Source organism: Trachurus trachurus (genome assembly GCF_905171665.1).
Source record: "Trachurus trachurus genome assembly, chromosome: 1".
Lineage (NCBI taxonomy): Eukaryota > Metazoa > Chordata > Actinopteri > Carangiformes > Carangidae > Trachurus > Trachurus trachurus.
In genome coordinates this window covers 32,229,425-32,290,372 of record NC_139891.1, presented here as the reverse complement: position 1 = coordinate 32,290,372, position 60,948 = coordinate 32,229,425, and the positions used below count along the sequence as shown (strand labels likewise).

At 40.8% G+C, this 60,948-nt stretch overlaps 2 protein-coding genes across 2 annotated transcripts; one reads left to right on the top strand and one right to left on the bottom strand.

Annotated features, from left to right (window-relative positions):
- Positions 1–15,887: 15,887 nt before the first annotated feature.
- Positions 15,888–17,709, bottom strand: ier2b (immediate early response 2b). Its single transcript, XM_083972663.1, has one exon. The coding sequence runs from the start codon at positions 17,491–17,493 to the stop codon at positions 16,834–16,836; it is 660 nt and encodes a 219-aa protein (XP_083828789.1). The 5' UTR covers positions 17,494–17,709; the 3' UTR covers positions 15,888–16,833.
- Positions 17,710–30,510: 12,801 nt separating this feature from the next.
- Positions 30,511–45,373, top strand: stx10 (syntaxin 10). The gene is made up of 9 exons (XM_083973237.1): positions 30,511–30,598; positions 31,089–31,164; positions 32,324–32,417; positions 33,266–33,360; positions 37,389–37,451; positions 39,303–39,404; positions 41,193–41,299; positions 43,752–43,846; positions 44,873–45,373. Exons 1-9 carry the CDS (start codon positions 30,564–30,566, stop codon positions 44,947–44,949), a joined length of 744 nt encoding a protein of 247 aa, XP_083829363.1. The 5' UTR covers positions 30,511–30,563; the 3' UTR covers positions 44,950–45,373.
- The last annotated feature ends 15,575 nt before the right edge of the window (positions 45,374–60,948 follow it).

The window sequence follows — 60,948 nt, the reverse complement described above, 5'->3', positions numbered from 1 at the left end:
TCTCTCTCTCTCTCTGTCTCTCTGTCTCACCATCTGTTGTATGTCTCTGTAATTCTTGTGTATATAATCCATAAAGTTTCTGGAAAAACTGAACCTGATGTCAGTGAACGCCTCATTCTTCTCTCTTCACACTCACTCCATCCTCCTCCTCCTCCATCCATCCATCCATCTTCCTCCTCCTCTTCTCTGCATCCTACATGTAATACCATCCATCAACACAAGGTGATGGGGTTGAGCTTCAGCTGCTCATTATGAAAGGTGTGTGTGTGTGTGTATGTGTGTGTGCAGGTTGAACGAGTTCATTTGCCAGAGTGTTGCTTCATCGGGTGTGTGTGTGTGTGTGTGTGTGTGTGTGTGTGTGTGTGGAGCCCGGCCGGCAGGTGTCCGAAATTAATGTCTTATTCGTCCCCTGAAATCATTTAATTTGTTTTTAACAATTAGTGCATTTTACATTTAAAGCCGCACTAATCAATTCCGACCAGCAGGGGGCAGAAGAGCGATTGGTTTTCTCTCTTGACAAGTACAAGTACTAGAAATTAGATTCATTATGAACTCCACAGGAGAGAAAACAAAAACAGAGGAGACCAAAGGAACCAAAAACAACTTACAGACAGAAAATAAATTTGGTCTGTTTTTGGTTTTAATTGACATTTTAGGAAACTTTTTTCCACCAGATTTTAAATATTAATGTCATATTAAGTGAGAACACAGTACGATCTCTTTGTCTTTGTCACTTTTAGCTCCGTTTTGGGTCGACACCGGCTCCCCTGGGTCGAGAGACGACAGGAAGGATAAAAAATGTAGCATCACAAATGATTGACAGACTGTTGCACTAAAGACAGGAGTGACAATTAGTTCGATCTCCTATGTGTGTGTGTCTGCGTGTGTGTGATTGTGTGTTTGTCTCTAAACCAACGCTTGCTGGGCTCCAGTGCTTCTACAGTGAAATTATTTTTTTCCCAGAAACCATGGGTGAATTGTCTCCTGCCGTCGCCACAGCAACCCTCAAGGCACTCTCTGTTTCCATCCATCTCCCTCTTTCTTTCTCTCTCTCGCTCTTCTTCTCTTTGTCCGTCCTCCCTTTTGTTTTCCATCTCCATCGACCCAGTGGAGATGAGTTGCTTCCAGAGAATTTTTTTGTTTTTTTCCTCCTCAACGTTTGACGCTGTAGAAGTCAAAGACATCTCGAGGTGTCATCTCCTTTTTTTGTTTTTTCTTTTTCAACCCCTCTGCAGCTCAGATTTGACATTTTCTCTGATAAAACCTCATGGATTTCGAGCTTTTTCTAACAAACCTTTACCAATAGAGTAGAAATTTGATTCTAACTCTGGAAACTTTAGCCAAATCTGTTATTCAATCTTAGAAATATCAGTAAATAACCTTTATACTGCATAATTCCTGCACTGTTGCACCTGAACGATGCTCAAAAAGCCAAAAATCAAAGTTGGACGCATAAAGTCGAACCGAAAAAAAAAAACTTAACGGTGCCATTCAGTGATTAAAAAGCAGCTACAAAAGGGTTACATTTCACTTTATAAAAGGATCTAGTCAGTGTTGGGGGAAACTCTCTGGAGCAACAGAGCAATCCGTCCATCCATCTCATCCCCATGCGATTCATCGTTCATTCGACCCAGTAGAAACCGAACCAGTGCCACAGTAGAAAACCATACAGGATTCACTCAGCAAGTTGGGGACAAAAGAAGAAAAAAAATAAACATACATGGCAATTTAAGATAAAAGAGAAGTATTTAATTAACAGATTTGCATGTGCAATGTGCATGCCACTATGTGGGGTAACAAGTCAACTTCAGGAATTAAAAAAAAAATGATAATAATAAATATAAAGAAAAAAGTATGTATATGTAAAAATATATATAGATAGATGTTTTTAAGAGCAATGTGTTTCTTTTTTCTTCTATTTTTAAAAACAAAAAACGGAAAAAAATTCGACCAAAAAAAACAACAACAAATAAATAAATGATAACAAAAATTTCCAAAAAAAAAAAAAAAAAAAAAAAATCATCCTGACAAAAAAAAAATGGAAATGACTTTGGTGATGAAATCAAAGAATGTTTGTTTGTTATATTTGCCAGTTATTTCACGGGGGAGGGGAAAACCGTGGGGGAACAAAAGGATAGATAACACTTTAACTAACATTACAACTAAAAAAAAAAAGAAAATAATAAAAAAAAATGATTTAAAAAAAGGGGGAGAAGGAATACAAAAATGTTCCTTGATGAAAAACAAAATCCCTTTTGAGAGTAAAGAGCTGCCTGAATCTGAATCTGGTGATGTTATCCCCGTTTTATTCCGGCTATGAAATCCCTTCTTTCTCTCTCTCCCACTCTCTCTCTCTTATCTCTCTTTCTCCGACCATCTCTTTCTCCCCCTCTGTTTCTTTCTCTATCTATCTCTGCTGTTTCTACCAGTGCATTTTGTAATTTCAAACAGAACTCTTCCTAAAGAACCTGAATAAACCAGAGAGAATGCATTCTACCCATCCGCCTGTCTGCTTCATTGGTCGTGCACCCACATGTAATCAGATTACACACACACACACAGTCGCATTACATCTGTAGTTTGAAAATGCACTTGTTTGTATTCTCAAAAGCTGCTTCCAAGAGGACACATTGCACCTATGCCAAACATACTATATTACTATCAAGATGGCTCAATACAAGCTGCAGCAATAATATGAAACGGTTTACACTTCCTGTCTCCTAAATGGGCGTGGATTTATAAAAGTTATCGGTGGACGAAAGTGAGATGTTTATATTTTCTTATAACATTAAATATTTATACAGGTAACAGTGATATTTAGCATAACAACAACAACAAAAAAACATTAGTTGATGTGCCAAATCTCACAATGGTGTGTTGTTGAGACAGAGACAGGTCTGAAACAAAGTTCATTTTCTCCTGATGTGTCCGTCTGAAAATTGCCATTTTCATGTCTAAATGTTCAGAAGAAACGTAGCTTGTGAAAAATGACTCCAATATTTACTTCACTGACTATCGGGCGAAAGAATCGACCATAATCTGTGCTCATGTTCACTTCTCTAATTGGAGCCAATAGACTCGAGACCTGCTGCTGCTGGTGGTCTCCTAAAAGGGGCGGAGTCATGGTCTGCTGGGCTCCTAAATGGGGCGGAGTCATGGAGAAACTCACATGACACAGATACAGGAAGCTGACTCGTCACGGTGCATCTTAGTTTCTAAACTGTCTTTGCCTATCCCTCGTGGTCTCCCGTATCCCAAGATTCTTTGCACGCCGTTAAGTATTACCCACCTAGCATGCATGCTAGATATCAGAATGTTGTAGCCATAGTAACCCCGCTCTGCTGCGGTTTTTTTGCAGTATTTACCAAAAGTGCTGAACCTTTTCTTTAAAACTGCACACGTCTCCACAGGTTTAGATGGGGTAGATAAGATGAGATAATTTATTCACCCCAGGCTGGGAAATGATTGTGCTATAGCAGCATGTATTAGCCTACACATTATCACATTAGCGCAAATAGTAAAATAAGAAGAATGACATCAAAATAATTTGAATGAAAATCTAAATTCACAAATTTTTGATAGAAAATCTAAATTAAAATATCCAAAAATAAATAAATAATAATGTTGATGAGGTGTTATTTCTTATAGTCAATAAAAAAGAGTAAGAGTTTACAGCAAATGTTAAAAATGTCAAAATTTTCACTATTTCTAAATAAATAAAATAAAAATGTAACGATACAAAATTTTACAGTGAGATTTTTGTGTCTTATAGCAGCTAATTAAATCAAACTAAACTCAATGGCTCCAACAAGTCACATATATTTTGCATATTTAAAAATAAATAAATAAGACGCTCATTGAGTTCCTGAAGGAGCTGAGAAGTGTCATTTTTACCAAACAGCAGTGAACGCAGCAGCAGCAGCCGAGGCTCCAGCTTCACTGTGTCTCTATTAGTTTCACCTAATTTCATTAACTTGCACATCCGTCACATCTCGGCCGCTGAAGAACAAACATCAACCAACAAACTGATCTTGTGACCCACCGGCCCCACAGACGGTGGCCCCCGAGGGACAAATCTGGTCCAAAGACTGAACCCTATAGTTTGTATTTTCATGGTTCATCTTCTCAGACTGAATGAACCGATACATCGGATCAGACCAGATCAGATCAGAAAGTCTTTATTATACCTCAGGGGAAACACACAAGATATTAAAAACAGCAACAACAAAAAAAAACACTTAAACATCAGTCAGATCTTTGGACAAACTTTACGTAACACACCCTCCCAGATGCTGCTTCCACATCTGGACCAAATCTGGTGCAAACTTCAGAGCTATTACAACCGGAATCGGCCCAGATGTGGAGGTGTATAAGGGCCGGACATATGTTGGGCCGGATGTTTTGTTTGTTTCGCTGAGTGTGCAGGGTCACAGTGACATTACAGTCATGTGATAGAAAAGATAGATAGATAGATAGATAGATAGATAGATAGATAGATAGATAGATAGATAGATAGATAGATAGATAGATAGATAGATAGATAGATAGATAGATAGATAGATAGATAGATAGATAGATAGATAGATTACACACAGTGACAATAACAACCCAGAGAGAATAACAACCTATATATAATAAAATAGCAATAAAAATGTATATACAACAAATAGGCAGTGTTCATTGTAGTTTAGTGCAAAATAAAATGTAAGTGGTGCATAAAAACATAAGAAGTGCGTAGTGTAGAAACTGTAACTGGATCAGATTCAACCAACAGATCAAAGGGAAGCAGTGAAGTGAGCAGAAGAAGTTAACTTAATTACCCATCAGGCTTTGCGCCTCGCTGACAACACTGGAGTCTAATGAGCAAGACTTTACTGATGTACAATATTGTTGTTGTAACTGACATTATTATTATCAAAGTGACTTTTTATAGTAAGTGGTTAGAGAGGGGGAAAAAACGTAATCTGTAAATAATCAACATACAGTATCACATAATAATCTATATTGATCCCTGATATTTTTTTGATGGATGACTCCTTTAATTCTGGTAAGACAAAAGATACTCCTCTAATAACCAACCCATTACAGACAATGCAGAATGAATGTTAATCATCAATAAGAAACATTGCAATAAGAGAAAAAAAAAAAGAAAAGTCTTCAATTTATAAGATTATGACTGTTATTTCTAAACATTATTACATCAGCCCACTTCAACTACAAATCAAAGCCAATTAGATAATAAGAGGCCTGAACAAAACTTTGCACTTCCAGAGTAAATATAACATTATTTTTTTTGCAGCATGAGTCGAAAAACCTCCACTGAACAACACGACAGTATCTCAAACATCACACGTCTCAACAATGATCTCGATGAAGTGAAGCAAAGGAAAACTAGAGAGAGTAAAGTCGAAGCGTTTCTAGATGAAAAACCTCGACATTTTCCACTCCAACATCAAATAAAAACGCCTAATCACACACATAACGATCGTAAAACTTAAATGAAGTTTTATATATCTGCAAGGGAAGAGCTGAAATCATAAATACATGATGCTAATGTGAAATCACTGTTTTCAAAGGGAGATTTGTTTTTTTGTTTCTAATTGATTCAGCGTCTGTTTATATCAGATTTAGTGTGAAACACTGATTCTTTTTTAAACTAAAAGGAAAATATCACATGATAACTTTAATTACAGGTCACATCCTCCCTGTGAGAGGCTTTTAAATAAAACATGAACAAAACCATGTTCTCAAACTCTGAATTAAAAGCAGTTTCACACTTAAATGTCCTCGGGAGCGCTTGATTCGTCTCATCAGCTCCGTCCTCCTGTCGATCAAAGAACTCGTTTCCTCCTCCATCATCATCATCATCCTCCTCTTCCTCCCTGCAGGATGCAGCATCAGTCTGAATCAAGAATGAAAGTTAAAACCCCAGTGAGGTGAGACAACCTGACACACACACACACACACACACACATGCAAACACACACACACCAGCCGGCTGCTTCTCTTTCTATTTTCACATTTGAAACATGTTGAAATCAAACGCCCCCACACAGAGCAGAGAGTCCTCAGACTGCCTTCCTCCCTCTCCTCCATCTCCTCCTCCTCCTCCTGCCTGTCTACGTCTGGCGCTACGTCACTGATGTGGGCTGTGGAAAACACACACACACACATACACACACACACACTCTCACACACACCTACGCACTCACACTCACTCACACAGCCCCTCCCTCCCTGTGTTGTCACGTTTTATTGACATCCCCCTCCCTCCTTCCTCTTTTTTCTTTCTCGTCTTTGAACGCTTTGCTCTTCCTGCAGTCCTCACATCTGTGCTTCCTCCTTCACACACACACACACACACACACACACACACACACACACACACACACACACACACACACACACACACACACACACACATGTTAACACACATACACAGACACACACACATTGGACACCTAAAGAGGCTGAAAACACACAAAGAATTATCATTTAATTTGATTTTCCTTCCTTTTAAGATGCAATTACATGTGGACTTCAAATGCATCGCCTCTGGCCATTAGTCATTTGCACACACACACACATGCACACACACACATACACACCTACACACACACATGCACACACACACTGTCATACAAGGCCAGATGTATTGGAGAGCTTTGTCCTTCTGCAGCTGAGTCTTAAAATAGACTCCGCCTACAGATTCTGTTGCCCATCGGCATCAACGCATCACTTCCTGTCTCTGCCCGGGCACACACACACACACACACACACACACACACACACACACACACACACACACACACACACACACACACATAGCTACATACAGCCACACACACATGCACTCATTCACATTCACAGTTAGTCAGTCAGTCCTGTGCTGTAATGAAACGTCTCAGTCAGTCAGCACAGTGAGAGGCATGAGGTCATGTGTTTTTAGCCTGACATGTGATCATCAAATGATCTCACACACACACGCGCGCACACACACACACACACAGATACTTCCTCATTTACTTCCAGACAAACAACACAAGTGGTTTTCTAACTAAATTGCAACAGAGCGTGACTTCCTGTCCATAAACACACACACACACACACATAGAGACACACTTCACTTTATTTGTTCGAGAGGGACAGTGTACATTACTGACATTACAGACTGATGGTATTGATCCACTGCCTCTCAGAGAATTATTCAGATCTCGTCACTTAGGGACAGTATGAAAATAATTAGGAGAAAGTGGAGGAGGGGGATTTAACTGATGAAATAAACAGAACCAATGATGGGTGACAGAAAATGTCCCTATCCCGATCATGTGCCACAAGTTTACAGGAAATTACCAAAAGAGAAAATGCAAACATAACAAAATAGTATAGTATAACATGACATAGCTTGACAGGACAGAACACAACATAGCATAGAATAGCATAACATAACATAACGTAGTATAACATAGCATAGAATAGCATAACATAGTATAGCATTACGTAACATAGTATAGCATAACATAACATAATGTAGTATAGCATAACACAACATAGCATAGAATAGCATAACATAACATAGCATGGTATAACATAATATGGTATAACATATCATAGCATAACAACATAACTTAAAGGGACAACGAGGAGTTTCTATTCGGTTATAAAAAAGTCTCACGTTAATGTGGATGAATCTCCGCTACCCACACTTCTTAATGGGCCCATTTTCGATAAATATATCGTTCTGTCTCTATCGTTATTTTGTTATTATTAGTGGTGGCGGAGATGCTGGTCGAGCCGACCAGCGTTTTTTACTTTCGGTTTCGCAACGAATCATGAGAATAACGCAGCTGAATCGCCGTTTATGGTCGGAACTACGACGGTATGTGAACCTCTTTGAACCTCTGACTTTAATACTTGATGAATGAAAACATGAGTCTGTCTTGCGCCGGTCAAAATAATTTTACGGTGCGCGCGGAGGCTCATAAATGTAGTGTGAAAACGCTTCGCTTTTCCAAAACTCCTCGTTGTCCCTTTAACATAACATAGTATAACATAACATGACATAATATAACATAACATAACATAGCAAAACATAATGTAACATAACATAGTATAACATAACAACATAGTAAAACATAACATAGCTTAACATAATATAACATAACATAGTATAACATAACATAACATAGCATAACATAGTATAACATAACATAATAGAGTATAATATTGGTGTTGATGAGCCAATGCAATTATAGCAATAGAGAAAGGCAGGTACTATAAGTTTTTCTTCATCCTGCTCCTTTTCATTTATGGTGACTATGTGTACATTATGTAAATATGTGCAACCATCTGTAGTATGTATACCATGAATGGAATAAATCAAAAATGAATGAATGAATGAATTATCATAGCATAACACAGCATAGTATAACATAGCATAACATAACAGAGTATAACATAACATAACACAACACAACATAACATCACATAATATAATATAACAGCATAACAGAACAGCACATGATATGATATGTTTGACGCCTGGATGGAGGCAGCACTGTGACGTTGATGATCAGAGATACTGGCCCACGCACATCTGCATCATCACCAGCACGTCGGGGGGCGGGCGGGGGGGTCACACAGTTTATCTGCTGCCATCAGAGGCGGGAGCGCCCCGAGCGCGGTCGATGTATGTGCATGCATCCTGTGTGAAGACATTTCCTGCGCTGATCTTTTTTTAGCTCTGAGCTGTTAGAGCTCCACGTCACTGCGACTGTCTGGCCTCTGCACTCAGCATCTTAATCAGCCCGCTACATACACACACACACACACACGCTCGCACTCATACATACGTGGCCGTCATGGTGCAGGAATGATGCAGGGAATGAAAAAAAACAAACCACACCTCTGCAGCTTGTTCACCTGCTGCAGATACAACACTGTTTCATCTGATACATGATGTTTTATTCTAGGAAATGTTAGGAATGTTCCATTGTATTCATTACAAATTAAAGAATAGAGATTGGTGATCATCTATAATGTTCTTATTGTCAAAAAAATCCACAGATTAATCATGAATTAATCACGTGTTAAGTCTCCAAACCCTGATATATCTGTTTCCTCTGCGGCATTGAGCTCCTTTGTTGTCCAGAAACCAAATCAAAACACATCAATCAGACAAGATTGTAGCACTGGGCGGGACTTCTTCCTTCATCACCAGGAACACTCACTCACACACACACACACACACACACACACACACACTGTAGTTCATGTTGACTCAATTACACACACACACGCTCCTGCAGCTAAAAATACCAACACAAGCAACAAATGTGGATTCATCTGCTGGATTTAGTCCCAAACTAACACACTGTCCCCCCCTCTGCTTCAGTAATGTTACATTAAACCAGTCATCAGGCTAAATGTATTAGCTTTTTTTTTAACTTACATTTTATATTTGTTAAGATTTGTAGGTCTTCAATGGATCAGTTGCAAATATACACCTTTAAATACCTAAAAAATATGACACTTAAAGGGATAGTTCAACATTTTGGCAAATTGGCCCATTGCCATAATCCCTATAGTCTTAGCAGTAGGTTCGTTACCTTTAATTGTTGGTGCAAGGCAAGCTATTTTTAGAACGGCGGAGCTTAGAGTTACGCTACGGAGGCTAATGGGATTTCTTGGTTTCTCTCATCAAACTCATCAAATACACAATCCAACAACTCCAAAACGCAAGTTGTGTCCAAGTTGTGACCTGCACATTCACCACGCTATGAGATAATAACAGAACGTTACCAGACAGAGTTGTTTCAGAGGTAAATACAGAGACTGCTTGCTGAAAAACTGTCCCCGACGGGAACGCACATCAGCGGTTTTGCATGAATTTACCTCTAAAACAACTCTGTCTGGTAACGTTGTGTATTATCTCATAGCGTGGTGAATGTGCAGGTCACAACTTGTCCTCGAGAGCGTTTTGGAGTTGTTGGATTGTGTATTTGATGAGTTTGATGAGAGAAACCAAGAAATCCCATGATCCTCCGTAGCGTAGCTCTGAGCAGCTCACGGCTCTGCTCCACCGTTCTAAAAACAGCTTGCACCGACAATTAAAGGTAACCTACTGCTATGACTATAGGGATTATGGCAATGGGCCACTTTGCCAAAATGTTGAACTATCCCTTTAACTTATACATATAGGGGATACAGCCCCATGAAATAATGCACATTTCCATCATGTGTTGCTACTAACATGCTAAACTAACATGTTTAACATGCTGTAACTAACTCAGCATCAGCTCCTTCTGCAGCTCTGTGCAAGAACCTCACTCAGCAGCAGCTTGAACCACTTTTCTTGTAACAGCGAGAAAAAAAAAAGAAAAAAGCCTGAAATAAAAGGAACAAAACAAAAATCCCAGCATCAGTTTCCATTAAATGAAGATTCACACCTGCGGCTCCATTAACGTTTTAGTGCTCAGCACAGTGATCACACACACACACATACACAGCCCTGCACATGAATAATACGCCTGCACAAAAGTGGAAGGACACTCAGAGCACTCAGACCTCCACACACCAAACATGGACATAATAAAAATGATTATTATAATAATGATGATAGCCTAATAATAACAACAGCACATCAAATTCCATTTAGCTTGTAAGAAACAGTGATTTATCTTTCTTTTAAAAACATGTTTGCATCATTGATCTGAGCCACATGAACTGACCAAGGACATGTTGTTCTTATTGAGGCGTCGGCGTGGAACATAATGTACCGTTACTATCACCAACACCAACACCACTACTGCTGCTGCTGCTGCTGCTGCTGTAACTGAGACAAGCCTACAGATAATTAAAAGAAAAAGACTATATGGACGCTTTAAATCTCCTCAGACTCACAGTTAAAGTCACACATTGATCCAGATCATGTGGAGATTCATCAATATGACACATCGTAGTCTCACACACCAGCAGAACAGAGGGCGTGTGTGTGTGTGTGGTTTTATAAAAAAAACAAAACAAAACCAGGACAATGGTTTGATTTCATGCCACTGAATGACCCAGATGTGAGAGAGATGATGATGATGATGATGATGATGAGTCAAGTCGAGGGGAGAGGTTTCATTTCTGACCTGTAGAAAAATTCCTCCCTCCGGGAAAATAAAACATGTGGTTGATTTAAATGTGACGCAACTCTGAGAAAACAAAATAAGTCAGAACTGAGACACATAATAACATGTGTGAGCAGCAAAAGGAGACCACACCTCAGATTCCTCAGGCTCTCGCCTCATTGGTCGAGCCACACACGGGAAGAAGATTGAGTCAGTATGATTAATTTGCATAACATGACACACAGTGACTCTTAAGAGTTTGTTTCACAACCTGATCAACACTAAAAAACAGCCTGAAAATCCTCTGTGGGTGATTAATTACTGATGATTAAAGGAGGATTTAAAGGGATAGTTCACCCAAAATTCAAATTTCTATTTGTCCATATAATGGTTGTGAATGGGGCTCACTTTTCTTCATCCAAAAAGACACACCAAAAAACATCCAAATACCTCCATACTGCTCGTCTGTAATGTCCCTCTTGTATTGAAGCCCCGACATGAGAAATTGTTCCGAAAAAAATTAAATAAGTCTATATTTTAAGCTTGTTTGTAGCGGAAGCTCCCAGTGTCTCAGTTCACTGCTCTTCCTGTGTCAGTGCAAATCTCGCGTGATTTGCACTGACCGGCGGAACAATTTCGCATTTCGGGGCTTCAATACAAGAGGGACATTACAGACGAGCACTATGGAGGTATTTGGATGTTTTTTGTTGTGTCTTTTTGGACGAAGAAAAGTGAGCTCCGTTCGCAACCGTCATATGGACATGCAGTGCTGCACGGAGGACTCTGAAACTTCTCCCAGCCCTTAGTCCACATGAGGGTGAGTAGATAATGAGAAATGAAATTTGAATTTTGGGTGAACTATCCCTTTAAGCCTGTATATACAGTATACGTGTATATGTTTATGTGTCTGACCCAGATGTTTTCCCTCTGATGTTAAGCCACTGATGCAGGAAGCAGCAGATCAGGGTCAGTATATGATTTATAGAATAAACAAACAAACATTAAGCCCAGATCTGGGGGTTTATGTTTACATCCATGTGCCGTGTGGTGAGGGGCTTTAACACCGACGGTGTGATAAGGCAGCTGAGCCTCTGATGGACACACACTACGTTAAACACAACACAAGGTCAGTCAGTCATGAGGCAGAAAACCTGAGGGTCAACTTTTACCCTGAGAGACGTCTGACAGGTCACCAGATCCTGTTGTCCTTCTGGGTCAAATTAACCCAAACTGTTCCCTATTCCTTCCTTCCTTCCTTCCTTCCTTCCTTCCTTCCTTCCTTCCTTCCTTCCTTCCTTCCTTCCTTCCTTCCTTCCTTCCTTCCTTCCTTCCTTCCTTCCTTCCTTCCTTCCTTCCTTCCTTCCTTCCTTCCTTCCCCTCGTCCTTACTTCGTCTTCCTTCCTCTTTTGATCCAGTTGACCTGATCTGTTCCCTATCCTTCATCTTTCTTTCCTCCCATCTTTCCCTTTGTCCTTCCTTCCTTGAACGAATCTGTTCTCTCCCGCCTTCTATCATTCCTTCATTTTTTCCTTCCTTCTTTCCACCATCCTTTTCCCCTCCTTCCCTCCCTCCCTTCCTTCCTCCCTTCCTTCCTTCCTTCCTTCCTTCCTTCCTTCCTTCCTTCCTTCCTTCCTTCCTTCCTTCCTTCCTTCCTTCCTTCCTTCCTTCCTTCCTTCCTTCCTTTCTCCCTTGACCCAGGAGGACAACAGGAGGAGAATTTAGTCACAGAAAAATGTAGTTTATTTTTCTGAATTTGTTGTTTTTTTGTTTTTAAATGTGAAGTCCATCACCTCTTCAACTCTGAAAAAAATGTTGTTGTTTTTTTTAAAGAGAATAACTAATGATGATGATGAAGGTGCAGAGTGGAATTACAAGATGATGAACATGTCTTTCACACTGTTTTCACATTTTATCAGTCATTGATTGATTGATTGATTGATTGATTGATTGATTGATTGATTGATTGATTGATTGATTGATTGATTGATTGATTGATTGATTGATTGATTGATTAAAAATTTTGTAGATTAAATAACAAGGAAAACAGGAGCTGTAGTTGCAGCCCTATGAGCCCTTCACAGTAAAAGAGAACAACAACAGAGCAACAGGTGTAATGTCAGACTGAACTGTTTTTGAAAAGATGTTCACACAGACACTGATCAAGTCCTGGCTTCTTCTTCTTCTTTTTCTTCTTTTTTTTTCTCCCAGTGATGTAATGTCTCAGTTCAGTTGTCATGGAGACAGATCTGTTTACAAAGGAGCTCAGTCGCTCTTGTAATTTCATCCGAAGCTTTTTGTGGCTCTTGAAGCTGCAGGAGGTCGTTATGTCAAACGACTGTTCACAAGGAGGAGGAGGAGGAGGAGGAGGAGGAAGAGGAGGAGGAGGAGGAGGATGGAGAGAGGGGAGAAGACGTGATGATGTAATTTATCTCTCTTTTATTCTTTTCTTTGGATGCTCCATTGTTTTATTGTGCGTGAGTAGTGACTTGTGTGTGTTTTATTCTTTGTTCACTTGTCTGTCTTCAGATATCATACAGGATTAACAGTGATAGGTGAGTTTATTTAAAGGGATAGTTCAACATTTTGCCAAATTGGCCCATTGCCATAATCCCTATAGTTTTAGGAGTAAGTTTGTTACCTTTAATTGTCGGTGCAAGCTATTTTTAGAACGGCAGAGCAGAGCCGTGAGCTGCTCAGAGCTACTCACTACGGAGGCTAATGGGATTTCTTGGTTTCCATCATCAAACTCATCAAATACACAATCCAACCTGCACATTCACCACGCTATGAGATAATAACAGAACGTTACCAGACAGAGTTGTTCTAGAGGTAAATTCATGCAAAACCGCTGATGCACGTTCCCGTCGGAGGGCAGTTTTTCATCAAGCAGTCTCTGTATTTCCCTCTAAAACAACTCTGTCTGGTAACGTTGTGTTATTATCTCATAGCGTGGTGAATGTGCAGCTCACAACTTGTCCACCAGAGCGTTGTGGAGTTGTTGGATTGTGTATTTGATGAGTTTGATGAGGGAAACCAATAAAAATTCCATTAGCCTCCGTAGCGTAGCTCTGAGCAGCTCACGGCTCTGCTCCACCGTTCTAAAAACAGCTTGCACCGACAATTGAAGGTATCGAACTTACTCCTAAAACTATAGGGATTATGGCAATGGGCTAATTTGCCAAAATGTTGAACTTTCCCTTTAAGTGGGACAATAGGCTACTGGAAAAAGGAGTTCAGTTATGAGTAATGGGGGAAATAACGCACATGACGTTGTGTGACGTGTCGTTTGTTGAATAGAAACTGTGTTTATAAGAAAAACAAGTTGTTTCTGATTGTTATTTTCCATATAATGTTGAATCTGATCTTTTCTATTGCTCATCATCATCACCCAGGACGACGATGACGACCTCATGCTGGTCACCACGACCATCCTGCTGTTCTTCCTCTGTCACCAGCTCAAACTGGTCAAACCTGACGAACCTTAGGCCTACTGTTGTACACATGCAAACAAACAAACGGCCAGACTGACCGACCGACTGACTGACTGACTCTGTTGCAGCGATTACGTCATCATGTTGCAACATCTGTCTGAAAAAGAACAAAAACATCTCATTGAACCATATAAGGTAAAATACTCCTCCATTGTTTCTTCTTTGTGCTGAACAACTGAGAGAGTATCTATTGATTGATTGATTTGGGGTTGTATGTATGTATGTATGTACGTATGTATGTATGTATGTATGTATGTATGTATGTATGTATGTATGTATGTATGTATGTATGTATGTATGTATGTATGTATGTACTGTATGTATGTATGTATGTATGTATGTATGTATGTATGTATGTATGTATGTATGTATGTATGTATGTATGTATGTATGTATGTGTGTATGTATGAATGTGTGTTTATGGTGTGGTTTTATAAATAGATTAGGCTGTGGTTGGGTAAAATGAACAGCTGATAATGTCCTGGAATTTGTGAATGAAGTGTGGTTGTAAAAATCCAAAAAATCTTCTTCTTCTTGACTCAGATGTTGGTTTATTAAACATGTGGGGTAATAAGTGAAGAGGAGGAAGAGGAGGAGGAGGAGGAGAAGGATGAAGATGATGGTGTGACTGATAGATCTCAAGTGTAAACATGAAGTGACGATGACGACAAACCTGAGCAACGAGAACAACCAGACAAACACCTTGCTCCATCCGTCCATCGCTCAGTTTCGGGGTGTAGTTACTGTAATAATGAGGCTTCATGCCAGGAAGTCTGATGATGATGATGATGATGATGATGATAATGATGAAGATGATGATGATGAAGGTATCTAATGTTGTGTAACTCTTTTATTGCCCCCCACCACCACCAGCCTCTCCTCTCCTCTCTCCTCTGAACCGCTGTCAGGAAGGATATGATTCAGATTTGTGTCATAATCCACAGGAAGTGGTACAGCGCTGGAACCTGCATGTGTGTGTCTGTGTGTGTGTGTGTGTGTGTGTATGAGAGAGAGTTTGTTTGTTTGAGAGTGTGTGTGTGTGTTGTTGCTGGAAGCATGAGATTAGCGGCACGACGCCAGGCCGGCCGGCGCTGGGTCGTACCACCCTCCTCCTCCTGCTGCTGCTGCTGCCTCTTATAAAAGGATTGACCCTGTGACCTGAGGCCTATTATAGACCAGCAGCTCCTTTCATTTCAAAATAAGGTGTGTGTGTCCTTGTGTGTGTGTCTGTTTTCAGGAACAAACTTCACATTTATGAGAACAAAAGCTCAGGAATCCTCTGTGTGATTTCAACAGTTTTATTACAAATATGTACACCATTAAATCACCATTATTAGAATTAAAAAACACATAAAAAAGCAGCTTTGAATTTGAGGTAAAACGTCGTTGTCGTGTCGTTTTCACAGCTCAGACGTGAACGACGACAACAACACAAACACACATAGTTCAGATTACACCATGTGATGTAGGACAGTCCAGAGCAGTAGTATCGATTCAGCAAAGTCCACTCTGAGTGTGTGTGAGAGAGTTTGTGTGTGCTCTTCCTCTTTCACTGTTACACTCCGATAACACCACACACAGACAGGAAATTCCCTGGAGTCCACCACCACCAATGTGTGTCTACTCTGTATGAGTGTGTATGTGTATATGAGTGTGTATGTATGTGTATGTATGTGTGTGTGTGGTCAACCGTCTTCTTCTTCTTTTTCTTTTTCTTCTTTTTCTCTGGTTGACTCACATCTTTCTCTGCTGATTCACACATACACACACTTTGAGTCAGCACCAGTCACTTTGCTCGGACTCATCGAGCTGAAGGTGAATCACCGCGGGGAAACTAAAAAGTTTACTCGACCAGTTCAGTTCAGTTCAGTTCAGTTCAGTTCCCCTTTTAGAAAAAAAAAGTTTCTTCCTCTAAACTTTTTTTTTCTTTTCTTTTCTTCCGGCCTGTAGCTGACTGACTGTCGCTCCCCTCGGCTCGGCTTCGGCTTCTTCTCCTTCTTTCTTTCTGTCGTCTCCATGTTGGTCTTTACCGGCCGTGGCGCAGCGCCAGTCGCTCGGTAATCCCTCTGTCCCGGGACCCGCCGATGTAGGTCAGGAGGGATCCAGGGATCAAACCTCCCTCATGTGGAGGGGGAGGGAGGGAGGAGGTTAACGAGGAGTTGAGAGTCACTCCGCTCTCAAAGTCTCACTGTGAAAGCTTTTGTTATTTCTGTCCTTGCTCCATATGTTCAGAAGGCAGGTACAATAACCCGGTTTAGGTTCAGGTTTAGATTGAGACTTAAGGCGGTCAGGGACTCGACCCCGGTCCCAGCAGAGGCGGCAGCGGCGGCTCTGTGGCAGCTGTACCGCTCCTCCCCGGGCTCCAGCCTCGCCCTCTTGCTGGGAAGGAAGTCGGGCGCCGCCGACGCCTTCCCCCGGCGTTTCCTGGACTGCCTGGCCGCCGGGCTGCGGTTCTCTTTGTCCTCTGTGAATTCACCATCACCATCATCACTATCACACCCTTCCAGTTCCTCCTCCACTTCCTCCTCCTTCTCCTCCTTCTCCTCCTTCTGCTCCTTCTGCTCCGAGATCAGCTCCGGCTGGGGCTCGGTTTGTTCCACCGAGCTGGAGCCGGTCTCCATGGGCTGCTCCTTTTCCCACTCTACCTCCTTCTCTACCTCCTCTTCCTTCTCCTCCTGCGCCTCTGGAGCCTCGCTCTCCCGGGAGGAGTGGTAGATGTCCCGGGCGGACCTCATGACCAGGGAGAGCAGGAGGCTCCGGTGCAGCCTCAGTCCGCCTCTCTGCGTCCTGGAGGCGTACAGCTTGCTGATCGACACGGCCAAGATCCGTCTGGCTTCGGCGTTCACTTCCATGGCGGCGGCTGCTGCTGCTGTGGTGGCGGCGCTCATTGTTCAGCTGTTTAGTTGTTGTTGTTTTTATGCGTAATTACGCACGGTTGTTTTTGGCACTGTCACACCAAAAAAAAAGACCCAACAAGTTAAAAAGATCTCTGTGTGTTGTTGCTGCTGGACTTTACAGCCTCTTCTTCAGTATCTCAGAGTGAGTGTCAGTGCTGCTGCTGCTGGTGTTGTTGCTGCCGCCGCGGTTGTAGTGAAATGAGAGCGTGTGAGTAGCGGGGTGGCGTTTTATTTCCCCTTTGACGTAACGTGGACTTCATTCCCCAGTTAGTGACAAGCAGGCTCCGCCCACACCTGCTAGCGAACACACACACACACACACACACACACACACACACACACACACACACACACACACACACACACACACACACACACACACACACACACACACACATAGTAGCCTACACACACACATATACACACACCATCTGTTCCGTCTGCCGTTTTTTCTCACAATAAAAACTCTCCTTTATTATTCAGATTCCTGTTTATCGCTGCAGCTCGTTTCCCGCTCGTACATCTCTCTAATAAACCACATAGTGACAGGTTATATCTATATTTAATCGATTCTACTTCCTCGTAATCAGTGTCCAAAGGTTAAAAATGACCTCACACTTTAAACACACTCGAGTATTACAACTTCTAACGTGTAAATTCAGGTTGTTTAGACTCATTATTGACACATTTTAATATTGTTATTTCACATAAATTTATAATAAACGATCAATTAAAGCCTAATTATAGATATTATAATGTACAGAGGTTATAAATGCAGGTTTTTACTTAAATATTTCTATTAATCAGCTGTTTTTGACACATAATAATCGGCTGAATTGTGATTTTATAAGAATTTATTTATTATATTATTAAGTTTCTTATAAATATCAGACTTTATTTGATTAATTCAGGTGTCATATGAAACTTTCAGAGTGAGAAAAGTCAGATTTTTGTCCATTTAAGTGAGTTTCTGTTCGCATTATGGAGGAAGTGTTTGGTGTTTGAGGAAGTTGTTTGAACCCATAATGAAGATGATGATGGTGGTGGCGGAGGCTCGTGCAGCTCCACGGAGCCGAGAGAGACAGCGCGCGCGTGTGTTTACATTGCGATCGGACCCGGGGCAGCGCTTCCAAGAATTTTACGTGGGAGATAAAAAAGAAAAAAACGTGTCTGCGGAGTTTCTGCAACACACACATAAACACACACAGACACACTACACATACACACACTTTAGACACACTCAAACACGCGACGTCACTCACTCGCACTCTCTCAGACTCCATATATGGCCCATCCGGTAGTAAAGCCCCGTAGGGAACGCGCACACAGTGGAAAAGCCATGACGTGAACGCGCAACCGCAGCTCTTCCCCTCCCCCTCCTCTCTCTCTCTCTCTCTCTCTCTCTCTCTCTCTCTCTCTCTCTCTCTCTCTCTCTCTTTCACACACACACTTTTGCACAGCGGTTGATGTCGTCATCGCGCCGCCATATAAGGAGTTGTCACCGGTGTAAATAAGGTTACCAGGCAGCGGCACGGCGACGGCGGCTCAGGTCAAAACGGCAGCAGGTTGTCCGCACCGAGCTGAGCACCAAGCGCCGCCGGGATGATGCGTTTAAGTGCCGTTGGAAAAGGCGAAAAGCTTAAGACCGGGTGCAGAGTAAAAGCTGCAAGCTGCAAATCCTGCAGCCAGACTGCACCTGTAAGTATTCTTAGAGTGAAATGTCTTCATTAGTTGATTTAATTAGTCAATGACCTCATTTTTTAAAATAGAAATTAATAATATTGCATTTTCTTTCAGTTTTGCACAGTGGCCTCTGTATTGACACAGATATCAATACGGACAGAAAAACAAGCCACCATCCAAACCCAAATGTAAACTTAGCTCATGACTGTCCTTACCCCAAAAGTAAAAAAGACATCAGAAAGGAAAAGAAAAAGAGAAGAAGATAAAAAAAAATAAAAAATAAACAATAATAGTAAAAAAGGGATTGATAAAAAAGTAAATAAACGAAACGATACATAGATAGATTAAATAAAACCATCAATACAACAACTAAAACAAACAAACAAACAAAAATATATATACACAAGTAGATAGTCATATAAGATCTGAACAAAAGCAATAAAGGGGAGAATTAGAGACTGGCAATAACAGATCTGATAAATCATCTATGTATTCCAGTCTAAAGTATATCGCCCCTTATTTACAGTGTCCCAGAGGGGTGCATTTTTTAGTGTTTTTATTCTTTTAGTGCTCACTATTTCAATAAACTATCATTAATAAAGGTTCTTTTTTTTTTACCTGTTTTCATTGATCAGATAATAAACAGACATCCAGATATTCTCATAAGTATCAGCAACATTAATAAAGTCTGATTTAATCCTTAAAAAAACAGAATAAAGTGATAATAAGTAAAGTAACTGGGTGTTAAATCAGAAACAGGAGTCTCTAATCCCCAAAAAAGTTGTGAAACATCCCAGTCTCTGTGTGCGATAATGAGAAAAACCACAGGCCATAAATCAGCCAGATACCACATTTCCAAACTCTGAACTTTTTTTAAATTTCAGGATTAAGTCATCGTTTCACACACGTGTCATTCATACAACTGTAATTTGCTGTAGCCCAATAGCTGTTCATTCAGCGTGCTGCTAATTACACTCGTTATGATCAGTGACACTGGCAATCACCACCCGGGGGCTGTCAGCTGCTGTGAAAACATGCACGTTGTAACCATGGAAACCTCTCTTCAGTCTCCACATCACTTTAGGATACTTTTCCTTTCCCTGCATGACGTGGCCGTGGCATCAGAGACTCAAACAAACGATGTAATGAATCCCAAATGTCCTACAACTGCGTATTATCAGATGTTTAATACAGTTACATAACATTTTTATTTTTTTTATTGAGAAATGTCACTTTTTTGTTTTTTTTAAACAATATATTTATTAACATTTTCTTACACACACATAGCCTACACTTGTATTTACATACATGTAGTTATATAAAATATGTAGATCTGTGCTCCATTAACAAAGGCACCTGCTATGGTACAAGTGTTGCAAACAGAACAAAACCAAATTACAAACAAACATTACACGTACACAACATCCACTTCTCAGACATAAAACATTTTATGCATAATTTAAAGGGATAGTTCAACATTTTGGCAAATTGCCATAATCGCTATAGTCTTAGCAGTAGGTTTGTTACCTGTAATTGTCGGTGCAAGCTATTTTTAGAACGGCGGAGCAGAGCGGAGAGCTGCTCAGAGCTACGCTACGGTTCTTGGTTTCCCTCATCAAACTCATCAAATACACAATCCAAACCACCAAAAACGCTCTGGTGGACAAGTTGTGACCTGCACATTCACCACGCTATGAGATAACAACAGAAGGTTACCAGACAGAGTTGTTTTAGAGGTAAATTCATGCAAAACCGCTGATGCGCGTTGCGTTCAGGGACAGTTTTTCCTGTCCCTGCAAGCAGTCTCCGTATTTACCTCGAAAACAACTCTGTCTGGTAACGTTCTGTTATTATCTCATAGCGTGGTGAATGTGCAGGCCACAACTTGTCCACCAGAGCGTTTTGGAGTTGTTGTAGCGTAGCTCTGAGCAGCTCGCGGCTCTGCTCCGCCGTTCTCAAAATAGCTTGCACCGACAATTAAAGGTAACGAACCTACTGCTATGACTATAGGGATTATGGCAATGGACCAATTTGCCAAAAATGTTGAACTATCCCTTTAAGGGCTTAGTATAATTGCGGGTATTTTAACTAATAAATCCTGTTATAAGCTTTACATGACTTCTTATTCCTCTTTATTGCTAAATCGATACCATTAACAAACACATTAAACGGTTTCCATATCTCTTCAAACATATCTTGCCTTCCTTTTCGTATGTATGTAAAAGACACATATATAAGAAATGTCACTTTTAATGAGGAATATTATACAGATAGTGTACTTTTTTTTGACTGCATCGGAAGAACACCATAAATAAACAACATTTAACAAATGCACAGATACAAAACCTGTGAATTTCACAACATCACACACTCACTCAAATCTGACACATTTAGTCTGAACTCATTATATTTGGTATTAAAACCATGAACCGACCTGTTGCTACCGCTGCAAGAGTTTAAATCAGCTCTCTGTCGTGCACATGCAGCCGATCTTAAGAAACAAACTGTACTAAAGACTTCACCTCAGGTCTGCACCCGACTGGTCGCTATGGTGACAGTGTTATGTGTGATTATGCTTACACTGCCTCTGCTTGAGGCCAAATAGGCGGTGGAGTGTGTGTATGTGTGTGTGTGTGTGTGTCCTTACCAGAGGGTGGGGCCTACTCTGTTGGCTCCACGCTATTTCACTCTATAGTATAAACAGTGGTTGGTTGGTAGGCCGAGGAAATGACCTAGTTGCCAAAATATGCATTTGCAGGCGGCGAGCATGGAAACAGTTGCCACGGTTAAACATTATTTAATGGTGAAGACGATCAGCAGCTTCTGAAAAACTCTAAAGCAGATGTTTGCTTCTTTTGTTTGAGCTCCTTAACGACGAACTGTGTGCACCACCGAACATTTTTTTCATGCCTTCCCTGCTAGTTTTTTTTTTATATTTGCAGATGTATTTTTCCAGGAGCTGAAGGTGGCCACTGGTTTATAGACTTTAATACTCTCATGCAGTTTAAAGCTGCTCTTATTAAGGTTTTTTAACATTAACAACATGTTAAAGGTCACTTGTATCAGAGCCACCATGTCATTGAAGTTTATGCTACAAGCTAAAAAGCTGAGGCCGTTTGTGTTTCTTCTACGTTGTCTACATTTGATCCATTTTTTTTCACTCTGCATTAATGATAGTGCACCAAATAACTTTTTATGACATACCAACGTCCCGTCCTCATCACCTACGTACGGTATGCTGCGTCTCCCTACACTTGACATTGATTGGTTCGTCACCAAAGCTCTACACTCTGCATCGTAGCAATGATAATTACACTGTTATGGCGTCGCTACCAACAGCATCAACACCAACAGGCCCAATATGGAGCCTATAGTTCAGATACGGATGAACGTCCTCGTCATGCAGAGGCTTTATCGTCGCCAGCAGGAAAGGAGAAGACGACTGCGATAGGGCTGTCGGATCAAACTTCGCTATTCAAACAGAATTTGAATTATTTTCAAAATGAGCAATCGAAGGTGAAAACTGACATTCGAATGTGTGCCCTCCGCAACGACACAAATTAACATCGTACGTCACGACCTTTGGCGTAGTGAACATGATGATAAAACAATTTTGTTGTTATTGTGCACGAATTTACGAGTTTTTTTAATTGCCCGTTTATTCGGCTGGAGCGGTGCGTCTACGTGTTCCCACACTACACCCACACATTCTGCTTTTCTTTGTATCAATCATTCTGCGGACCACTTATGTGCCGATCATGGATCAACTGTGATCCGTTGCACAAATATTTCGATTTTCCTTCTTGAAGTTTTATATTGAGTTGGTAAAACGTAAGTGTGTTGCAAATGTTACATAACAGATTTGGTTGGAATGCCCTTTAGTGGACGCGGGACGTAATAATAAGATAGTGTAGGTGGATATAATGGATTATAATTGGAATATTTAACATAAGCATTATAAATTCGGAAGATTGCCGCCCTAGACTGACAGCTCTGCCTCGTCGGGAGAGACCATTGAGATGTAGCATATACTGTGTATGCTAACGTGTGTCGGCTAACCACCACAACTTCCTGTTAAAGGTACAAAAGTCCAAAGACCACCTCGTTTATTGGTCGGACCAAATTTCGGGGCTCTGGTCTGGAGCTTTTACACCTGCAAATTTGGTCCAGATCAAATGGAAAAGTCCAATCGTCTGTTTCTTCTGAGCCAGTTTACTACAGTAGATTAACTTCATGATGCTCAGTGGCCTCTTCACTGTGTGCAACCTCACCTGTACAATGCAACCTGAATGCAACCCAATAAAACTGGTCTGCAGGTCAATAAAATCAACTTTTATGGTTCTTGTGTAACCTTCAGGTTTAAAGTTAATTTGTTTATTAAGTGAAGTGATAAACCTAAAAAAAAAAAAAAAAGAGGAAGAGGACAAAGTGAAACCTCCATCCAGACACGTGGAGAGTCAAAGTTAAAGAGACCTGAGGCCCAACATCTTTCTAATGTCACGTCATGTTGGTTTTTCCCTCAACAAACTGGTCTGGAGTTAAAGGCCAAACACGCTGACACATCCAAGCATCTGACACGACGGTCATAATGTTTCCAGTTTAACAGGATTTTTTTCTCTCTCTCTCTATGTGTGTGTGTGTGTGTGTGTGTGTGTGTGGTATTTAAATACTTCACGAGATGAAGTAGTTGGGCCTGTCTGTCTGTCTGTCTGTCTGTGTGATGGTGCTGCTGCAGATTTATGATGTTTGTTGTGGTTCTCGGTTGCATCCTGGCATCGTTTGCTATCACTTAATGTCACCGTGTGTACTTACACCTCTTCCTCCTCCTCCTCCTCCTCCGCCTCCTTCCTCACCACCACTGTCCTGTGTGAGTTGAACTCTTGTGAAGGACGAAACAACCAACAAACCAAAGTGTTAGCAGCTCGGCTCCTAAACCCTTCTTCATTATCCTCGCCTCAATGCACTAAAGTAGCACCGGCTGCAGCGATCAAGCAGCGAGTTGCATTCATGACCTCCAAACGTGAAAGTAGGTCAACCTTACAAGGAGCACTTGAAGGCACCATGAGGGAATGGGTCAGGGCAAGGGGGTGGGTGGGAGAGGTGGTGGGGCGGTTTATTTTTAGACCCAGCACTTCTCTTGGCTGTTTCCTCCTGCCTGTTGACTTTGGGCCAGTTCATTTCATTTCAGACTTTGTCCTGTGCAGAGACGGAAGATTTTTTTTTTTTCCTGTGACTCAAACTTTCCACTGATCTAGATTCAGCTGAGCCGGACAGTAGCCGAGCAGAGCGACAAAGATAAAGTGATGAAAGAGAGTGGAAAATCATGACAAACTATTTTTTTTTTTTTTTTGCTTTTGCAGAAAACACAGAAATTCACTTTATTCGGAGTGGAAGGTGCAATGACCTTCTGCAGGCTGCGCTGCACAAACAACCATGTGATCTCCGGGGCGGGTGGTGGTGCTGCTGGTGCTGGTTATATAGCACGTCATGCCTTATGTAAGGTGGAATACCCAACATGCTGCTCCAGTTTCATGAATATAGAGCTGCAAACAAACACCTGAGTCATAGGTGTCTGGTTATATATTTCTACAGCATCTGACTGTGTGTCTAAAGGTTGATCCGTGCAGTGTTTTCTGTAACCATGGGATAATAATAGATAAGGGTTAAAATACAAACAGAGTCAAACTGAGCTGCATGGTTGAACGTGACGGACACAACGTTTTCATTGTAGAAAGTGTATTTTAAAAGGAGGAGGATATAGTTTTTATATTTTGAACACAGAAAACGAAGGGTTGTGTTGTTACTTTTATTTCTATTAAATGTTGAATGGAGAAACTGCAGCACAATAAATTTCCCATGTGGAAGTAGTAAAGTAATTCTGATTCTGAAATACAGACACTTAAAAGTAAAGTTAAAGGGATAGTTTGACATTTCGGCAAATTGGCCCATTGCCATAATCCCTATAGTCATAGCAGTAGGTTTGTTACTTTTAATTGTCGGTGCAAGCTGTTTTTAGAACGGCGGAGCAGAGCCGTGAGCTGCTCAGAGCTACGCTACGGAGGCTAATGGGATTTCTTGGTTTCCCTCATCAAACTCATCAAATACACAATCCAACAACTCCACAACGCTCTGGTGGACAAGTTGTGACCTGCACATTCACCACGCTATGAGATAATAACACAACGTTACCAGATGGAGTTGTTTTAGAGGTAAATTCATGCAAAACTGCTGATGCACGTTGCCGTTGGGGGCAGTTTTCGGCAAGCAGTCTCTGTATTTGTTGGGCCAGTTTGCCAAAATATTGAACTATCCCTTTAAGTGGATCCTTGATCCAAATCATAATGTTCACCTTCTAACAAAGAAAACTGATGCTAAGATGATCAGTGATATCAGTAGCTGGATGTTTCCTGGAGTAGTTCTTCCACATCTGAGAAACCTGAAGATGTAAAACTCTGGATAAAAACTGTGAAACTGTGGCAGATAATCCGCTTTATCCAGATTTGTCATTAATTCCAGCCTAATGACTTTGCAAAAAAAAAAAAAAAATTGAAATCCGAAAATCTGCTTATGTAATGTCACGATGATCAATAATGAAAAGGGGGAATTCTAAGGGATGTGGGTCATTGTGTTCATCGTCAGCTGTTGTGGCATAACTCAGTGTTTAAAAAAAAGAAAAAAAAATACAGACGCACCTGCACACTAAACAATCCAAACACCAGGATATGAATAAACCAGAGGTTTGAGTCATATCCCAAATAAGATCAAGACCAGCAGGACGAGCAGAGTGTTAATGTGCATGTAAACAAATGATTTCTGAACAGAATAAACTGGACTCGTGTCTTTATAACAGAGAGGAAATGTTAAAGTCACACTTTGCCACATTAATGAGGTCACTTTTTTAAAAAAGGAAATAATAAAACTAGGCTATATTCAGTGGTTTATGTATATTCCCACGCAGTTTCACTTGTCTTTGATGACCACTAACCCACTGACACAGTGAAGAAACAAAACCTCCGACCACAGACACAAGCAGAAGTCGGCGTTTCTTTCAGGGAAATGAGATGAGACAGTCATGATGATGATGATTATTATTATTATTCACCAGAGTTAAATCTCTGAAAATCTCCCAGGGCTTGTGTCAGAACAGAACTGACGCTTTGTAACCATGGCTGTGAGTTTTCACAGGAAAGCAGGGAGGGAGGGAGGAGGGAGGGAGGGAGGGAGGGAGGGAGGAAGTGGAGTGAAGGAGCGGAGGAGGGGAGGAAACAGGATGAGGACAGGAAGGAAGGAGCTGGACAGGACAGGACAGGACAGGGTGGGGACTGAGAGAGAAAAGCCCACAGGACACATAGACAAATGGGTGGAACAGGAAGGACAGATGTAAAGAGAGACAGGAACGACTCATGGATTTGCTGACTGTGCATCTGCTGCTGCTGCTTTTCTTTTCTTTTTCTCCCTAGCAACACCCTGCATCGATCCACACTCACGCTCATGCTGCTCATCCATGTACATCCTCTCTCTGCTAATTAATTTTTAATGAGAGCTCTGTGTCCATTAACCTCAGATGTCCGTTTCATTTGATGGACAAAGAGGTGACAGAAACAGAAACAGTGGAGGAGGTTCCAGGCTCGAAATGAGAAACTCCTGTCCTTTCCTACCTAACCTTACCCAAACCTGTCCTGTCCTGCCTTGTCCAGTCCCATCCTATCCTATTTTGTCGGTTTTCCATTTTAGCTTATCCCGCCCTGTCCTATCTGACATAACCCTACCCAAGCTTGCCCAGTCCTGTCCTTATTCACTCTATCCTATGCGATTGCATCGTATCGTGTTGTATCAAATCGTAACATAACATATTGTCTTATCATTATATGCACCCATCCTATCCCATGGTATTGTTTCATATCATATAATATCATATTATCGTATCATACAGTATCGTATCATGTATTGAATCATATCGTATCATAACTTAGCGTATTGTGTTGTTTTGTGTTATATCATATTGTATTGTAACGTATTGTGTTGCATTGTGTTGCATTATAACGTATCACATGGTAATGCATTGTGTCGTATTGTCTCACGTCATAACACATCGTATCATATCGTAACGTATTGTTTCATATCGTATTGTATCGATTCGTATCGTAACTTATCGTAACATATTGTATTGTAATGTATCGTAACGTAATGTATCGTATCGTATCGTAATGTATTATATCATATCGTAACATATTGTATTGTATGCTACATTCATATAGCTAGTATCTAATTGCATTGTTTCATATCATATGGTATCATGTTGTACATTATCGTATCGTAACATAACGCATCGTATCGTAACGTATGGTATGAAACTACAGTCATTCATATAGTATCTAATTGCATAGTTTCATATCATATAGTATTGATTTTTCATATCATGATCCTATTCCATCCTGTCATTTAGCTGGAAACCTATAATCAAAGAGGATCTGCCCTGAGGTTTGATGCCAATGTCAGTAGAGTGTTAATGTCAATTAACCAAAAAAGAAAAGAAAAGAAAAGAAAAATACTGTTATCAAAGCTTTTTGGTTTTTATTGTAGTTTATTGCACGAGTAAATGTTGTTTATTCTCAGTAATAAAGTTTTACATTTCCATACACAACCCTTTGTTATTCAGCCTGTAGTCGACCCACACAGGTGTTTTCACTTACTGTATGTTACTTACTAACACTGTGTAATTCCCAGCACAGCTCCACCCACCTTCAACCTGAGCAGGGGTGTGTTCAGCCACAGGGCCGGGGCCCTTAAACACAACACACCGCACAACGTAGCGCAGAGGTCTGAGATCATGGAGACGATAAAGTTTAATAGCAACGTGCAGCAGTCTGAATACGTTAAAGTGAATATAATACAGGATACGTTAATTCTACTTCAATATAACACAGTGGAAGTGAAAACAACACATAGGCCTATTCATTGTTGTTACAGCCGAAGAAAGACAAATATTGTGTGTTATTAGGGACAGACCAGCATCTCAGTTTGTTTGCTTTAGGAGCTTTCATTCAAAACACATGGTCTTCATCAGGAGATAGAGTTTGCACTCAGCTGTCACAGAACTACAGATGTTTATTTTCTATTTTTCTGGACATCTCTACTGTTTCAGAAGGACAAATAATGTCCAAATAATCCACACGGCTCCTTCAATCCTAATCCTAAAGTAAATATTTACATAATATTATCAAAGAAAATGATCTGTATTGTTTTAATCTGTGAATATCTGGACAGTTACGTAATAGAGCGTTAAATGCAAACCATGACTCGTACTGCAAATAAGTTACTGCAAACTCGGGCAGTGCTGCTTGCATAGGCGTTACCATGGAAACTAATATTATACAGATGTGTACCAGTGACTCCTCTTCTGTTCCAGCACAACGTTTCTCCAGACTTCAAGCCAAGTTTTTTTTTTTTTCATTTCTTTTCTCTTCAGTGGAGTAAAACCTCAAGTTTCATCTCTGTATCAAAGCACAGTGATGGTCGTACTGGTTTTTTTTGATGGATGGAGGTTTTACATCGACATAAACTGTGTAATAAGCTGTAATAGGAGGGAATTTATGACACTCGATCTGAAATTGAATATAAATCAGTAGATGGTTTACGATTGATAATATACTTTTTTTAACTTCTAAATTCATTTGAACAACATCCAATGCAATTATTAATACAAAATGTAATATACCAAGGCTATTTCCATCAGTAATAGATCATATGCTTAATTCTATGACAACAACCCATTAAAGTATATTGAATTATACCAGTTCAACAAACCAGTTCAAAGTAAAAACACAATCTATTAAAGGCTTAACAGGCTGCATCCTCCCTTACAGTATAAAGGCGCTGACTCATTTAAGTGGACTCTTTTGTTATAATAATGTTTTATAGGTCACAGGAAGCAAAAAGCTCATGTGAAGGCATGATCAGAACCAGCATGAGCTTGATGAATATGAACTGAAGTTATCAAACAATGCTGGTTCTATGTTATATGGCGCCCTGGGCGAATCCTGTCTTCATACACACACACACAGACAAAAATAACACAGTAGATAATCATATAACTAAACTGCATGAGACGTTCATGCCACTAAAAGGTTAACACACTGAAGAGAAGCTCATTTTTACACTGTGGCACAGTTCAAACAACACAAACACACTTTAAACTGCACAACTTGCTTTGTTTGATTACCTTTGATTTGGATAGTACATGTGGTCATATAAGAATAAAAATTAGAATAACTTTATCCCCAAAGGGAAATTCAAAGAAGTCTGTAGCTCATCTATTTACCAAAGAGTTATGAAGTCTGATGTGGGTATAAAAGACCTTCTGTATCCTTCTGTCCTGCAGCGAAGACAGAGGAGACATCCACCACTGTTGTTTCTTTGGTCCATCAGGGTCTCAAGTTTCAAGTTTATTTATTTAAGAAATGGGACAATGCATATTAATGAACATTTAAAAGAAAAATGTAAATATGAAGAGATTGTAGCCGTACAGCTAATTTCCATTTCTTGTCCCATAGGCAGGTAGGTAGGTGTAAGACGGGAAGAGAAGAGAGGAAGGACAATAAATTACAAAACTTTCCAACAACAACCACAATATCAACAAAATAGAATGCACAACAATAGACTATAAGTTTGGGATGACTAACTAGCTCAGTGTTAATATTCTATTGTGAGCATGGATTGTATAGTAAAGTGCTCATTCGTATTGCAGGAGTGCCTGTAGTTGCTAAATTATGTAGGCTACGGCTGTATTCTATATTGCAGGATGCCTGGCCGTAATAAAGTGCAACATTATACAATAAAGTGCTGATTCGTATTGCAGGGATGCCCATAATAAAGTGTTGGACTGTACTGCAGAAAATGCTTGTATTAAGGTGTTATCAAGTTGATGATCTGCGTTGTTCAGGATGGCCTCCACCATCCTCTTTGTGTACATGGCAGTTTCAATCAGAGTATTGTGATTTAGTAATATAACTAGACTAGGTTTTTTTTAATTATTATTATTATTTTACATTGAGAAAGAAAATTATGTGTGAAAGTGCAAGTGCATTATGGTTTATTTATAACAGTTCATGGTGCCTTCAAGTGCTCCTGATTTAAACCCACCATTGTCATTAATAAAAGGCAAATGTAAAAATAATATATGCTTATCTTTACTGTAGAAGAGTGTAGGTATAACGTCACATTAAATGTAAGTACTCAAATAAAGTACAAGTACCCTCAAAGTGCTGTTAAATCACAGTACTTTAGCTGTCACTCTGCTGCAGCAGGCTGCTGAGTGACGTCAGAGGGAGGTTCGGCTACTGCGCCTGCGCGGAAGGAGCAAAGCGGAAGGACGCATCATGTCGATAGAAGACCCGTTTTTCGTTGTGAAGGGGTGAGAAATGAACTAATTAACACCTAAAACCCACTGTTACCTCAGCGTAACTAAAGCAGCCGCACGTTTAGAAGCTCATTCAGACAGCGAGGTGTCAGTTTACACCAGAAAGACACAGTTTAGATCCGTGTTTTAGTTAGCTCAGCGGCTAGCTAAGTTAGCTCAGTGCTAGCTCCAGCTGCGCAGAGGGTGAAGCCAGATGTTTTTACCCCCCCTCCAAGACCAGTTTGTTTTTGTTTTATGGGGCACCTGGGCAGCTGTTGTTGTGGTGGTGGTGGGGGGTGGAGGTTGGGCTGTCAGGGGGGCAGTTAACGGGACCCTGCGAAGTCAGAGGGGTGATAGGAGGAGGAGGGGCAGGATGCTAACAACAGCTCTGGTGTTTGTTTTGGTGAAGCTGCAGCGGAGTAGGGGGCGAGTCACACAGTTACAGCCCTGTTAATGTTTTGTTTTATTAATGAGTATGTGTGTATGTGTGTGTTTGTGTGTCCAGGGAGGTGCAGAAGGCCCTCTCTCGTGCCCGGGGCCTGTATGACAGGTGGGAGGAGCTGCTGCAGGACGGGACACAGGTGAGCGAGCTAGGAGCACGTGGGTGGATTATTGTGAATAACAGACTGACTGACTGACTGACACACACAGAACATGCTGCACTGTGCAGAGGTTTAAGGCTTTGAAGGGATAGTTCAACATTTTGGCCAATTCTCAGAGTCATAGCACTAGGTTCATTACCTTTAATTATCTTTGCATGTTGTTTTGAGATCAGCGGGGCAGAAACGTGAGCTGCTCAGTGAACACAATGGAGATGAATGTCCACAATGTCCCTCATCAAACTCATCAAATACACAATCCAACAACTCCAAAACACTTTGTTGTGACCTATGCATTCACAACATTGCAGACAGATGTCTCATCAACCATCCTGCCAAATTTGAACGCTAGGAAAATTTGTTTAGTGTGTGAAATTAGGTTTTTAAAATCATGACAAAATCAAGCAGTTGAAATCAAGGAACTGAAGCTCCGCCCACTCGCCGAGCTTTGTCACGTTTCAACTGAATCAAAAAAACACTAAACAACGTTATTGCGAACTGTCACATCGTACCCGAGCAGCTACGAGTCCAGCTCTGATTTTGAATATTTCAGATACACACATTCAGCAGCGAAGAAAAGTAAATACAGTCGGTAACACTTTATAATAAGTACACACTATAAAGCATTAGATACTGAATTCATCATTTATAACACATGAATACTCATTAGCATGTAGTTTATAAACACAGTTAAAATGTTTTACTCATCATTGATAAGCACTAACTGTATTTTTAATTACATACTAAACTAAAACGTGTTGCTTATAACCTCGACTTGAACGACACCAACACTCCTGCAGTGTCGCACTGAGCTTCATACGAGTTCAGACCTGCAGGTTCAGGTCTTCTAGATGTTGAAGAGAATCGTTTATGACTGTAGGTGCAGGTTTGGGGTCGTTGTCCTGCTGCACAGTCAATATGTTTACATGACAGTTGAAAAAAAAAGAATTATGACTTTAATCCGACTATAACTGAACAATGTAAACGTTTCAAGGGCCTAAAACTTTTGCACATTACTGTGTTTTAGAAAAACAATGCCTACAAAATAAGCAATGTAGACGACAACACAGAAATTGAAACACAGTGGGATTGTTAGTGAGTGTTTTGTTGGTCTGTGCCTCCTCCTCCTCCTCCTCCTCAGGTGAGCCGGGATGAGCTGGACTGGAGCGCCAACGAGCTGAGGAACTGTCTGAGGGCCATCGACTGGGACCTGGAGGACCTGAGTGAGACCATCAGTATCCTTTCACCACCGCCTCCTCTTCACATGGCGCTGCTCAGTGTTTATGAAACAAACAGACGCTTTGTGTCGCCTCCCACCTCCGCCCTTCAGAGGACAAATTGATTTTGTTAAAAAAAGAACAAGAAGAAAGAAATGTTTTACTGCTGTGATGATGAAGCAGAGATCAGAAATATAAAAGTCTCTTTCAGTGGTTTGGAAAATGTGACAGAAATAGAGCAAAGAGGAGGAAACGCAACCTGCTGCTGTTTTAACAGAGCGACAACAGTCATGAGTCACAGCTCTGACTGTGTCGGACTCACAATGACAACAGAAACCCGTTTTAACATGTAGAATAATAATAATATGAGGAGCTTCCCCGGGGTTTGAGAGTGTAGTTTACATACAGTAGTATTACTATTAGCAGTCGTCAGTAACATAAAACACGCAGTCAATAAATCAAGTTGATTTGTGTTTGATTATGGACAGAAGTTCTTATGATAATGAATTAGAATTAAAAAGCTACTTCCCTGTGATGAGGTGTTAGATTCACAGAGACTCTCAAGTTAAACTTTCCCCACTTTTAATGTCTTCTTGTCTTCCTTTTATCTCTTTAAATCTTATTGGCTGTTGTTGATAAAGGCATTCAAATTGTTTCTTAAACTCTACTTAAAACACTTTCTGTTTAAACCTGCAGCACAAATCAAAAAAACACAATAAAATGAAATAAAACACAAAGTTTAGAGATAAATAGGGAATTGTTTTACTCCAAATTAAAAGCCTGAGCCCCTTCAGATTAAAAGCGCAGGTCTGTGGGGGTTTTTGTTTTTGTTTGTTTTCCTGGAGTTTGGTCTTTGACTCGTTCAGGCATCGTGGAGTCGAACCCGGGGAAGTTCAGACTGGGAGACAATGAACTCCAGGAGAGAAGAGACTTTGTGGAGCGAACCAGGAAATCTGTCCAGGTGACTTTAAACTTCATTTATTGATGTTTTTCTACTCTACAAAGTTATATTAGACACTGAGACACTGAAACATCAAGATATTTATAGATATTCAGCTCATTTTTACGTCACCGAGAGTTGCGTTATTATTATTATTGAGGAATAAAAAAACTGAAAGAAGTGTTTCAGCACCGTTAACTAACGAAAAACTGAACATGAAGCAAGACGGGAAGTTACAGGGTGTCATAAGAAATGAGACTAAAATAAAAATAGCAACTTTCACCGTTAGATTTATGCAATAATGATAATTATAGCTCAGTATTATACATGTTTATTCATCACCATTTTACATTTTTCCAAAGCAAACAGACAAATTCTTAATTAATTTAAACAACCCATCCCCTCAAACATCCAGTTTTACCCTCAACAACATAAATAAAGAGGATAAATAAGATCAATGCTGCAAAAATAGTTAAGACCTGCCTATGTAAGATTATTGCCAATAGAAAAGTGTATTTATTTATTAAAAAATGTTTCTATATTGTAAAAAAAAAAAAAAGGAACAAGTCACACTTGATATGTTGTTATCAGATGTTTTAAAAGTCAAATACCAACATGAATACTATGAACTTTTTTTTTTAAATGAAGAGATGTGTGCACCAGATTTAGCAGGAAGCTACTTTCCATCTGTTGTTGTCATATGAAACATAAAATACAGACAACGTAGTAACCTGATACATTCCCACATGCAGCATCACACAACATACTATATCCTGTATTTAAAATATGTATATGTAGATATATGTATATTCCTAATAAAATGCAAATAATAGCAGCAGGTCTCGCCTAATAAGAAGCATCAACATTACACTGAATAATAACAGTGGTATGATCATTAACATAGGGGACATAGATTATATAACCACCGCCACTGTTATACAAATGTTGTTTTATATACATTATATTATTTTTCATCTTATTTTCTTCTTTCTAGAGCGCTTAATTCATATTCTAGGTAACACTTTATAATACGTACACACACTATTAAGCATTAATAAATACTGAATTCTTCATTTATAAAGCATGAATACTCATTAGTATGTAGTTTATAAATACAGTTAGTGCTTATCAATGATGAGTTAACTGTATTTATAAACTACATGCTAATGAGTATTCATGTGTTATATGATGAATTCAGTATCTAATTCTTACTATTAATAATAGTGTGTACTTAGTATAAAGTGTTACCATGTTCTATACTGTTTATTTTAAGGGGAGAGAGAAACAGCTTTTTGATTCTTCTGTCTGTCCTGGAAATAAGGAAATACAGAGAAATGAGAATAAAAAGTCTTGAATGAAAACTGCTTGTATAAAGTAGAACAATTATAAAAATCAGGGATGCAAACAGCGCGCCGAAAAGCGAAACTCGCTTTTTTCATGACCAATTAGGTGACTTGTGTGAATCATTCAGATCCGAAGAGTTTTTGTTTTGAGGGGGGGGGGTCTCAGCGTCTCAGCTGGGGTCAGTAAAATGTTTTTCTAACAGGCTGACAGTGACAATCACGTGAAACTGAGGCGAACTCATTCATGGTTTCTGATCATACTGATAACTGCCGACCTCCAATGTTGACGCGCGACGTGCGCGCTCGTTACCCAAAGCGGCGCGTATCCGCGTGCAGTCGGTACGTACATTACTGTGTCAGGCAGGTGTCTCCCACGGAGCTCTGCCCCGTTTCAGAGGTGAAGGAGAGACGTCGCCTCCGCGATGTAGAATGTGTTCAATTAAAGTGAAACTAACACATTATATAGGCTATGTCCATTACACACTTTTAGGCCTTAAAATGTCTTAAATTTGTTGAATTATTGTGTTCAAGTCTTAAATAATTTTAGACAGGTCTTAAATTTTCTTATGCCCACCATGGGCGAGCATTTCACTCGCATTTGCCCCTAAAAAAAAAAGACATGTGTGAACCGGGAAAATCACAAAAAAGAAAGAGCACAACCTGCGATTGGTCCAAAACTACAAATCCCACAATTCTCTGGCCTCAACAATAACAGTAGTTAGTGTAAGTAAGAGAGAGTGGAGCTGTAGGTGAAAAGAGGAAACAACGCACGTCTGGTCCTGTTCTATGTTGTTCGTTCACACCGTCACCGTTTATTCGTTACGTCCGCGGTGTAAAAGGCCGTGACGCAAAGACGCGATTAGGCGCGAGACGCGGTAGACGCGACTTTTTTTTTTTTGCGACGCTACACCCGATTCTTTTATGGCGACGGGACCCTCGCGTCTTCGTCTATTTCATCGTGTTTGGTGGGAAGACCCAAAGGGGCTTCCCACTCAAACACGAGGAACGCTTTTTTTTCGCGCGAGCTTTTACGCGCAACCAAACGCGAGATACGCGAGAAATGCGATTTATCGCTCGTTTTGACTCGTTTCAAAAAAAAAATCACTAGCCCGCCAACAACTTTTTTTTTTTTTTTCAAAGGAGGTTCAACTGGACTTAGTTATTTGTCTAGGAAGACGTTTCACCTTCATCCATGAGGCTTCATCAGTTCATGTAGCATCTGACCAGGCTGGGACTGGACCAACTAACTGGTGTGGAGACTCAGTATAAGTCCAGTTGCTTTCGATTTAACCTCCTTTGAAATACTATGACCTGGACAAATGAGAATATGCACAGGCCTGCAACAACATTTCTGCTCTCACCAACCATGGTTGAGGTCACAACGCTGCTGTAGCTGCTCTGGAAGTCCGAGACACTGAGGCCAAACGCCGCCGTCGCTTCTGATCCATGACGGCGAGTTCCGGGCTGATGAGCTACAGAGACTTTAGTCAAAGAGGAGCAGTGCGTCGCTGTGTCGGACTGTTCGTTTGGATTTAATGAAGAAGCTGCAGAGTCAGGTGAGCAGAAGCTGCCCCCCCCCCCCCCCCCTCTCACCGTGGAGCCGCTGCTGCCACCACCGACCCCTAGAATAAAACACCACCGACCCCTAGAATAAAACACCACTAAGCCGTGGACGGTCGCTGCGTGGATAAAATGCTGACGACCAAAACAGCCGCCACCAGGTCACTGACTGGAGAGTTTTAAAGTCGGCACATGAACGCAGCTCAGACCGGCCGGTGCCTCAGCGCGGTGATCAGCAGGACGCTATACCCAGTACCGGCCAGCTCAGTACAGAGGGGGGGGACGATAACGTGACGCACAGTAAACTGTTATGAGACACATTATGCATCCCAACTGTCTTTTTTTTTAGAGGATTTTTTTTTACCAAGAATGCGCCCAAAAAAAATCATGATCCAGGGGCCAAAATTCGAAACAAATATATATTTTTTAAATCATAGGCTAATTCTCATTATTCTCCTGATGTCGGTTTAATGTAAACAGATTGCGCTGATATGCCTATATGTCCATTACACACTGAATGGGATGTTAAATCCCATGTCTTTATTTCTTCTGTTTATTTTAATAGTATATGACTATAACATTCAGTGAAGACCTAAAAATCAGTATCTCCAAAATTGAAATATTGCAATGGTTTTTATTTTTTTTAAAGCATTTTTAATCTAGAAATGTTGGCCTTCTGAAAACTGTCCATCTATATGCACTCAATACTTGGTTGGGGTTGAACTACTGGAAATTGACTTTTCTGTGATATTGTTAATGGTGAGGCCCCCCCCCAGCCCGCCCGCCAGACAATTCCTCTCTTTTTTGGTCCTGACCCGTTTGCATCCCTGAAAAATATAAACAATTAACATGACAAAAAAAAAGAAAGAAAGAAAATGAGCCTGTGTGTGATGGTGCCATCCTGAAAACAGTGAAGCCGAGAGGAGGACAGAACTTCCTAGACGGTTTGTTGTTTATGTGTTTTGTCTCTCGGTGTTGTGGAGACGTGGAGTGTTTGATCAGTCAGCGCCCGGCGTCTCTGTGTTCACTCGACTCGCAGCTGAACCACCGACGTCCAGGCTGGAAAACCTGAGTCCTGAAAACAAACCTGAATGAGAGGAAGACTCTGGTTAACAACGTTGTTCTTGTTGTGTTTTGTGTGTGTAGGACATGAAGGATCAGCTGTCCAGCCCCTCTGCTGTGGCTCAGGCAGAGAAGAAGAACAGGCAGGTCGGTGCACATGTAACACAACAACACACACACACACACACACAACAACACACACACACACACATGTTATGAGGTAAAAGTCACATGGTCTGTTTTCTATAACCCTCAGAAATGATTTGCACTATTTTCAAACCAACACTTTTCATAACAACCGTGGCTGACGTCATGGTAATAATGTCTGTGTTACTCAACCACAACATTCAAACTAACAAACAGAAAGAAAAAAAAAAACCCAACAGTGGGGGCGTCGCGGCGACCCAGTGGTCACGTAACACATCCCATCACACAGGTGTGATTCTCTGCTGCTGCTGCTGCTGCTGCTGCTGCTGCTGCTGCTGCTGCTCACAGGAAACAACCAACACTCAGTGGGTTTGTTCTCTCTAGAATAAAAAACACTGATTTACATTTATTTATTTATTGGTTTATTTAGTTAGTTAGTTTCAGTTTATTTCGGATATGTTAAAAGAAATAAGAAATAGTACAGTAATGGACAGACATAACAAATAAATACTTTACATAGGCAACACGTGAAAAAATAAAAATAATTGAAAATGAAAATAATTTGATTTTTCATATCCGAAAAGGAGTGGGAAGAAGTCAAACTTATTTACTCCCACCCCCATTCATACATTAGCTATCAAGCTTCCTTGCCATTATAATCTATACAATAAGTTAATGTTTAAGTTTATTTAGCTGGATTTATTCTAATATATTATCACTCATCTTTCTTTAATATCGAGGCATATACATATATAAACTTAGACATATACAAACACATTATATAAAGACAAACTGAAGATGACACTGAATAATTAAATAAATAATAATAAGTACCTTGTGGTTGTCAAACACCCTCATTCCTGTATGTATTGAAAATCATTTCTCTGTACTTCTTTTTGAACTGGATTATGTTTAGACGTTATTTTAACCCCACATTCAAACAGTTTATTTGACAGGGACAGTGCAGTGAGTGTAGGAAAGTGTGTGTGTGTGTGTGTGTGTGTGTGTGTGTGTGTGTGTGTGTGTGTGTGTGTGTGTGTGTGTGTGTGTGTGTGTGTGTGTGTGTGTGTGTGTGTGTGTGTGTGTGTGTGTGTGTGTGTGACATAATGCTGAATCAGCAAATAATTTTAACTGTTTGTTATTTTTCCATCTGTTTTTTTCCTGGTCCAGATGGTTCAGTGTTGTGATTATAGACTGAAAGGAACTTGATGTTTTTTGTTTTCTCTGTTTTTTTTTTCGTAATTACAAAATAATAACTTGGTTTATTGGACACAACAGCTTTTATAAAGAGTGGTGCCATCATGATGCACACACACATACACACTCATACAGTGAATGATGGATCCTGACGACAAGAGAGGAAGTGTTCATTTGATCTAGTTTAACATCTGCACTGTTGACAGATTATCATTTTAATGTTGTTATAATTAGACTGAATTCGATTTACTTTATTGTCACAATGTGTCTTTGTCTTCTCTAGTAGATGATAAATACAGTTATAATATAGAAAATCCTCTGAATATTAAAACATTCAACAACAGGTCATAGTGAATGAGCAGGAAACAGCAGCAGCAGGTGTGAACAGGTGAAAACCTACAAGAGACACGTTATAAACTACAGTAATACAAGAATATAATAAAATAAAGCATGAAAACAAGTTTAAATTCAGTTGTAACAAGTTGAATCAATAGAATAAAAAGTTTCCTCCATGTTGTCACTGATGCTCTTGTCGAGGTTTTGGCCACGTTGATCTTGTGTCTGTGTCTTTACTGCAGCATCTGGTGATATGTGATGATATATGATGTGTCTGTGTGTGTGTGTGTCTGTGTGTGTGTGTGTGTGTGTGTTCAGGCTCTGCTGGCTCCTTCAGGCCCCGACAGGTCGACAGGACTGGAGGCTCATCTGGTGTCGGCCAACTCCAGATACATCCAGGAGCAACAGGAGCAGCAGCAGGTAGAGAGGGAGGAGGGAGGATAAAAGAAAGATAAAAAATTGTATTAAATAATAAAAACGTAGGTTTTGCACTTTGACCTATTTTCATCATCTCTTAAAGAGACGGCGCTGAATTTCAGATTTTATTTCTTTATTATTGTTTCGTACGCCGCCTTCGTCTGAGGTTCGATAGAAGATCTGTGTGTAAATATATATATATTTTTTTAATGTTTTTTTTTTTTTTTTTCAGTTTATTTTGGACACGTTAAAAGAAATAAGAAATTATACAGTAATGGACTACGACAGAGTATTAGGGCCACATTGACAAAAAAACACAGACTTTAAGAATAAAGTCATACATTTACGAGAATAAAGTCGTAAATTATGAGAATAAAGTCGTAAATTATGAGAATAAAGTCGTAAATTATGAGAATAATGTCGTAAATTTACGACTTTATTTTCGAAGTTTGTGATTTTTTTTATTTGTCAATGTGGCCCTAATACTCTGTCGTAATGGACAGACATAACAAATAAATACTTTACAAAGTAAAATAATTGAAAATGAAAATAATTAGATTTTTTTTTTTTCATATCCGAAAAAGGAGTGGGAAGAAGTAAAACTTATTTACTCCCACCCCCTATTCATAGTATATATTGTTTATTATACATGTTTTATTACTTAATGGGAAAAAAAAAAAACAGAAAGAGGAGCGAATGTCCTGAGTGAATGTGAAAGTGAATATTAAAAACAAAAGAGGGTTTTTACGGGAACGGAGGCTGAGAGGAGGAGGAAGAGGGAAACGCTGTGGGAAAGACGGAAGCTGCAGCAGAAGGAGGAAGTGAGACACGTCGTCTGTGGGATTTATATTTAAATCTTTATTTTGGTTTTTTTTAGGTAGACAAGTTTCAGTCTGAGGCTCCTCTTACTGTTACTGTGTGTGTGTGAGGTTTCGGTGTGACAGCTGTGGACTTTCTGTTTCCTGTTGGAGTCGACTGATCAGAGTTCGTCTTCACACGTTCCTGAGTCAGGTCGCGGCTTTTCACAGGAACTGAGTCACAGATGAAAAATAAAATAATAAAACTGTGTCTGATGACAAAGGGAGGAGTCGTCAGATCAGAGCAGAGCAGAAACACCAGGCTGATTATTTCCCACAGGGTCCAGGTGTCACTTTAAAGGGATAGTTCAACATTTTGGCAAATTGGCCCATTGCCATAATCCCTATAGTCTTAGCAGTAGGTTCGTTACCTTTAATTGTCAGTGCAAGCTATTTTTAGAACAGTGGAGTAGAGCTGCGAGCTTATCGGATTTCTTTGTTTCCCTCATCAAACTCATCAAATACACAATCCAACAACTCCAAAACGCTCTGGTGGACAAGTTGTGACCTGCACATTCACCACGCTATGAGATAATAACAGAACGTTACAAGACAGAGTTGTTTTAGAGGGAAATTCATGCAAAACCGCAGATGTGCGTTGCCTTCGGTGGCAGTTTTTCGACAAGCAGTGCATTTACCTCTAAAACAACTCTGCGTTTTGGAGTTGTTGGATTGTGTATTTGATGAGTTTGATGAGGGAAACCAAGAAATCCGATTAGCTCGCAGCTCTACTCCACTGTTCTAAAAATAGCTTGCACTGACAATTAAAGGTAATGAACCTACTGCTATGACTATAGGGATTATGGCAATGCCAAAATGTTGTCACTTTAATCAACCAGACTCAGTTAAAACAGTGTTTAAAAAGAGATTGAATACAGAAAATTATCAATACTGGTCTGGGAAATAAAACTATAAACTATATCTGTGTGTGTAGCTGATCGTGCAGGAGCAGGACGAGCAGCTGGAGTTGGTGTCGGGCAGCATCAGAGTCCTGAAGGACATGTCAGGACGCATCGGAGACGAGCTGGACGAGCAAGCTGTGTGAGTGTCCACACACACACACACACACACAAATGGACTTCACATGGGATTCCTCTATTTCTACTTTTTTCTTTAAAGGGATACTTCACCCAAAATCGATAATTCACCAATCATCTACTCACCGTCATGCCAAGGAAGGGTTTGGAGAACTCCTTTCTGAGTCATCAAAACGCTTTAGGAGTTCCAGGGGGGGTCCGGCTGGCAACGGATTTTCATATAATGGCGGCGGATAGAGTTCACTTTTGAATCGTCCAAAACACACACTATGAAACATCCAGATACCTCCATACTGCTCATCTGTACTGACCCAAGTATCCTGAAGCCGCCACATGGAAAAGTTGTTCAGAAAAAAATAATGTGATCTCTGTTTTTTTGCTGCGAGATGTTCGTTCAGCGTTGTAAACCATTGGATGTATGATGTAAAGTTAAACATGGAAGAACATCTCGCATATTTGGATGTTTCATAGTGTGTGTTTTGGATGATTCAAACGTGAACTCTATCCACCACCATTATATGAAAATCCCCTGGAACTCCTAAAGCGTTTTGATGACTCAGAAAGTTCTCCAAACCCTTCCCTTGGCATGACGGTGAGTAGATGATTGGTGAATTATTGATTTTGGGTGAAGTATCCCTTTAAGTTTCTTTTTCCTCCTTGACTCTGATGTACATTTGACTCGTTGATTCTGTTCGTTCACATCACCAACACTCAGGTTTATCTCTGATCCGTCAGTCGATCAGTTTCCTGATGAACAGAAAATGAACCTGAACCTTTTGAAGTGGTTTTTGTCTGTGAAAAGAAAAAGTGTCTCTGTGGCGTGTGAAGATCATCATCAGCTGGGTGGAAAATACAAGCAACACTGAGGTGTCACTCAGTCACAGGAAACTGTGAATGTGACAAACTGTGATTTAAATCTGTTTCCTGTTGGAGCAGTGAACCATTTACACTAGAAAAATAATGAAGTAGTGAAAATAATCCGTGGGAACGACCTTGGTGGAGAAAAAGCTGAATGTTCAATCTTCATGTCACCTTTAACTCGTCTCCTAAGCTGTTTTAGAGGGTTATCAGGAGGCATTGTGGGAAATGTAGGAAATAGCTGCACGTTAAAATCCATTTAGATATTAAAGGACAATTCCAGGCGAATTCAACTAGGGGGTGTATTTTCCTATCATTTTAGGTCTAAAAGAAGGAATCTGAAGATTTTCAGTTTAATCGCTCCTGTTTTGCGGTAGCTGCATCTGTCCCCGCATCGCCACGGCAGCAATGAATGGTAGTGGATGTAAGTTCCGCTGTTTAGGCTGTTTCCAGCCCTCAAAGCCGCAATTTCTTTTCCACAGACAGCGTCAGATGGCTACTCAAACATGCACAGAGAAGTTTATTTACTTCAAGCAAGCCGGCATGTTTGTAAAACTAGATCTAATTCAAAGTCTCCCGGAGTCTCGCGCGAGACCCAGTTGCCGTGCGCGGTGTGTTCAAGCGCAATGGGAAAGCTCCCGTTTGTGTCATAAACACAGGAATATCAACTCTTTACTTGCTTCAAGTAAAAAAAACTTCTCGGCGCATGTTTGAGTAGCCACCTGACGCTGTCTGTGGAAAAAAATGTACACTTCAAGCAAGTAAAGAGTGGATATTCCTGTGTTTATGACACAAGCGGTAGCTCCTACTGCGCCTGAACACACCGCGCACGGCAACTGGGTCTCGCGCGAGACTCCGGGAGACTTTGAATTAGATCTAGTTTTACAAACATGTCGGCTTGCTTGAAGTAAATAAACTTCTCGGTGCATGTTTGAGTAGCCATCTGACGTTGTCTGTGGAAAAAATTGCGGCTTTGAGGGCTGGAAACAGCCTAAACAACGGAACTTACATCCACTACCATTCATTGCTGCCGTGGCGACGCGGGGACAGATGCAACTACCGCAAAACAGGAGCGATTAAACTGAAAATCTTCAGATTCCTTCTTTTAGACCTAAAATGATATGAAAATACACCCCCTAGTTGAATTCGCCTGGAATTGTCCTTTAAAGGAAGAAATTGAAGATAAATTCCAGAGGAGGGAGTTTTATTTTGAAAGGTTCCTTAAACACTTCCTGCCTGGTCCAGGTAGATTTGCTTAGTCAACAAGAGGCTGAGGCCACGCCCCCGTCTCCAGGGGAACGAGGTTTGATTGTTGTCAGACAGGTTTCATTGAACAGCGACCGAACACACGACCAAACAGTGACCTCACTCACTTGTTGCCAGGCAACCTGCAGGTCCGGACATCTGTAAACGCTTTGAACTTTTCCTCCTTGAGCTTCATTTAAACGGCTTCGTGTGTGTGTAACCTGACAATGTGTGTGTGTGTGTAACCTGACAATGTGTGTGTGTGTCTGTGTGTGTGTGTGTGTGTGTGTGTGTGTGTGTGTGTGTGTGTGTGTGTGTGTGTGTGTGTGTGTGTGTGTGTGTGTGTGCTGCAGGATGCTGGGGGACTTCGGAGACGAGATGGACCAGACGTCGTCCCGGATGGACTCGGTCCTGAAGAAGCTGGAGAAAGTTTCCCACATGACGAGCAGTGAGTTCACACGGCGTCAGAAAAAACACACTGAAATCACATTGATTATTACTGATGTTGATGGACGATCAGACCTTTTCACCGCATAATCAATAGAATCACAGTAACAGAGTCCTTCAAATTCTTAGATTATTGTGTGTTTTGTCACTTTTTTGGACAATTATTCAGACTAAAGTATGAGTGCAGGAGGGAACAACTTATTATTATAAGTCTTCAAAAACATCCCAGAGCACACTGTAGGATTTGTTAAAAAAAAATAATGTCTTTATTTTATAGGCAGTCATTTAAAAAAAAAAAAAAAAAGGCCTGATGAGGACCAGTGCTGCTCGCAACATATTGGCTTTTAAAAATGACTGCCATGTAAAATAAAAGGCATTATAAAAAAATATATAAAAGTCCTCAATCCTACAGCAGTTTTAACTTTTGGGAGCAAACCTGAAATTTCCAAAGAACACCTGTGGATATTCACCAAGATCCAGCAGTACTTCCACTTTTTTGGTTTAAAACTTATTATTATTATTAAAGTAACAAGAGGAGCTGATGAACAAAAGTTTTCCACAGTTCTATTTGTATTATTGACGTAATACCAGTGTTTATTTTTTATAAATGTTGCCACATTATCATATCTCATCACCATAATGTGTGTAATATTAACTCTCCAGACAATGTACAACAACAACAACAACAGACACTCCAGCTGATTGTTGTTTTCTACCAACACAGTTACACAAATCAATAAAAACTGTTGAAGTTTAGAAACTTTATTAATTTGGCTTATCATCATAATAATACATTTTATTTGTAACGTACTTTATATTTAACAAAACATCTCAAAGTGCTTCACACTTTCAAACATCTGGAGTCGTCAGAATAAAAGTCTGAGTCTCCATCACCTGAACCTGACTCAACAGTTTAACACTCACACACATTAAACCAGCTGTCGTCATCAATCACAGAATAATCAGGTTGATTGATAAAGTTAATCTGATATGAAACTGATGGGTCTTCTTGTCCTCCGTCCCTCAGGCCGGAGACAGTGGTGCGCCATCGGCGTCCTCGTCGCCATCATGATCGTCGTCCTCATCCTCTTCTTCGCCCTCTGATGTCAGCGACCTCCGACCTTCTCCTCCTCCTCCTCCTCCTCCTCCTCCCCCCGTCCGGTCGGTCGGACTGACTGACGGACGGACAGACACAAGAAGAAGAGGAAGGAGGCGTCTCTCCTCTTCCTCCTCCTCCTCTTCCTCGTCCCTTCTGTTCTCCAGAGAGGACGTGACCCCTCCTCCTCGTCCTCCTCCTCCTCCTCTTCCTCGTGTCTCTGCTTGTGATGGATCTAGTGAGGCCTGTGGGCAGCAGAGGTCGATCAGGAGGGTTATTGATTTCATATTGGTACATATTAATGATGGTACAAGAACAGAACAGGAAGCTGCTGCTGCTGCTTTCAGAATAAAAGCACAAATCTGACGTATTCAAATCCAGGTTCGATTCAACATTTTAACTCCCAAACACACTCCTCCTCCTCCTTCTTCCTCCTCCTCCTCCTCCTCCTCCTCCTCCTCCTCCTCCTCCTCCTCCTCCTCCTCCTCCTCCTCCTCCTCCTCCTCCTCCTCCTCCATCATCTTCATCCTCATCTTCCTTCCTCAGCGTTTCAAAGTTTCCTGGAGACACAGTTTTGTTTGTGTGAACAAAACGTCGATGAGTTGAGTTCAGCAGCGGCAGCAGCAGACGGAGCCGATCGATCGCAGCCAAGTAGGAGTTTATACCAGCTGCCAAATATCGATTTATTATTGGATGGATCAGGAAACTGGACTGGTTTGTGTTTTTATCCGACAGCAGCAGCAGCAGCACAGGAGGGAGGGGTGAGGGGGTTAGAGGGTTTTTCTCAGTGTTGCCTTAAATATATTTTTATACCTTTTGTGAGAAGCGCCGTCAGTTTGTTTCATGTGCCTCCGTGTGTGTGTGAGAAAACCAGGAGCTGCAGGTTTCCCCTCCGCGCCGACGACGGCAGCTGATTTCACACGGAGAGGAGTGAGTGAGTCACCTCTGAAATCAGCTGCTGTCTGTCTCTGTGTGTGTGTGTCTGTGTCTCTGTGTCTCTGTGTGTGTGTGTGTGTGTGTGTGTGTGTCGCCCATCCCATCAGGAACGGTTCACATCCTGCTCTCCTCAGCAGCGAATGACTTCTCCGGCGTTTTGTTGGAAAGCTTTCAGCAGCAGCAGCAGCAGCAGCAGCAGCAGAACAGAACGGTTGCTGGGCAGGATGCTGTTGCCGAGGCCTCAGACTCAGGCCTGCAGCGCCCCCCGCTGGAGGCCGCAGGCAGGTGCACGCCGGTGGTTTTAACAGTGAGACTGACTGATGCAGAAACATCAACTATGATGCTTTAAATCGAAATATTGCCGTGTAAATGAACAGAAATTTTATTTTTATCGTCACTTGTGTTTTTTTTTTTCTTGTTTTTTTTTTGGTTTTAAATCTTAACGAGTTTCCAGTCACAGAACAAATTCAGAACCAAAGAGATCAGAGGTCGGACGAGGAACACACAGCTCTTATGTCATTTTCATTTCAGTCAGTAGGTTCGTGTGTGTGTGTGTGTGCTTTACATATTCAGACCCTCATTCCTTAAACGCTCCAGTGTGGAAAATTAAGTCGGAGCTCGGAAAATGGCTGCGAGCAGAAACGCGGCACTCAGAGTGTGAGTCAGTGTGTGAGAGGTGAAGACACACACACGGATGGATATTTGTTGTTGTTAAAACTTTTATCTTTGCTGTGGAAACGTCCCTACATCTGGTTGAACTGTAAATTCACATCTGTATGGAGAGTCACCGAGCTGGCTTCCAGATGTGGATCCTTCAAAAAGACAAAAAACAAATTTGTGGCTGATTTGTTACATCTGTATATTATCTATCATCTTCTTCTGAACATCATGGACCTTGATCTGTGTCTAAACTAATATTTTCTGTTTCTGCAGCTTTAAAACAAATCAGATCAACATGAAAATTCCTCCTAATATTTATTTTTCTGCAATATTCAGTGTTGTTTGCGATTAAAAACACAGAATTTTAAGATCTGAAAAACCAAAGTTAATGAAACAAAGTTTATAATGACATAATGTTTTGTTAAGGTGTTCCTAATAAAGTGGCCACTGGGTGGATCCTCACATCTTATTATGAATTCAGCTAAAAAACTAAACCTTACATTGCTCATCCTATTTGAGGGAGATTAAAGGAACCTCTGGTATTTAAGGTGGACTTAGAAAAGTGACCTCTGACTGGTTTAAAATTGCTAATATACAAATTAAATTCCTCCTTAATTAAAGTGCCAATGATCAGGATTTTATTGATTTAATTAACTGGTCAACCAACAACAAGTTTTTGTTTTTTTTTCTCCACAAACTTCTTATATTGTTTTATTCTGAAAGTCTCATGTTGGTGAAACTTGACAGAGGTGCATTGTGGGGGACGTGAATGTGCTAAACGTTAGCGGCTGCCACTGTTCTCTTTAACGCCAAACAGCACATGTAATGTATGTAATGTAATGTATGTAATGTTTCACTGCCTTCAGCAAAGAGAAGAACAACAGTGGCAGCCATGTTTGATTTCACTTTTTTTTTAGTTAGTTATTCATGCGTTTTATTTTGAAAAGAATTCCTTCCACATATTACACTACGTCATGAGGAGTTGATGTTCATTTGGCAGCTGTTGCTGTTGTTGGACAAAGAAAAAGGAAAAAAAAAAGATGGAGAACATGATTGTTTTGTTATTGCCACTTGGAGATTTTGAGATGATTCAGTGCAGTTTTAAGTTTGATTAAACTTGTTGAACATCCAAGTGTGTGCGCGCTTTTATTCTGAAGGATATATTACTTTCCTATTTCAAGATAAAAGCCTCTCAGCTGCGGCAGTTTGCAGATGTTACAGAGGTTGACTTTTTTAATTAAGAGCCGCCGCTGTCGCTCTTCAAAAAAAAAGAAGGAAAACTTAACATCACGTCCTGTTCTGAGAGCAGACACAGCAACACATCATAGGAAATTACATCTGACGGAGCCGAGCGCCGGGTCCCTGAACTACACACGGCTCTGGAAATAAAAGCAGGAGGAGGCGACGACACGTTCACACATGAAGCAGACGTCCTGTGAAAGTCTGTCACACTCAGACATCAGCTGGTCACTGATGAGTCTATTAATAAACCGTCCTCCACCTGTTTGTCTTGAACCACGTCGCTTCACTTCATCCTCACTCACTGAACAACGCCGATGAAAACCAGCGGTTAATTAGACGGAGGGAAACTCAAGAGCAAAATATTCTCATGATTAAACATGAAACATGAAGCTGTGTTGTCAGTTTTATCATTTATAGATTTTTGACTTAAGTCGAAAAATAACGGAAAATCTGTTGTTTTTGTTCTGTTGTTCATTTTGTGTGAAAGTGAAAACAATTTTCCGTTGAAAAGTTCATTTTGCTTTCTTTCCTTCCTATCGTCCTTCTTTTCTTTCCTTATTTCTTACATTTTTATTTAGCCAAAATATGTTTTCTTTATTTCCTTATTTTCCATTTCCTTCCTTTTTTCCCCCTCCCTTTTTGTCTTTACTTATTTTTCTTGGACCCTCCTTTTGTCTTTGTCTTACTTTCTTTTCTTTCTTTACTTGTTTAGCCTACTTCTCATTTTCTTCCCTTCTTCTTCTTCTTTCTTTCCTTTCAGGGCAGTAGCGTTTACCACTCAGGAGTTGTTTGTAGAAATAAACAAGATTATCCCTTCCATAAGAACAATAATAATAATCTCTTTCCTCTCAGGGCGTCTCTAATTCTCTTTTTGTTTCATCATGGACTGAAACATTTATTGAACAACAATCACATTATTCAGTTGTAACAATATTCACTGGCTGCAGCTCTGAAGTCCAAGTCCAACACAACACATGGATATTATGCTGCGTTAAAGGACCAGTTATTGGCTCGTAAAAGTTGTTGTTGGTGAATTTAAGGAATTCTGATATCTGTGATCTGAGAGTAGAAACTTGTTGACGAGCCACAGTCGAGGATAAAAATGTGTGTGTCTGTGTGTGTGTGTAATAGTGTGTTCCTAAAATGTTAATAGTAGAAAAATAAGTGAAAGACTTACCAGTCTGTCACTGGTCTGTGCTTCAGATTTAAACTGGGAACTGGAAAAGAAAAGAAAGTGGCAGAAGATAAGAAACTGAACTATATCATTTAAAGTTTGGCTGAATAATTATCTCATACAAACCTGAACAGGATGAAGGTTTGAGTCGATGTTTCTGGACTTAAACCTGAAAAACCAGCGGTCTGGTCCTTTAAAGAGAAGCTGTGTAACATTTAAGGAAGTGAAACAATCAGAAAATAAATTCATAGCCTAAGTGTTTTAGATGTTGCACACAAATTGTTAATAATTTTAGCACAACAACAACCTGAGATTAATGACTTCATATTTTGTCCCAACATGAGATCCACACAATTTAACTTGTAGTTAGCTTGCCTGTAGGCTATTAGCATTAAGCAAACATGGTGGACATGTCTTATTTACTTAAGATAAGGAGCTGGTTGAGTTCTCTAAATGTGTTTTTCTACATCATCTCTTTCAATGTAGGAAACCTGGGAATGTCCTTTATAAGAGACAAGGGATTAAACACCATCACACGAGTCCCTGCTGCACCAACATTTTCCTTGTCTGTCCGAGCTCCAAACCCAAAATTAACTTTATCATCAATAAAACAATCTAATGTAGCTTCAACACCTGCCCACTGCTCTAAAAACACACTTTTCTCTACATGTATAAGCAGTGAAAACTACGGAAGCCCTGAGAGTTCAACACAGCAACCTGATTAGAGACTAATGCTGAACTAAACTAACATATTTTCAGTAATATCTGAATCATGTGATATTTAAGTCATGATAAACCAAATCAATAAACCCCACTAACAGGTAATTGTCAAGTCAGCCTGGTCCGTCACTTTTGGTCCGTCTATTGTGTCCCCAGAAACACTTCCTGTTGGGTTGGGAAGTATTTTTTTTTGTTTTTTGTTTTGCAGCTCACATGCCGTCACATTGATGAAGCTGTTTTCTGACACTTTTGCACGTCTGTGTCTTTGAATGTGTTTCCTTAAGTCGCAGTGTGTTGAGCTCGATGTAGTCTACTGTCCTGTCCATCCAAATCCTGTTTTAGTTTTGATAAAGAGCATTAATTATGTGTAGTAATTTAAATAAAGTTGGATTAGAAAAAATGCGAATGTAAGTGCAGTAAGTTTCTCTCTGCACCACGAGTTCACCTTCATTTCTTTTCTTGACCTCGTGACCTTTTCCGTTGAGGTCAAGTAGAGAGTATTTAGACTTTGATGCCTCAGCGGCATCTTGGGAAATGAAGTTTATGTACAGTAAAGCTGCTCTAGGAAACATGAAACAGAACAAAATATCGACTTTGTGATGCATCCTGGGTAAAAAAAAAAAAAAAAAAAGCCGTGAGGGTAAATGAAGAGGCGAGACAGCGCTGAGGTCAGTCCTGTTTGTTACAAACCTTTTTTTTTTTATTAAGATATTCAGATTTTTTCCTCATTTTAATCAGTCTGGTTTCTTTTTCTCTTTACAGTAGTTAATGTGCAATTATCTTTATTACTGGGTCACAGTTAGGAATTCACAAAGTTATTGGCACTTGGAACACATGGGGGAAAACACTGGCATGTACATGGGGCGGGGCGGGGCGGGGTGGGGCAGGAGGGGGGGCCGGGGGGGGGGCGCGAAGGGGCATCGGGGTCATGTATTGGATGTTTGGGGGGGGGCAACACAGCAGGGATGGGGTAAAAGTCTGGGGTGCATGTATGTGTATGTGTGTGCATGTGTGTGTGTGTGTGTGTGTGTGTCGGGGTGAGGTTGGGTATTTTCTTTGACATCAGTAGACGCTACTGCATTTTTGTTTTTGTATCGGTAGTTTTGTTTTGTTTTTTTTATCCGTTTTTTTTCCTTTACTTCCAAAAGCTGTCGTTTTAACGTTTTCATTTTTCTGAGATATGAAGAATAATAAAGAATAATACCTCATGCTGCGAGTGCACATCTAACAATCAAACTTCGATAGTGCTTCTATGTCATAATGTACAGTTTATATATTTATATATTTATAGTGGAAAAAAAACAAACAAGAATAAGAAGGGAAATAAAAAAAGAGAGAGAGAGAAGAGCTCTGCAGAGTATTTTCACCCAACGCCACCAGAGACAAGGAAGAGAAGGAATAAAAAATAGTCATTCACGGTTGCTATGATCATATGTAAGCCCTGCCCCCTCCCCCCCATCCCCACCTGTTCTGTAGTTATGACTCTGAGGTAAGACTGTGTTGACATGGACTCTCGGCTTGTGTCCCGTTTCTGTAAAAACCCTGCACTGTGTATATGCATTCAAATGGTCCGAGGAGCGCTCTGCTGAGGCTCCCGGAGGTTTTTGTTCCTGAAAAACAAAAAAAGTTATGTACCTGCTTTGTTAACGGCAGCCACAGCAGTTCAGAAGCTGCTCGCAGCGCTGAGATATCTGTAGGGATTTAAGGTCTGCTATGGCTGAGAGCTCCCGAGGTAAACTGGTAACTTTTTTTTTTGTATTTTTATTTTTTGTCGTCTTAAACTGCATCAGTGACACATGAAGACGTCGTGCACACATCCTGAGAGTCTGCAGGCGTGTGCACGAGCTTCTGCATCTCAGAGGTTTGCCCGTTTTGTATTCATGTATACATATACAGTATATTTATATATATATATTTATGTGTGTATTTGTGTGTGTGTGTGTGAGAGAGAGTGTGTGTGTGTTGTCTCTGGTGTGTGGGGATTTGGGAAAGAGCGGAGTAAATGTTTCTGGATAGAAGACTACAGACCTGCAGACAGCAGGATTAGAGACGAGGAGGGGGAGTAAAGTTAAGGTGGGGGGTCGGGGGGCGAGGTGGGGGGTTGTGTTGATGAGGTCAGGCTGCAGCGCCGAGAGGAAGAGGAGGACGAAGAAGAGGAAGAGGTGGTGGTGGTGGTGTAGGAAGGGGTTGGAGAGGGTGTGATTAACGACGAGGATTCAACCTCGGGATCACAATCTTGTGAGTCTCGTATCCACCTCCCTCGTTCTGCTCATTCTCAAGTTTAGCCAGTTTTTTTGTCTTGTTTTTTTTTTGTTTTTTTTAAATGCGTAGCAACGCAACTGCGGACTTTCTTCCATGTTTTCATCGTCAGGGTCCCTACATAGGAAAAACCCACCCTCACACTGGTGTTGGTCAAAGATTTCCTACATTTACCAGAATGCATCGGCTTTCCGTATCCTCTGTTGTAGTGGCCTTGTATTCTGGTTTCATGAGGCGACAGTTTGTATAAAAACAGGTCGATTTTGTGCGAAGTTGAGCTACGACACTCACTTGCACCCAAATTTCCTGGTTTCTTAAACCCAAATTTTTTGCATTTTTAGCCTCTTTCAGCTCTTTGTTTTGGTCTCTGTAGCTGAAAAAGCTCTGATAAACCTGCTGTACACTACCCGTCCAGCAGAGAGGCAGATATGCAACCAGAAGATATTTCCCACTGGAGTTGGTGGAGACCAAAACAGAGCTAAAAAGAAGCAGAAACACTGGACTTCAATTCATATAGAGGCCGAAACACGATGCTAACATTGTCAGCTTGATATGTAAATAGGCGACAGTTGTGCCGACAAGTCTGCGTTTGGGGTTTAAAAACTTCTTGCAGTGCCCCCAAGTGGCCAAAATGTAGAAACTTTAACGTAAAAAAAAAAAAAACACCAGTGGTTTGAGGGTGAATTTCTCCTTTAACAGTTTGACAGGATTCAATCATTAGTTTAAAAAAGAACAAACCTTAACAAAAAAGGACACGACCCAGATCATACGTTTCTCCATGCAATAAATATGACAGTGAAAGTCAAACACCTCAAGCATTTTGATGGAGCTGACAGCTGAGAGGAGATCAATTCTGAGTGATCAATCAAAGAGAATAGTTTTTATAGTAGTTATAATAGTTTTTTTTGTCTCGTTGTCAAACTGAGTGTCGTGTTGTGTTGAGTCTGAACCAGTGAACCATCGGATGCTTGTTGTGTGATCTAACATCCTGTCAAAATTTCCAGATCGTCTGTGTAGGAACCCCGTTTGAATCATCTCCAACCTTCAAAACTTTACCGACACCCCCCGTCACCTCCCACACCCACCTTCCCTCTCCCCTCCCCCTCCCCCGACCCCGTACAGAGGAGAGTTTGCACAGTCAATGCTCCCACTTCCCACCAGAGGGGGTGGGGGTGGGGACAGGTCGATGGGCACATTATAATAATCATCGTCATCATCTTTATCATTTTTACAGTAAACAACAAATATCGTAAAGAGAGAGAAGAGAACAAACGTACAAAATAAAAAAAGGGAATAATAGTACAAAAAAATAAAAACAACAAAAATAAGGAACTTACAAAAAGAACCCTCACATTACATCTCAACTTTCAACCCCGCCCCCCCACCCCCACCCCATTGGAAAAAAACAAAAAAAATCAACATCAGTTCCACTTCCGACCCACAGACAGGAAGTGACGTAGCGAGCGAGCTCAGAAAGGTGCAGAGGGCTTTGGCTCTCCGGGACAGTTGAGCGCTCGCCCAAAGGTGCTTTTATTTTAGAAAAGATTATTCCACTCTCTCCTCGTCACTTTAGTTTCCTCTCTGTGGATCGGCGGCGGCGGCGGCCGGGCCGGAGACCGAAGGGGAGGCTGGCACCGAAAAGCAGACGGACAAAACGTGGTGGACGGACGAGTCGAAACCTCAAAAAAAAAAAAAAACGGGCTGCAGCGGCCGGGCTCTTTTTTTTCCTTTTGGGAGTCATTGTCAGCGAATTTTTAAAATCTACTGACAACTTTATTTGGCATCTGGGCCCACGAGCGGTGGACGTTTTGGCGGGTTTGTCTTGTGTCTGATTGGTACGATGATGAGCAGCAGGAACCTCCGGCGGTCTGCTGTTAAGGTGCTAGAACGAATACAGTGATCAAGACTTCTTTTTTTTTGCTTTTTTTTAAACCATCGTAGCTTGTGTAGGATCACTGCTTCTTGGGATCCCGCCCCCTGGTGGCAGTGGCAGTTACTGCAGCTGCTGATGAGCCCCCCCCCCAGCCTCATCTCTGAGTTGCAGTATCTGTATTTAACCACCAGGTGGGGTTTCGCGATAAAAACAAAACAAACAAAACATTCAAGCAGCAGTAGCTTATTCTTTGTGGAAAAAGCTGGCCCGAGGACCAGGTCAAGTAAACTCACTTTGGGTCGATTTCTAATGGAAGTTTGTTAGGAGTGACGATTTTTGTTTTTCCATGAAGAGATTTTTTTTTTTTGAAACAGACATTCAGAGTTGTAGCCTTTAAAATGAAGTGAGCCCGGCAGCGCGCATCGACCGTCCGTCCGTTTAGTCATCTGTCTGTCCGTCTGCTTTCTGCAACCCCCCCGATCCTGCCCTGCCCACAGCTGCAGCACAGTAAAAACCAAACATCTGGTCCAGCATTTAAACCCCATAACCCCTTTAAACCCCCTCCCATCTGCAGCACCTCAGTCATACAACAATCGCAATGCAAAAATATGTGGTTCTCTTTCTCTAAACTATTTTACAGCTAACCATGTCTCCACTTTCTCTTTTTTGTAATCTTTTTTTTTTCTTTACACAACTTGGCAACTCTACATACAGGTGTTAATGTTGAATTATTAGTAGCATCTCCTTTAAAATAACTTTCAAGGACTACAGTACGCTAGTTCAAAATGTAGAAAACAAACAAAAATAGCAACAGAAAATTGAAACTGTAAAACGCAAAAAGAAAAAAAAAATCGTAAAATGTGTACAAAGCTCTTCTAAAAGTGCGACCAAACTCGTATCGCTTAAAAACAAAACAAAAAACGAACACATCTTCTCTGGCCCCGCTCAACCTTTAGTCGTATATCTGTGCTCTGACGTAGCTGCCCTGCAAAGACGCAAAGAGCCGCGAACTGTGACGACTTTTAAAAAGGTTAAAAGGTGCTAAATGTTAAGATTTTTCTTCACAACATCCAAAATTTAGTGAAGAAACAGTTAAGACGATCTCCCGCTTTGATATCACCTCAAGTTAGCACGCTAACCAGCTAGCTGAGGACTGTCCTGTCTCTGTAATACCACTTTGTACCACAGGAGGCGTTAGTGAGTGATTGTAAAAAGAGGGTGGAGCCACATTTGGCGATTAAGACAGGAAGTGACCGAAATGAAAGCCAAACAAAGTCGACGATGACTTCGCTGATTCATGCTAACGCTAGCTACGTCGCAATATCAAATTCTTGCGTATAGCACCTTGAAAAAAAGAAAGGTCACAGATGTGTTTAATGGTTCACAAACAAAAGATATTCAGTTTTACTGCTCAGTTTCGTGCAGGCTTTGCTCTTTGCAGGGCAGAGGAGTGTTCAAAACTACTTTATAAAAACCTCGCCCTCTCCTTCCTCCTCTCAGTAGCCTAGCCTAGCGCTCTGCCACCGGCTTGTAACACTTCCTCCGATTGAAAAAAACAAAACACAAACAAATCATGGAGGAAACAAAAGCAACACAGACAGATATTAAAGAAAATATCCCTTTCTCTGTGCTCATTAGAAGAACGGATATTCAGATTTCTCTTTAAGAATTGATTTCCAACTCCGCGGATGCGTTCGAAGCCCACGAGCCGACGCCCCCCGGGAGAACAAGCCAAGCACCTCACAAACAAGATGGTGGACTATAAAAAAAAAGTGTTGCATCTGACTGAACCCTGCCTCATCACAACTTCTACATTCTTTTCAAAGTAATGATTTTTCATAAATTACAAAACGTTCGACTGTTGTTTTCATTTCCTGCCTGTATCAGGAGGTCAAAACCCTTTTTCAGGGCTTTTATTTTGAAAACACTGGGGTCTAATTCTGCTGATACAGTGGTTCCCTAAATATCAATGATTTGCATTTTTTTTTGTGTGTGTGAACTTCTGGATTTTTTTTATACACGACTCTTTTTCCCCCCACAAATGATTTGGTTTATAAAGACGTCCACCACAGAGGAAGAGCACCAGGGAAGTCTTCTAGTTGATTGTTTGATTTAGACTCGAAAGACAATCCGTCTATTTATCAAAGCCGACGAAGAAAAACAGGCAAATATTTACATTTGGACCCACAAACAAAGCTGGAGCCAATGTTTGGTTTCAAAAATCATTTAGGCCTACCCAAATACTCACTTATTATTATTATCATCATCATTAATCAGTTAGTTTAAAGTCTTGCAGCTGCTTTGAAGGGAACGACTGAAAGAATTGGATTTAATCCACACTAACACACCTGAAAACACACACAGTGTAAACAGGAAGCAGATTGTCTCGTCTGCAAGTTGATTGGTTGGAACAGCAAAGTGGTAAAATGCAGGATTTACCTGCAAAACAGCTGCAGCAAAGACGATAAGGTCGGTTAATTCTCCATTTTACGTAATGTAAGGCAGAAAAACCCGACCAGGAAGCGTCAATGTCATCGATTTAAAATCTCTCTGTTGTTGTAACATTTGAATTTCAAAATAAAAAATCATCATCATGAATTGTAAGACGCATTTGAAAATGAAAACGTTATCATTTCACAAGCAGTGACAACAGTTTGGGAACCACTGTATCTACTAAATATGATACACATCCTCTCTCTGATTTCCAATTGTTGAACACAGGTGAACGTTTGTGTGGTGTTGAACGCAACACAACACAACACAACAACCTGCTTCACCTCTACAGGTTGCAGCTGAATTGTCTTCACATTATCACATCGCAGTGCTTCATAAGGACAGCGGGGTTCAAGACGAACACGACGCACAAAGGAAAATAAATGAGTTCAGCCAAATGTGTTTCTGGACATTAAAAAAAAAAAAAAAAAAACGATATTTGATGATTTTTTTTTAGTGCAATTTCAACTTTGTAGAGAAAAAAATAATAATAAATCTTCTTCTTTAAGGGACAAAAAGGCAAATCCAGCATTTGTTCGTTCAACCTCAACGCTACAGAACACAAACAAGCACCCAGGTATTTATCTCAGTGGCACCGGGCCAGAGAGAGACGATCACCTCCTCCTCCTCCTCTCCTCCTCCTCCTCCTCCTCCTGCTGCTGCTGCTGCTCCTGTCATTAGTCTCTCTCCCTCTCTCTCTCTCCTTCTTTCTCTCCCTCGTCTCACTCTTGTCTCTTTGTCTGGATTGTGGCTTCGCTCATGTGACGGCAGTCTGCCGCAATGCTTCATCTGTCCTGGGAGATTCTTAACAAACATCTCCTCCTCAGGAAGAACAGCAGCTCCCTCCCCCTTCCCCTCCTCACCCCTTCCCTCCCTCCCTCTTTCCCTCCCTCCCCTTCCCCTCCACTCAAGTCTAGGGATGATTACAATTATTTTTTTTTAACCCCACTTGGTCACTTGGCTCAAACAGCCTGGTCGATATATTCGCTTAGTTGGTGATTGGCTGCGTCTCTCGTGGACGTTCTGATTGGTTGGCGGCGGCGGCGGTGTAGGGACAGATAGACCTGTTCTCATCAATAGTCTGATTATTAAAAGTGCAGCAAATACACACACACATACACACACAGAGAATATCACACAATCAGAGTGTCCCAATGAGAGAGGGAGGGAGGGAGGCACGCACACACACACATACACACACACACACACGCACACACACACAAAGCACTGATGTGCCTGGTCAAACGTACCTACGCCCATTTATTTGCATATTTGCATTCAAATAGCTCACACACACACGCATGCAGCAACATATTTGGCAGCTCCATCTGTTGTTGTTGTTGTTGTTGCAGACAGCACGCACACCAACACACACACACACACACACACACGCATGTACATATACAGTACACACACACACACACAGGCAGACAGATATACGGGTGAGAGTTTGGCAGAGATTTGCATCCTATGCAGAAAAAATGGAGTCGACACAGAAATGAAGCGGCGGTGGATGAAAAACGACGGTTCACATAATGAAGCAACAAGGGACACACACTATGCTGCTGCTTCCTGTGTGTGTGTGTGTACGTGTATAGCTATACATGTGAGGACCAGTTTGAGTTTTAAACCATCAAAGTGGGGACATTTGGGATTGTGAGGACATTTTGTTTAAGGGTTAAGACTTTATAATAACCAGGTTATTATAATTAGGTTAAGAGTGATGGTTAAGTTTAGGCATTTGTTTTAGATGGTTACGGTTAGGGAGTAAGGGGGCTAAAGGAAAAAATTATGTCAATGAGTGTCCTCACAAAGATAGCATTACAAACGTGTGTGTGTGTGAGATAGAGAGAGGGAAATGTATACATAACAAGAAAGAGATGTAAACAAAGAAAGAAGTGGAGAGAGACAGAGGCGGTGGCGGGATGTTTCAGGGAGGGGACTCGACTGACAGAAGTGATGATGATGATGATGATGATGCTGCTGAAGATGATGATGTTGAAGATGTCCAGGTTTTTTTTTTATAACGAATCTGTTTCTTTGTTTAGTTTTTTACGTATTATTATATATTATATGATGTTCAATATAATTATAAACAGAAACTGATCCAGGAGCTGCAGTTTTGATATGACACATCTGTTTTTTTGTTTAGTTTTTTACATATTAATGGTTTTCAATAATAATTACAAACTAAAAACTGATCCAGGAGCTGCAACGCGGCCGTAAGATTTGATATGACACATGTATATAGTATGGAGTCTGAGCTGTGGGTATGGATAGTATGTGACTCTGCAGATGTGTGCGTGTCTGTTTGTGTGTGTGTGTGTGTGTAAGGCAGAGGAAAGAGAAAAGGAAAAAAAAAAGAGAAGGTATGCTGCTCTCTGAGGCAGACAAAAACAAACAGCCACTCATCTCAACCTCTGCGCACATACCACCCACTCACACACACACACACAGACACACACATTTATACACATACACATATACAGACCTTGCAGAGCCGAGCACCCAAACCACCCACACACGGTGAGAGACATGCGCAGTCGCCACACAAAAGCCAGACACACACACACACACACGTATGCAGCACATAGATCGAGACGCAGCAGACCCAGCCTGGCATAGGCAGCAGGCAGGCATGCGCATTACACACACACACACACACACACACACACACACACACACACACACACACTGTAGCACACTGTCAGAGCTCTCCGAGTGAGGAGGCACATTAACATGAACATGCCATAAATGGAGATGGAGGGAAGCGAGAGGAGGAAGGAACAAAAAAAAACTGCATACATACATTAATATGCACACACACACACACACACACAGACACACACACAATCACAAAAAGAAAAACACACCCACGCTTTATGCTCACCCACACACACACACACAAACGCACATACACAGAAAAGCCTTTACAATCAGCTCCCCAACCCACCCTGCAACACACACACACGTATGCATGCATTCACACCAAATCATCCAAGCGTCTCCCTCCCCTCCTCCCCTCCTCCCCCTTCCTCCCCTCCTTCTCCCCCTCTCTGGGGAGGCTCACAGTGTCCTCTCTCCCTCTCTCTCTCTCTCTCTCTCCGTCTCTCTCTCTGTGTGACTTAAGGCGGCCGGTTCAGACGAAGCGTCAGAATAAAACCAGTTTCTCTTCCGTTTAAAAAAAAGAAGAAAAGAAAGGAAAATAAAACAATAATGTGCAAACTCTCTCTCCTCCTCTCCTCCCTCTCTCTCTCTTTTCCTCCCTCTCCTCTGTTCACTTTTCCTCTCCTTTCTTCATCCCTCACTTCTTCTTCTTCTTCTTCTTCTTCTTTTACTGAACTTGGTTAAGTCTCCATGGACCGTACCATGTGCTGCGGGCTAGAGGGGCGGGGTGGGGCGAGGCGGGAAATTTAAAATAAAAAATGACAATAGGAAACTATGACGGAGTATTAGGGCCACATTGAGAAAAACAAAACACAGACTTCGAGAGTAAAGTCGTAAATTTACGAGAATAGAGTCGTACATTTCCTACGAGAATAAAGTTGTAAATTTACGAGAATGAAGTCGTAAATTTACGAGAATAAAGTCGTACATTTCCTACAAGAATAAAGTCGTAAATTTACGAGAATGAAGTCGTAAATTTACGAGAATAAAGCCATACATTTACGAGAATAAAGTCGTACATTTCCTAAGAGAAAGACGTCGTAACATCATGAGAAAAAAGTTGTACATTTACGAGAATAAAGTCCTAAATTTACGACTTAATGATTTTTTTACTGGTCAATGTGGCTCTAATACTTGTCATCGTAGGAAACCGATGGATGTATAGATATATAGATATATATATTGATTACCCACAGTCCCCCCCCTCTTAAAGCCTTTTTTTCTTTTCTTTTTTTTTTTAGAAATAATAAAAAACTTGATTTACATGTAAATATATAAAAACAAAGAGTCAAGTAAACATCTGTCCAGGCCTTAAAAAGCTGATTATATCAATATCATCAATATTATTATTATTATTTTCATTTTTATTTCTCAATACAACACTGGTTTATAAAAGAAGGTCGACGACGTCTCAGAGGTTTGGATTTTTTTGGTTTCTACCGCTCTGGTTTTGTGCAGCGTCGTTTTATTTAAAGAGGAGATTTAACGACACACACTTCAACTGCAAGGTCCGTACGTGTGTGTGTCTGTGTGTGTGTTAGTGTCCAAACATCATAAAACCTGTCACAGCAACATTAAACAGTTCAGCTCCACACGGGACAACGATAAGGTGCTCAAAGCGTTTTTTGTTTTTGTTTTTTAAAAAGGGAAGAACAGGTCGATTACTAATAAAAGACAACGAAGGGTTAACATCAGTTTGATTATTGATGACAACGACGATCAGATGTTTTGTTTTGGGGTTTTTTAAAGGTTTTTCCTCTCACACCAGAATGGTTCATGGTGACAGTGAAGGCAACGCGCCGCCTCCTACCGCCGCTACAGGACGCTCCATGTCATCCACTGACCACACACACACACACAAACATCCTTTATGTCATGCAACTTTGAATTTTCTCGCACTAATTCACATTTTCACACGTTTTTCCATGAAACAAACTTTCAATAAAGTTAATTCAGAACTGCAGGTTTTCATTTAACATCATA

What these genes read in the sequence shown, in the direction of transcription:
- ier2b (XM_083972663.1), bottom strand. Translation starts at nt 17,493, where the DNA reads ATGAGCGCCGCCACCACAGCAGCAGCAGCCGCCGCCATGGAAGTGAAC.
- stx10 (XM_083973237.1), top strand. Translation starts at nt 30,564, where the DNA reads ATGTCGATAGAAGACCCGTTTTTCGTTGTGAAGGG. An exon ending in GGACCTGAGTGAGACCATCA is followed by an intron (nt 32,418 to 33,265) that starts GTATCCTTTCAC and finishes TGACTCGTTCAG; the next exon opens with GCATCGTGGAGTCGAACCCG. An exon ending in AGTTTCCCACATGACGAGCA is followed by an intron (nt 43,847 to 44,872) that starts GTGAGTTCACAC and finishes TCCGTCCCTCAG; the next exon opens with GCCGGAGACAGTGGTGCGCC.